Consider the following 72,089-nt stretch of genomic DNA (forward strand, 5'->3'; position numbering starts at 1 on the left):
ACTGCTAAGGAGACAATAACAAGGGAATTTCTTTGATATGCTATTCAGAACTGTGATCCAGACATCAGGTCTGGCCCATTTTAACTCTACAAAGGCTCTTTTTTAACCTTTCTCCAGGGGCATAGTGGCTGGAACAACCTAAAGCTGGATATGTTACGTAGTGTAAAGCTGGATATGTTACGTATATTATGCCTAATAATTACTCATGAGCACCAGCTGTTTTGTAGTTCTAAATGGGGAAGGAAAAGAAGGGAACGTCTAAAAAATATAAGGGGAAGCCAAAAGAGTCATTGACACAGGCAGCATTCCAATAATTGTTTGCCAACTCACCCACACTTAATACCTCCACAATCACTCTAACATGGAATGAGTGAGGAAGCATCCAATATGGCTCCCACATCTGAAAAAAATTGGACGATCTAGACTACAGAAGTTGTCGCAACAATCTGAGAGTCAGAGGTATTCTGGAAGATATTCCTCCCAAAGGAATTGTGCACAAAGATTTTTGATGAAATTTTGAACAATGATGCAAACGAACAAATAATTTTTGCTAGAATGCACTGAGTCCTGCAGCAATGGGGCCTGCAATCTGAGAAGACTAGTGATATCATCTGCAGGCTTTATTGCTATGCAGTTAAGGAAAAAACTTGAGGCCTTAATGACATTGAATTTGATAACCACAAGATACAAATATACCAGGACCTACCATGGTCCATCCTCCAGCAGCCAAAGATGTTCAGGCCGCTTACTGATGAGATGAAGAACAATCCATTATATTTCATTGGGGTTTCCCGCTAAGCATCCAAGTGAACCACAGTGGCAAACGTATCACACTCAGGGCCCATGATGAGCTTCAGTCCTTTTGTTAGGCACTCAACATCTCCAAAGTACGGCTACCAGATTGGCATTCATGTTTATAACGACAGTGACTGAATATTAATACTTTACAATGCTATATACATTTATGTTGGTACTAGGCTTACAACCATAATCTTATGCCTGTATGACCTCCTCCTTATGACTATAAACTGTCCACACTCTTAGAAATGTTGAAAGATAGATTTAATTCCACTGTTCATGTCCAAAACCAGTTTCTCCCTTTTGCAACATTATAGTAATTCTTAGTGATGTATACTCTGAATTAACCAATACTTTGCCACTCAAAGTTTTTATGTATGCCTTTGCGATAGTTCCAAATATACTGAAGAGGGTGTGAGGATCATCTAATTACTGACTCCCCGCAGTCCTATGATCACTGACCCCTTTTCTTAGGGCCATTTTTAGGTTGCCCTCTTCTTCCCCTACTTCATCCAAAAGATCGAAGAGTGGTTATCCCCAGTTAATACATTATCCATAATAACCACAACCCTATGAGTTGTTCTGGCCTATTAGTAGCAGTAGAAGAGGAGGAAAATATTGTTACCGGTTTTCTTCTCATGTTTACCCTTGAGTACTCGTCGCTCTGTAGCTACTTAACAATTTATACTTATTTTGTATTTTCATTTTTTTTAGAATGACCAGTTATGGCTGTTCCACCACCCTTACTCTTAACTTGACTTTGGTCCCTCAAGTAGGCACCTCAAAGTGGGAGGGTGTCATTGAAAAACTCACATAAAGTTAGATGAGATTTTCATGACCATCAGTTGTCCGCCTGATAGGAACTACACAATTTATTCCCATCCCAATCCAGTTATTCAAGAAATGACTACCTGTTTCTCGGGCATTTGGATTTAGAGATAGACACCTGGATAGGCCAGATGGGATGTAGTTGAAAATTCGACAGTAAAAATGTCTGCACCAAAATGTCTACAATCATAAGGTCGACACAGTTAAAAGTTGACAGTCAGAAAATGTACATGTTATAATGCATACACAGTTAAAAGGTCAAACTGTAAAATTTAGACAGGATTGTAAAGTAGACAATCAAAATGTCAACATAAATCAATATATTTAAAATGGTAATACATGTTAAAAAAACAAAAACATAAGAAATGTAAGAAAGAAACTGGTATGCCCACCCAAAAAAGCTGTCAAACCGTAGTGCTGCCATCCTAGGCCAGTAGTAGCAAAATTGTGGGCAGAGCAAAAATCATGAGGTCCCCCTGATTTTACTAGTACAGGCACTAGGCCTAGGCTGGTGACACGATAGCAGGAAAAACCACAATGTGGAGTCCCCCTGCGTAATACCAAACCAGCCTCAGGCTGGTCAGCACAGGACTGATTTTCTTAGGCTGATTGGGTCCACAAGAAAAAAATGTCTAGCCCCCTCCATTATGTACCCAACCCTGTGCTGGTACCACTAGGGCTGTTCCCACATCCCTGGGCAGTGGGATTTGGGATAATAATACTTATGTTATATACAAAAGCATTTTGTCCCTGATGCACTACAAGTCCCAGTATTCCCAGGCTGCCATTAAGTGTTTGGGCATGCTGACACTTGTAATACTACAAGCAACAGCATATCCATTGCTGCCAGTGCATGTTGACACTTGTTGGACCAGAAGTGCCAACATACCCTGGCACACAAGGTCTGTTGGGACCTATAGTGCACCAAAGAAAAAATATAAATAAAACAGACACCAGTGTAATCATTATTTGAATTAAAATAAAAACACAGCTACTCTATTCTTATTTACCCTCTTTATTTCTCACCTAGATCCAGGGTATTCATCTGCAATAAATCCATAGATCCTTGGCAAAATAAAAATCCCTTATAGACAACGCAAGACTAGGTCCTAAGAACTTCCAGCGCAAAATGAGGTCTCACGACATTAGTCATATTTATAACATGGGGATTTTCCATGGCTTGAACTCAGGACCATCTTGTTTAATCCAAATTTCCCTCCAGGTCTCTTCCAGGGAGTATTCAGAAAGTGAGCTCAAATAGGCATTACCAGACTAGTTTAACTTGTGGTCTTCAAATTAGATATTCTCTGGAATAGCAGGAGTTCTGAGATACATTCAATTGTAGTATTTCCTTAAGTCTAGGAGAGGTGTTAAGACTTTTGGTAGGGAACTGTCCCTAATTAAGGCTCTCAGATATTGCACCAATTCATGCCATATCAAGCATATATAAGAATCTCCTGGATGAGCTTTTCACATCCAGAACTAAATTTATGGAATCCTGGGATACAGACTTATCCTTAGCCACTGTCTAGGTATCTTGTTCCAAGATCTGTCAAGCTGCCCATGGGTGATCACTAAGCGTATCAGTAGAAGATATGCAATATAAACTCTTAATCAAGTGGCATAGATGCCGTTCTTCCTTATACAAATTTTACCAAAATGTTTAATCAACCTGTTGGAGATGCAACAGGTAATCTAGGTCATTGTATCACATCTGGTGAAATTGTGTAAGCATTATACCATTCTGGAGGGAAGTATTCAGGCTGTCAGAAAAGATAGTTGGGCACGAGTTCTGGTTGACCCAGGCTTCTGAATGCTTTCCCATGCCAAAAGTTGGGACTATATATCCGACAGTGTGGGAAAGTCACAGGTTATAAATAGACCTACTGGCTGTCAGTTTTTCATTATGTGCTGAGAGTTCTTGCCCACAGGAACTAAGCATGGGTTGTCTGTATTGTTATTTTTTTTTGGGCAAGCATACAGAGGAATATTTTATGTTTTTAAGCAGCTAGAAAAGAAGATTTTAAATTTCATACTTGGAATATTTGAATGTTTTTTCTTCTAGGTTTAAAGCTTACAAGATAGGATTCTTTAAAGCTTACACAATTGAATCATTTACAGCTGAAGAATACAGATGTTGGTAAGTATTAGTGGGGTTTAGCATTTTTAATAAAATGATTGGTACAATGAGGAATGTGGTCTATTTAAATTTTGGGTTGGTGCATTACAGGTTGCAGTGTGCCCTGCTGGCACTTGTGGTTCCCCAAGTGCCAGTTCCAACATCACTTTGCACCATGCCACAGGCACCTGCACGAGATACTTTTACTGACAGGTGTATCTGTGTGTCCCTGTGTAAAGTAACGGGCATGGTGCATGGTGTTACAAACCCCCCTTAATCTAATCAATACCTGAACTGCACTCTTTAGCCATGTTGTTATCAGGAAGTATCAATGATGGATCTATAACATCTCCTTGGAAAAGTACTTCAGGGGTTAAATTCCACCTCCACAGGGAACACTCAGGAGTTGAGTGAATTAAGCTACCATTTTTATTTCTGTTTGCTCCCTAGTGTCCACTAGTGAGCTCTACAGGCAGCCAGGAGCCAGACCCAGCAGGGGTCACCTGAGGGAGACACCTGGGGAGGTAGGGGAGGGGGCTGGATAGTGTAAGAAGCCCACCAATCGAGACCTTTTGCAACTCCCCTGGGCAGGCAGTTCCCAAGGTGGGATTATGAGGTGATAAAATAGGCTACCCTGGGAGCTGGACATGGATGTGACTGACTTGGGCCAAGAGGTGATGCTCTGCCAGAGATGTGCTGTGGAACCTATCCCACTGGATTTATTTGAACTGATTTCCTCACCTACTATTGTTAAGGGGCCATGCTGTATTTAATCCTGTTCTGCAGAATAAATCATGCTTCTATTTTTCCTCTAATACTGTGTCTGAGTGATTAAGGGAACCACATATCTTCACATCCTGCATGTTACCATCATTCACAATTATGCAAACGCACCTTCACTGTACTTTCCCTATGTTTGCCCATTCCTTCCCTCCCCCCCACTCCGCCTCTCCAGTCATAAGGATGCAGAAGTGTCAAATGGTCAACTCTGCAAACAGACGTCCACTTTGCTTGTCTACCTATTTAACTGACAATCTCTTGGCTGATCTGATAAACTCCAAGCTCTGCTGATCTGTAAGAAAGGTAAATGAATGAAGCACTCCTTCAAGGAGAGGCATATATTAATATTTTATGGACAATCATTCTTTGTTTCCTAGATTATAGTTTCCTTCTGCTGATGAAATATAGTCTGAATAGTAGGCAGAGGAATATAGTATAATTTTAGGCCCAGTCATCTGGAAAAGGACAGCTCCCACAGCAGAATGAAATGTTTCCAATTCAATTAGAAATATCAAGAACAGAGGTCAAGGTATTTGTCAAATGCACAAATACAGCTTCCACATCTGGAGACTACTTAAGTGGTCTCCAGAGTGTATATTTAGTAAAGTGCAGGTTTGATAAAGTAGAGATTTGCCTATAGCAGATTCTAGTTATAATTTATTTAGTATATTCTACAAAATGACAGCTATAGGCAACATCTCTATTTTTTCAAACCTGCAGTTTAGCAATTATACCCCCAGATGTGGATGTAAGTCAGGTGTAAAACGAATACTTCTAGAGAATATTTTAATAAATTGTCTATAGAAGAATGAAAACACTACAAATCCCTGCACTTATTGTCACTTCAGGGATATGTCATTCCAGTAAAATCTTTACTTAGTCCTTCAATGTATATAATACATCTGATAAATTGAATTTGTGTGTTTTCAAATTCACACTTATCTAGTTTAATACATTTGATGTTGGCAGAAACCTGTAAGGCAAATTTTTTTGGGGGAGTTCTTCAATATTGTTAGAAATTATCAAGCAGTTATCAAGCTAGACCTTCACTAACTGGTCTAGGAATTTCACAAGACATTGTTAAAAAATATCTTGAATGTTGCAAGGGCATTATAAGGGATGAAGGGCATCACTAAATATTGATATTTCCTTTAATGAGTTTGGAAAGTAGTCCTTCAGTAATGTCCTGTTCAAATGTGAAGTTTTGTCCACCCAAAGACTCAGTTTTTTTAAATATTTTTGCAACATTTCCAGTAACTCAGAATTAATACTGGTTTTTAATTCTACTTCATTAAGCTCCTTGTAGTGAATGCAACAATGTAATGCCCCAATTCTTTTCTCCACAAAAAAAAGGGCTAGAATTAGCGAGGTCTAAAGATTGAAAAACCCTATTTTCTGTATACTCCAAGTATTTCTTGACTTTCTCTAACGTTTAACACTGGTTCAGAGAGGAGAATAAATACAACTGAAAGGTATTGCAGCTCCCGGCAGAAGTTCAATGGGACAATCAAAATATCTATGTGGACTCAGTTGATTAACATTGTTTTTATAAAAATAAATCTCAAACCTCTTAATACTAGAGTAGGCAGTCTATCGATTTCTGTAATTGTGAAACCTTGTATGCCTACAGGGGCATCAGAGGGTATCTCAGGATGACAGTTGAAGTGACAATATTCAGAAGCAATCAAAGCAATTGTCTTCTAATCATTGTGAGTCATAAGGCAATGAATGTCAAGGGAAACTATGGGGAAGAAAGCAGATGTAAACATATTTTCACAGTGACTAAGCTCTATCAGCAACTACAGCATTTCTGTCTCACAAGCAACAAGTCTGTTGTTCAGATACAAAACATTCATAATAATAGGTAAGGTTCTATGATCATATGTATGGATTTGGTTTTGTTGTTCCTTGCAAACTTTATGTTCAAATGCCTCCAGCAACATAATCAATAATTGCTGTAGTGAAAATCATATGTGTGCTCTCCTTAATTATTACTGGTAACATTTGAAGGGGATCAGCTTATATTTATTCTCTCGAAACACATAGAGCAGAGGTTATATAATGTAGGTGCCTGAAATAGCTTATTCCATAGCAATATTCCACATTTTTTGTCTTATTGGCATTATTATAGAAATTAGCTACATAATAGTAGATATTCAGATCATTGTTGAGACCTCCATTCAGAATCAAGAGGCCATTTTTCAAATACACAAGCATTGGTTCAGGCTCAAGTGGAAGCGAAGATGTAATTTTAGTAACATTTTGAGCAGTGGCATTTGGATAACTAAAAAATATGAATATTAGAAGGACAAAGTTAGATAAGCATTGATGCTTGCAGACTTGCAACTGTATTCTTAAATATAAGCACAAAGACCAAATGGTTAAAATATTTTAACACTGTTGCAAGTACATACCATGTTCTCGGAGCAAAAGGCAATCAATGCAGTTAAATAAGAAAGCAATGATTTACTAAGAGAAACAAGATATTTATTTAAATTGTTAAACGTTCAGCTACTAATATGTTTGCATATTTCTGTGGAGCTAAACACGTGTGCAAGAATTCACTGGCAAATGACAGAAGCTTGTAATTTGACCAATGCAGTAAGCTGAATTTTAATATGATCTACTATGGTATTTTCGAAGGTTTCTACTTTCTTGTAATACATGCAATTCACATAGACATCTAAGGAAGTGATTATAATCAGTTATTGTTAGAAAATAAATTAAATGTTTTCATCTAAAAATACAGTTTATTTAAGGCGATAGCAGGAATGTCATTTGTTTCATAAGTACATTTAAATGTATGTTATACTTTTATTTGATTCTGTAATACTGTTCCTTAAATAAAATGAATCAGGTTGATGCAAAAGGAAAGTATAGACTGACATCCATTAATTAGAATATTTGAAGATGTGTGGAATAGAAGTAATTTCATTGGTACTGCAGGCACCAGTGCTTCCTAAAAAAAAAGAGATAATACCCTCCTAAATGCACACTCTCGACACCTAGATTTTAATTTAACTAATCTTGTCCCAAAAAACTAAATCTTGTTTTACTTAAGGGTAAAGATAGACACTCATATATACCTACCTTGCCTTCAACAAGGAACACCTTTATCCACTAAGCTCCTCCAATCAGAGGATACAAAGTAGATGAACCAGAAAAGATCTACATGCAATCTCTCTACCCCTTCAATTTAATTCATAACAAATCATCACACTTCACAAGGATTTATCTTTGCACGTGAGCCCACAAAAAAAAATTATCTAAATTTTAAAAGTAAAAATATTATTGGCTGCCTGAAGGAATGCTTTATAGGATTTTACTGGATTTTAATGATGAATTTTTATGCAGATTTTGCTTTTGAAAGGTTCACTCTTTTGTTTGAAGACCTATCTGGTGATGATTAATCAGATAAGTAATTTTAATATTTTGCAAGTAACTATGGAGAAATACGTCAGCAAAGGGATTGTGGTAATATCTAGTTATATTCTTCTTCTTTTTCTTTTTTTCTTCTTCTTCTTCTTATTATTACTATTTTCTTATCTTATTATTTTATTCAAAGTGTAAATTTAGAACAGATATATTAAGAGTGCATCAATTTTATTGCATCGCACCATTCATGTGTTACAATATCACATTTCCACGTCTTCCTGCTTTAAGTTACTCATCATTTGCAGTGGAAAGCAGATGTAAATGCACCACTGTTTTTTTGTAGACAGTAACCTGGTGGGGTCAAAAGCCCCTCAGCATTTTATCTTGTTCAACTTTGTCAGGGGACTTACAACAGTAAGGAGATCATGGAACGTTGCCAGACCACAGAGACTGTGACCTCACAAAATATATAAAGTAAGTAACTCAGTTCTATTTGTGATTCAAAGAGTTTTGCTCATAGGCACCCATAGTAAAAGCTTCGCTCTAATTTTCATTAGAGATTTGATGCCTGGTCTATCAAAGCTTTGGACTTAATAGGATTTAAGTAGATTTAATGTTTTATTTATTTGATTCATCTTCTTTTCATTTTAGATGCTCATTTCCAGTTTATTGAGGAATGAAAGTAATTTTTATTATATTATGTGTAGTAAATATATGTGTTCAATGCAGGCATTCATATGTGCGCACATTCAAATAAATGGAAAAACTCTTTAATAAAGAAGTAACTTTAAACATGTATTTAATAATTCCTAAAAAAATACATACATACAAATGTCATTATAATTTTGGCACTTTTGTTGTAACCCTTCTTATCATGTCACCTTATAACATTTACTGTTTAATGTGTGTACTGCATGTATATAGAAAAATGTATTTTCTGATTTACAGAATATAGTTTCTTTTTAGATTGATTTATTGGTTTTTCACTAAAGTAAATTCTGGTTTATCTAATATATATAAGCCTAGTGGCGTGTGTTAGTCTGTGTGTGAAAAAAAACAACAAGCTGCAGCGCCACCTGCTGGGCGGAGTTATACACTGACCTACTAAATTCTTAGCATTATCTAATATATATATATATATATATATATATATATATATAAAAGTAAAAGTCAAGCGGCGTGTGTTAGTGTGTGTGGAAAAAACTATTTTCTCAGAAAGGGCTCATCCAATTGACCTGAAATTTGGTATACTGACATTATTTGACAAAAAAATTAGAATAGTGAAGTCAGTTAACTTCCATCATCCCCCCTTCCCCCGTGGGAGGGATAGTAAAGGCTAAATTTACGAGTTGAGGGGTCAAACTCATTTTTGTGAGGTAATTTTACCTCATGAACACACATTAAAAAGGGCGCTTGCGTCGGAAAGTAACGCTCTTCCCCTGAGGAGGCCTGGGCTAGGCCCAAATGCATAACAAGACCTTAAGTAGCTTGATTTGACTAGAATGCATGAGTATCATGCACGGGTTAACTTGTATAGTATATTTACGTACAGTAGTGTGACCTCACGTGACCGTGCGTGACTTCTGCCGGTCACAATCATTGTGATTCGCCAAAGCATTCATTGACATTCTCTTTATCCAGACATCAACTCCTGCAATTAATGGAGCTATAGTATTACGATCAACAGAGGTGCGTTGGAAAGGAAGTAATTTATTTATTTCCATTCTGCAGGCCTGAGTCATTAAGGCACGTATCTGCCAATTCTGAGTATATATCGTACGCAAAATCACTCCGCACATGCCCAGAAATGGGAGATACAGCCGTGAAAGGAGCCCTGGCCACTGAGTGCACAAACACAATGGACACTTACTACAGCCTATGACTTTAAGGAGTGAACAGTGCTGGTAAGAGGCACTTGGCCGTTGTCAATTTAAAGTGAGGGCGTGCCAATCTCAAGTGCACATAGCAGCTTCTGAATCAAGCTCTGGGTGTCTCAGAGTCACTTGCTTTTCTACCGTATCTCTTGCACCAGCTATAGGGCTAGTCTAAGTCGCGAGTCCTAGTGGTTGGTATAGTATGCATGCTATAATATGTGTCTGCAATCAGATGCAATGCTAAAAATATCTGTTATGTACAGTAGACATTAAGGACAACTTAATAAATGTTTTTTTACAAGGGGGAAAAAAATATTTTATTTTATTTATTTTTTTAAACTTCCATTTTTATCAAAAATAACTATTTTATTAACAGGTAACATTAATTGCTTAAGATTTTTTTTTCTGTGCATTCTTTTGATATTTTATATTGCACATGGGTATTATATGTATCCTGCAGTGCCTGGTATGGTAGAGCAGAGTAAAACTACACCCATAGTCAACACCACACATATTGTTAGATCCATTCCTTGTTTTCTTTGGAAGTACAGAGAGACGATTTATGAGTGGTTTATAACAAATGTATGATGTATGTCCTAATGACTCAGGCCCTGCATATCTGAATCTATTCAACATTAATTGGTGGAGCTCATATCTCTCTGTCAGCTCAGAATCTGTCATCTGTATTGCTACCCAAAATGGATGCAGGCCCTTTTCTGAAGGACTTTATAACTATGCTGATGGCTTATGAAACTATGTGAACATGCATCATTAACTGGGCTGAATTTCTGCTCCACTCATTATGCAAATACCCTGACAATGATTTCAAAACTTCTCTCGTTGTACATGGATCATCAGAGAAAGATTAATTATTGGACAGTGACATAACGGACGTCAAGGACTTGATCTCTACCTAGCCCTACAGCATCAGAAATATTGTGGAAGATGCTTTCAGAAGAGTTTCTTACTCTGTTATCCAAGTGATCCATATAACTATTTTGCCTGATGAGTTTTATTATGTTCAGCACCTGTGGGCCATACACAGTAATACATTTCCTAAATTCTACAGGCTTGATTGTCTCCAAACAAGTGCCTGCAATGAACCTCACAAGTTGCCCAGTTACACTAAACCAAAATAATATATAAATAATAAATAGAGGTGCAAACAGTGAGGCAGTGCCCCGAAAGGGGGGCTAGGTGTTTATTATTTTTAAAGTTTGGATTGATGTCAATTAAAGCACTTTCATTGTTCAAGTCTGAGTTAAAGGTTATTTTTGCACCTACTCACTATATTACTGACAATGGCTGCCACCTGAGCTAGTTCCCTTAGTTCGGCCCATAGTGCTTGCAAGGAGATTATTGAGATTCTTTTATAGGCTGGCTGCATATCACTGAACCGAAAACTGCAAAACAACTCTGCAAGTTCCCTATTGTGATGTCATTTACCTACTTTTGCATAAGGGCATTTACTTTCTGCTAAAGTGCATGGATCTAGTCATGATGGCAGTATCTGCAGGACCATCAAAGTTTGCCCCAGGTGATAGTATCGCAGAGACTATTCTGCAAATGAATGACTCACTGTAAGTAAAGAGCAATTGATACTCAAACTTTATTTCCTTGAGGCAAAGCATTTTCTGCAGATTCCAACAAGGAACATTTCACAAAAGAAATTGCATTCAGATCATATTTGTTCCATTAATACATAATCAGCAAAAAAGACCTACAACAATGTGCTGATGTCTTTCACTCATTTTGTACGAAGCTGTAAAAGACTTTTACAAAGGGAAAATTAAATACGTTTCTTGGCTCATGATTTTTGCATGTATCAAATTTACTACAATCATTTACAGCTTTCATAAGCCTTATCTGTTCTTATTACATTGGCAAAAACATATGGTTGTATTTTTTTAACTGAAATTGGTTTTACTTAATATTATTAAATTTTATCTGTTATTATAATATTTTTTTTTAATTATTTTTCATTTTATACTATATTATTTTGCTTTAGCTTTTTTACTTCATGTTCATTTTTTCTCATTTCGTATAGTGTTCCAGGAGAACCCTCTAAAATGTTTTAACTGTTCCCATCGACACATTCACTTTTACATACTGCTCCCTTTCTATGTCATGGTTTGTATAAAAAAGATACTGCTTTTGTGTGAAAAGAATTTCTCATTTTTAAGGCAGTGTTTATAAAACATCTTTTGGGAAACATATTGAAGCAAGCACAATATTGGTCACAGGTAATGTACATGGAGTTTATTTGGTGAATGTTGTCAAATGACTAATAATTCAACACCATATCTCTGCTATCTTGTGCCAGAGCCACTTAGGATATTTGAGAAAATTTGAAGCAAAAATAAAATTATGTGCCATGGCATGTTGTTCACTTCGTTAACCTCTGCTTGATCTGTAGGCGAAGTCTAATATATATATATATATATATATTGTACATTGTACTATGAATATTAAAAAAATTAAACCTCATTTTCATTTCAAGCTTATAATGAAGGTAAAGAACCTTTCTATCCTGGGAACAAACAAACAAACAATGCCATGGTGAAGAGAGATTATTGATTTTATTAACTTGTTATATTTGCCAAATATTTAATTGTATAAAACAGATAAACATGTATTTCTTAACTGTAAATTTAGAAAAATTTGCTTATAAGTCTCTTCATTGCGTTTTTAACCTCTATGTTCCTCAAGCTGTAAATTAAAGGGTTCAACATTGGAGAAAAAACTATGTACAGAAGAGACAAAGCTTTGGCTCCTCCAAGTGTATCAATAGATTTTATTCTGATATAAGTTATAGTACCTGATCCATAGAATAAACTTACAGATGTAAGATGGGAACCACATGTAGAAAATACTTTGCTACGCCCAGCTGCTGAACGGATTTTAAAGATGACTTTAAAGATAGATACATAAGATACAAGTATAAGTAAGAAAGGTAAAGGAATAACCACAAAACCTAAAACAAGAATAGAAATGTTAGTAGCAAAGGTGTTAGCACAGGCCAGCCTCATCACTGGAAGTATATCACAGAAGAAATGGTCAACAATGTTGGGGCCACAGTATGGCAAGTGAATGACCAGCACAACATTGGTCAAAGGTAGAAACATCCCACCTAGGAATGATGCCAGTGAAAGCTGTAAACACTTTGTTTTGGTCATAATAGTTACGTAATTAAGAGGATGACAAATGGCCACAAAACGATCATATGCCATGAACGCAAGAATTAAGCATTCTGTTGCACCAAGGAAACAAAAGAAATAAAGTTGAAGAGCACATCCAATAAAAGAAATAGTTTTGTCTATGTGCAAGAAATCTCTGAGCATTCGAGGAACTGTTGTTGAGACATAGAAGATCTCAGTGAAAGATAAATTTATAAGGAACAAGTACATGGGTGTGTGAAGCTGTGATTCCAATGTAATTGTCAGAATAATTATTACGTTTCCTGCCAATGTAAATAGATATATTAGTAGAAAAAAGCTGTAAAGATATGGCTGCAAGTCAGAAGAGAGGCCCACAAGAATGAACTCAGTCACTTGTGATTCATTTCTTTTAGGTATGAGTAGTGATTTCCATTCCTATAAAAAAATACAGAAGTACAAAATTAAATATGGCATTTAAAAGTCAAACTATAATTTACAGATTTAATAAGGTTGAGAAAAGAAAGGGGTCCATCGACTTCAACTTTTCAAAAATTGATCCAGAATACAGCAAAACCCCCAGTGTGACATTTTTCAATTTAGCCTCACAGGGTAAAAAAAAATGACTCCCTGAACTTACAAATGATCTTTGGATACATTTTCTGTATCAATTATTTTCTGTATTAATCAACCCCATAATATCATTTAATAATTATGAATACACATTTTATTTCTGGTAAAAATCATCCTAATCCAAACCATTTTGAATTCACACTTAAACGAAACAGTCCTTTCTATGCTCACGGTGAGATCATTCTTCATCCAATTATAATTGATAACCTCTTGCCTTTTATATGGTGCTTGGTATGAATAGTTTGTTAGAAAAACCTGCATATTGACTTCAAATACATATTATTCATATTAATTAGGTCATAAAAAATGTTTTTTTAATAGTGTAAACAAAGTTATTATAACTTGTCTGTATAATCTAACCTTTCCATTTCCTGTATTAAAAGGGTTTGCGTCTCAAGTTCTCATTTGTTCCTTTTATTCCTAAATCCTTTTTCATATTGATTTTCCCCACTTGTTTTCCAAATGATGTCTTTAATTAAGTTCTGGCCCCCACTTATCTGGCAGCACATTCTTCCTTGATTGTTCTACAGGAATTGTCTGTAAAGGCTACTGTTTGTGATGTAATGTTCACATCTATTCTGTGCAAATCTGGTTCATAGTAGCATTCTCTCATGACCTCTGATGAAACCGCCCAGTTGAGAGGCGGAGAAACGCATCAGGCTGACGTGGAAGAGTCTGGATACACCCACTTTTTTGGATTTCCGTGTATACACGGATAGGAGGATTCAAATACAAGAGAGCGATAAGGAGAATTTTGTTCCAGCAAGTTATTCTACTGGTATAGTGTGGATCTATGTGACTTTTTGCTGCACTCAATGTGCTAGGAGCGTGGGAGCTTCATTGGTCGGATCATCTTACCCACAGCTGGTTATGCTTAATCGCTTCTCATTCTGAAGGAGGAGTTGCTCTCCAAGTGACTACGATTTGTTTACACTCTCAGTTGGTCATTATCTATTGGCCGCCATTGATTAATCATATACTCTTTGTCTATATATGTACATATTTTCAGAGCTTTATTAGTATTGAAGGTGTTTCATTATCCGGCTCGATCCACCGATATAATTATATTTTAATGTTTGAATATTTTTATATGTCTTAATAAATCAGATATATTTTATACACCAGCACTGCCACTTATATATCTTTTTTTTGTTCATAGTAACATTGGCTATTTTGTCTGTTGGCTGATTCTGCCACACAGCATTTGGATCATGAGTTTGATTCCCAACCATGGCCTTATCTGTGTGGAGTTTGTATGTTCTCCCTGTGGGTTCCCTCCAGGTGCTCCGTTTTCCTCCCTGGCTGCTGACAAAATTAACACTAGTATGTGTGTTAAGGAATTTAAACTGTAAGTTCCAATAGGACAGGGACTGATGTGGATGTCAAATATTTTCTATACAGCGCTGTGGAAGTTGTGGTGCTGTATAAATAAATGGTGAGGATGATAGTAATTTATAATCTATTGTAGTTAGATAGATTTGTGTTGGGTTTTTCCAATTGTACAAGTTTACTATAACTTCACATCTGTATCTTCCCTAATTAGACCAAGACCCATTGTTTCTATACTTGTCATTACTTAATATAGGTGTCAGTAAAACAATAATTGATATTGAGGCTTCCTAATACAATAAGATATTTAATAAAAGAAGATGAACAGACTGATGTGTGATAGTTAAAAGTGAAGAAAACATAGGGTTCTTTGCACCAGTCACCACCTTATTATATTAGGAAGCCTCAATATCAATTATTTTTTTACTGTCAGTTAGTTACAGCAAATTATAAAATGTATGAAAAAGAAGCCCCCCTCCCCCCACATAAAAATCTTAAACCCTTCAGACAAAGCATGGGTTTTGTAGATATGAGTTAAACACATAAAATTATGGACGGTGTAGCCCATGTTAGCAGTTCAAATGAAAGTGATTCTCTAACATTCTTTTTATCACATAGTGACAAGGAGCATTCTTTATTCAGCCACATTTTTGCAAATTTTGAGTACAATAAGTCAGTTTGTAGAAGTAAAATTGTTATTAAGTATCAGTGTCTGTTTGCAGCAGTGTGAGTATGATCATAATGAGAACAAAGTAACATAGTGTAATACCCATACTCAGTGGAATAATGATGATGATGAACATGTACTCTTGTTTAATGCTTAAAGATGGTCAGATGAGGATTCACAATTGTCAGTAAGCTTTAAGCCTGTATCTGGTATAGACAAAAAAAGGTTAAATGTGCTCAGACATAGAGTGAAATACAATTTAATGGTTGTAAATGTCTAACATCAGTGAGCAATGTAAAACAATATACTGTATGTTTGCTGATTCTGGTGACGTCGCTTTATTAAGTGCCCCAACTCAACACATTTTCCTTCTTCTTCTATGTTTTACCCTGTGCAATGAATTATACTGTAATGTGAGGGTGAATCCACCTTAATCAATTTATCTACATAAATGGAAAGTATAGCGAATCATAAGAATATACAAAGTGGTGAATGATTCACTTGGTAGGGTGTGAGATTTAAATATATTAACTGATATATTAATTGATTTTGTGAGCTCTGTCTCACTACTTTACACAGCAGCACAAGTTGTCTAAAAGTCATACTACCAAGTGCCTTGATAACCAATTACTGCATCATTTTCAACAATATTATATAAATCTAATTGATTAAATTGCATCTTTTAGTAAAAGTAGTGATTTGAGCAGGAGAGGTAGTTGGAGAACACTAATGTGGATTTCCTAACAGATACCTTCAGTAGGGATGATGCCACCATAGGATGGTCAGAGCATCTACTGGAATTAAAAAATGTGATGTTTAAACAAACCCAAAACCTATTGAAATAAAACTTTGCTTAATACTTATCTAAAACAAAACATTATACCAAGGGGTCTTTGACCTAAGCTATATTCAGCCTTTTAATTGGCAAATGAAGTACCTAGAAAAGGGTGGGAACATTCACTGACGCTCTAATGAACTCATGAACATCTTAATTAAACATGATAGTCTTCTTTTAAACAGAAATGCATTAGAATTAGTTCAACTTGGTGAGAAACTGAAGAAATATGAAGGGTTAGACCTATTCCTGAAATCCTATGAGAAATTTAAAAGTTAATTGGATCAATTTGAAAGATCTGTAAAAGATAAAAAGCGTAATAAGTTCACACGTGATAGGAATGATTATATCCAGAACAGAATATTTAAATGGAATATACAAAAATCTAGGAAATCCACTTTAACATACAGTACCTCAGATGTTAAATCCTCATAAGGGGAGGTTTCAGACACATCACTCAATAATAGGGATATCCAGGGGCGGATTGGGAACTTAAAGTGGCCCTGGAAAAAATTATTGAAGTGGCCTCACGTCGGCGGGACCAAAATAACTGTAGGTGGGACCAACACAAAAGTAGGCGGGATTTAGAACTACAGGAATTTGGTTGTAGTAACATTTAGGAAAACCTAGATGTGATGACTTTACACACAGTGGGTCATCTCTAAAGCCATGCAGGGCAAATGTATAGTATACTATAGGCAGCCCCCTCTTAGTATAGTATAGTATAGGTAGCCCCCCAATAGTATAGTATAGGTAGCCCCCCTTAGTATAGTATAGTATACTATGCCCCCTCACTTACCTTCAGTTGCTCTGAGCAGCGTCTCTTCTCACATCAGGTAGACAGGAAGTGAAGTCAGACTTCCTGTCTGTCGAACAGCACTGTGGGAGCCTAGCAACTGCCTGTTGCTGCCCACTGAACACCAATATTTTAGATTGCTTTCCTGTACGTGCCTCCCCCGCCGCATCTAAACGCGCCCCCCCGGGAAAATCTGAAATGGCCTCCAGGTGGCCTCGTTAGGCATCGGCCTACCGGGAAACTTCCCTGTAAGGTCTATGGCCAATCTGCCCCTGGGGATATCTCCTGCTCAAGTAGGGATTTCTTGGGAAGAGGTCTAAAGAATCTTGATGGAGGAGGTAGAACAAGTTCAAACCGATGTAAGGGGGAAAGCATAAGTTTAAGGACACGAAAAAAACAAACAAATAAAGGGACATAGGGCATAGTAACTGTTTAATTGGTATCCATAATGGACGTCATAATAGGGGTGTTTCTTCAGCATAAAGGACCGATCTTAGCATCCCCGCGGTTTGACCTAATAAAGCCCATTAGCGAATCCGCTACAAACGATTAGCCACGCTAAAATGCTTGCTCCTACAAACCACTATATTCAAACCATGAATTCTTCAGCTAAATAGGGATAATATCTTAAAATGATTAATCCAACCACACTATATGTCTGAGACTGGCCATTTATATTGTATGAATGTAGAATGACTATAACACTATAACACTATAACTGCGGACTTGTTACTAACTGTGAGATAAATTAGATCATAGATATTCAATAATCTATATGATCTTGACAAACATTTTTTCTGAAGTAGCATTTACTAAAACACAGTTATGACATGAAACAGATTGAGTTGGAGATAATTAATACATGTGGAATTAAGATAGGCAAAGAGATATTAAAAGGAGGAAAAAATTCCCTTATAATTAATCACTACAATACATTCAAGCAGCAGCGTGGTTAGCAGTGTAAAACTGCTATTTAAACAGTTAGACAAACATTATCATGTTATTCTACATCACCAATTTTAAATATTTCGCTAATCATGGTCATTCAGTAATTCAAATTAAAGATTTTTTTTACATGTTTACCAATAAAAATTTAATTAATTTTTAAATAAGACTATTATTCATTGAGTGTCCCAATTCAACACATTTTCCTTCTTCTTTTATGTTTTGTCCTGTATGACATAGTCTATATAACAATATACCAGATAGTAATATGGTTGCTAGTTCTCAACTGCATACAGCCTTACAAATAAACACTATGTAAGTTCCAAGTTGAAGAAATAATATCAACACATTATGTAAAATGCCAGTCACTATTGCAAGCTGTAAATCCTTCTCACTGGTCTTCCTGACTCCCACCTATTCCCCCTTCAAACCTTCCAGTATGCGGTGGATAGGCTCATCTTCTTTGCTGTTGCTCCTCTTCCACTCCTCCTCTCCATAGACCCATTCAATTGCTCCCTATACATTCCATAAATAATTTCAAGCACCTCACTCTCTTACAAAGCCCTTGCCAACACATCTCCCTCATACATCTTTGACCTCATCTCGAGTCACACCCTCACCCAATCACTCCGCTCTGCATCTGAACTATGTTTCTACTCACCTCTCATTACCATCTCCCACTCCAGCCTCCAAATCTTCTCCTGTGCTGTCCCCCACCAATGGAACTCCTTAACCTGCTTCACCCAACTCTGACCCAACCTACAATCCTTCAAACACTCCCTAAAAATTCACCTCTGTATGGTCACCTATCCGGCATCTTGTTGACAATCTTGTCCAAGTCTGTGGGTATATGTGGGTCATCTTTTAAAAAAAAATATTACAACTGATTGTACAATACACATTTAAAAACTACAATATATGTGTCTTGGGTGGATTTTAAATCTCTAAATGATCATCTAGGAACATACTCAGCAATCTTGAAGTCCATTCCCATATACTACAATAGACTGGCTAAGTTCCAGTATAAGTGCAAAGGATTTAGGAATTTTATTTGCATTCAAATAGTGCAAAAAATAATTTTTTTTGGATGGGGGGGTGGAAGTAAAACTATTGCTGGGTGTTAAACAAAATATTGGAATTATTTATGCATGTATTGTGATCTGAACTTTACCTCTGGGGGATAGTGGTGTGGTTAGGGGGTCTCTCACTGATGTCTATTTGGCCCACATCCTGCACCAACTGATAATCTATGCAGGCCTGTCCCCCAAGCATCCCTGCGGTGGTCTCTGAGGTGATGCATAAAGTCCTGCCACTGCGTGCAATGTTTAAAGTTAAAATCTCACAAACACTCACTGTCCCGGGAGGGAAGATGCAGATTTTCTGGAAATGGAGTCCACGGTCATTTGTGGTGTTTCCCTATCATCCCGTAGGTTATACAGGTGGGCATAGTATTTTTCAAAAAAAATTGCAGTATGGGCAGGGTTGTAAGTTTAATGCTCTGTGATTCATTAAGCACCTTGATTTTGTTCCTCACCTGCTAATACCGATAGAGTAGAATTTTTGGCATAGTCTAGTTAATGCGGTACACATCTTTAGGATGTAAGCTCTTATGAGCAGGGCCCTCCTCCCTCCTGTCTCTCTACCTTCTCTTCTGCTCCAACTTCAATATACTTGCTTTGCCCAGAGCCGCTGAAGTCTTGGTATTACTCGTTTATTGTTCTGCACTGTTATCATCATCATCATCATCATTTATTTATATAGCGCCACTAATTCCGCTGTACAGAGAACTCATTCACATCAGTTCCTGCCCCATTGGAGCTTACAGTCTAAATTCCCTAATATAGACACACACTCACACAGACAAAGAGGGAGATAGACAGACAGGGAGACAGACAGACAGACTAGGGTCAATATTTGATAGCAGCCAATTAACCTAGCAGTATGTTTTTGGAGTGTGGGAGGAAACCGGAGCACCCGGAGGAAACCCATGCAAACACAGGGAGAACATACAAACTCCACACAGATAAGGCCATGGTCGGGAATCAAACTCATGACCCCAGTGCTGTGAGGTAGAAGTGCTAACCACTAGGCCACTGTGCTGCCACTGTACTGTTATTTTCCCTGTACTGTCCATTGTTTGTACTGTGTACGGCACTGCGGAAACCTTGTGGCGCCTTATAAAGAAATGATAATAATAATAATAATAATAATAATAATACACATGCGGTACAGAAAAATACCATTTAATTGATTCCACACAGAAATCAGCTACTTTTGAAGAGCGTTTAAGGGTCACCTTTAGTTTTGGGTTTCCACGCAAGTTTGTTGAGATTCAAGGTCTAATTGAGTTTGGGGGTACAACTTTTTCAGTCAGGCACCAATTTGGATAGTTTTACCTCTAAGAATGGCCTCTAAGGCATACCAGTATCTAAAGACTGAAGTGTCCTCTAGATGTTTTGTTTTGGTATGTAACGTTAAAGTTTCTGAGAGGGCCAGTTTAGGCTCCAAAGAGGATAAAAAGTAATTCTGCATTCATGGCGTGGATGGGGGGGGGGGAGGCTTAGCCTGGTTAAGGTTCCATGACCATTGCAAGGTGTCATGACCAGACCAGGTTATAAGGAGAATATTTACATAACATGTTTGTTGAAAGGTGCAATTATCAGAGAGCATGAGGTCTATTTTGTGAATAAGAATTATGAACAGTCAAGCAGTATGTGTATTCTGTTAGGGTCCTGTGATATATTCCCTCTGCAGTACCTCTGTCTTAACAGAGGTGCTGTTCTTATGGACTTTTAAACTATTTGCACCACACCTGCAGGAGTTAACCTCCTTCTCTGACTATCACCTACACCTGTCCTTATATACCCACCCCAAAGATTGCACATTGCTGGTCATTGTTAATGGTTCTTGATCCCGTGTTTTGGATTGTCTGCTACCAGTGTCTGTTCTCATACATCCCTGGCTCCACCTGCTAGCGCTGTTCCTGCATTCTCACAGCATCAGTAGTCAGTCTGTCTTGTTTCATCCACATTTGTAAGTGTTACCCAGTATTAGTCTGTTCCTTTCTACCCAGACACACCCAGATTGTGTTTATTTATGGTCTACAATAACTGGACAGTGTTTTATTTTATCTTGTGTGGCGAAATGGGCAATTTGCAATGTAAGTGTTAAATGGGAGACTGTTGTTTTTTTAGGAGTCTGCAGGCATATGCACAAGTTCACAGTGGTGCACATGGGTGTGACAAATTACTGGTTTATTTAGTGCTGGGGAGGAAGCATAAATAGCTGGTTTTGTGTATTGGGTGGGGCAACCAATGCAAAATAGTGGCCGGTGTCTTGTGAGGAAACTGGATGTTTCATCAGAAGCAGGGTTGCAAGAAATTGTAAAATACTTTTGTTTATTTAACTGCTAGAACTACAACTCATGCTGACTGTACCTTCCTGACACGCTGACTGTACCTTCCTGAGCCCACATGGACGTGCCGTGTGGACTCTCCACTGGGGCTTAACCTAGGCTCCTGATTCTAGTGGTGTAGCCCCAGCACTGCTCCATTTCCCTGCCTCCACTTACCTGCTTCTGCTCACCGCTGCCTCCAGTAGCCTCGCATCCAGCTGAGCTCCCTCCGGCGATCTCTCTGGTAATTATCTTCTACTCGAGCCCCCCGGCTCTGGCCTAGCTGTCCTTCATCCGCTCCTCAGTCTCCAGCATCTCTTGGCCTGGCTCTAACCACTCCCGGAGGGCTCCTTCTGTCTGACATTTCCTCACGACCTCATCTCCTTGGGACGGTCTCCTAGTGACCTCTGCTTCCTGGTCTCCCGCCTGCCATCTCCTCGGGACGCCTGCTGCCTGTCTCCTGCCTGCCATCTCCTCGGGACGGTCTCCTGGTGTCCTCTGCTGCCTGGTCTCCCGCCTGTTATCTCCTCGGGACTCCCACTGCCTGTCTTCCGCCTGCCATCTCCTCGGGACGGTCTCCTGGTGTCCCCTGCTGCCTGTCTCCCGCCTGCCTTCTCCTCGGGACATCTGCTGCCTGGTCTCCAGCCGCCTGAACTCCTGCTTCTGGTCACCCGCAGCCTGGACTCCCGCCGCCTGGTCTGCTTCCCTGGACATCTGCTGCTGACTCCCACCTGGAACCTGGGCCTCCGCTGCCCTGCAACCCTCATGAACTCCTGCCTCACTTGTTCCTGATCTGAACCTGTTCCTGGGACTGTCTCCGTGACCCACCGTAACTCCACACCTGTTCCTGAACTCTGGTCCCTCCGGTCTGCTCCCGCGACTACCTGTGGACTACCCTGATCTCTGGACTCCCTGGACTTTCCTGTTCCTCCTGGTATAGGCTCTCTGCGGCCATCCATTACATTTACTACCATGTGTTTTTCATTTTAAAATTTACTTTAAGTTCTTTTAACTTATTTTTCTTCAATTTAATTTTATATTATTGTAGTGTATTTTACCTTATGTTTCATTTTAAAATTTACCTTAGTTCTTTTAACTTATTTTTCTTAAATTAAATTTTATATTATTGTAGTGTATTTTACCTTATTTTTCATTTTAAATTTACCTTAAGTTATTTTAATTAATTTTACTTCAATTTAATTTTAACTTATTGTAGTGTATTCTACCTTAATTGTATTTGCACTTTAATTAATTTATCTCCATTTTATTTTATATGTATTTTACCTTAATTGTATTTTCACTTTAAATTATTTATCTCCATTTTATTTTATCTTTACGGCACTTTAAACTGTGTTTGCCACTGCCTTTTTTTCCTGCTCCACTTCATTGTTCTCTGCAGTCCTTCCTTTGTTCTTGTGTTACTCTGCTTTGTCAGCCCATATCTAACTTGACCACTCTGGCCCACTTCTGGCCCCCGTTGCTGCCTTCACCTCGGCGCTAATTGCCCTTACCCTCTTCTTGCCCCTTCTCTCATTCCCAGTCCCCCCTGTCTCTCACCATGCTGCCCGCTTCTTTCCTATACCCATCCTCTCCCCTAGCCCCTTTCTCCCGCCTAACTCTCACTGCCCCACCCCTCACCCTCCCCCTCGCTCCATCAACCCTGATAATCTCATCCGCATCTCCCCTCTTCCCTCCCTCCCTTTCTCTTGTGCCCTCTGGAACTCCAGGTCCATCTGCAACAAACTTTCCTCCATCCATTACCTCTTCATCTCCAACTCTCTTAGGGCTAGATTTACTAAACTGTGGGTTTGAAAAAGTGGAGATGTTGCCTATAGCAACCATTCAGATTCTAGCTGTCATTTATTTAGTGCACTCTACAAAATGACAGCCAGAATCTGATTGGTTGTTATAGGCAACATCTCCACTTTTTCAAACCCGCAGTTTAGTAAATATACCCCTTAATCTTCTTGCCATCACTGAAACCTGGCTTACTTCTTCTGATACCATTTCACTGGCTGATCTCTCTTATGGGGGCCTCTCCTTCATCCACTCAACCAGACCAGACGAGCGTCCAGGAGGCGGAGTGGGCCTCCTCCTATCCCCTAACTGCACTTTTCGTGTCATTCCTACTTTACCTTCCCTCTCCTTCTCCTTCTTTGAAGTACACTCCATCCGTCTCTTCTCCCCCATCCACATCCGTGTCTCCGTCATCTACCGTCCCCCAGGCCCCTCCTCCCTTTTCCTTGACAACTTCGCTGCCTGGCTCCCCCACTACCTTTCCTCTGACCTTCCCTCCATCATACTTGGCGACTTTAATATCCCTATTGACAACTGTTCTGACCCCGCCACCATTAAACTTCTCGCCCTTTCCTCCTCCCTAGGCCTTACTCAGTGGACCTCTTCCCCCACCAGCTGTCTTGGTCACTCCCTTGACCTTGTCTTCTCTCATCTCTGTGATCTCTCTGACTTTTCCAACTCTCCCTTCCCACTATCTGACCACCACCTCCTCTCCTTCACTCTGTCCTCCTCCCCTGCTCCTGCCTCACCCAAAGCCACCCTCACTAGACGTAACCTGGATGCTATTGACCCACCTCCTTCTCCTCCTCTCTCAAAACTCTCCTTTCACCCCTTCCCTCCCTGGCCTGTCCCGACCAGGCCTGCTCTCTCTACAATCACTCCCTCACCACTGCCCTGGACACTGTTGCCCCGGCCTCTTCTATCTGCCGACGCCGCATTATTCCCCAACCCTGGCACTCTAAACTCACCTGCTTCCTCCAAAGATGCTCTCGCACTGCTGAACGCCTCTGGAGGAAATCTCGCTCCCTGGCTGACTTCCTCCACTTTAAATTCATACTCTCTTGTTTCTCCTCTGCCCTCTCCCTCGCTAAACAATCATTCTTTAAGTCCCTCATTTCTTCTCAGTCCTCCAATCCCCGCCGCCTCTTTGCCACCTTCAGCTCCCTCCTCCCCCACCACCCCCTCTGTCCCGCCTTCCCTCTCCGCTTCTGACTTCACCACTTTCTTCTCTTCCAAAATTGAGGCCATTAGACTGAACATCTCCTCTTCCCCTTCTGCCGCCACCCTCATCGCTTCACCTCCCCCCATCAACCAACTCTGGTGCTCCTTCAGCCCTACAACCGATAAAGAAGTTCGCTCCCTTATTCTTTCCTCTCCACCCTCTACCTGCCCTCTCGATCCCATCCCCTCCCACCTCCTTTGCTCTCTCTCTCTCCAATGGCCTGCTCTTACCTAGCACACCTTTTCAACCTATCCCTCTCCTCTAGCGTAGTACTCTCCTCTTTTAAACATGCTCTTATCTCTCCTATCCTCAAAAAACCCAATCTTGACCCCACCTCTCTTTCTAATTATCACCCTATCTCTCTTCTCCCCTATGCCTCCAAATTACTTGAGCGGATTGTCTGCAGCCGCCTAACCAGGCACCTCGCGGACAATTCCCTCCTTGACCCTCTCCAATCTGGCTACCGCCCCCTCCATTCTACCGAAACTGCCCTGGCCAAGGTTACTAATGATCTCCTATCAGCCAAATCCAAGGGTCACTTCTCCGTACTCATCCTCCTTGACCTCTCTGCAGCCTTTGACACTGTGGACCACCCCCTCCTGCTGAAAACTCTTCTCTCTCTCGGGCTCCCTGGTTCTGTCCATGCCTGGTTCGCCTCATACCTCGCTAATCACTCCTTCTCTGTATCCACGTCTGGTTCTTCCTCCTCCCCCTACCCTCTCCCCGTAGGAGTCCCGCAGGGCTCTGTTCTTGGCCCTCTACTCTTTTCGCTCTACACTTCCTCCCTTGGTGCTCTCATCTCCTCCTTCGGTCTTTAGTATCACCATTATGCTGACGACATTCAACTCTATATCTCCTCTCCTGATCTTTCCTCCACCATCCTCACTCGGGTATCCGACTGCCTCTCCACCATCTCCTCCTGGATGTCCGAGCGCTTTCTCAAAATCAATATCTCTAAAACTGAACTCATTGTCTTTCCTCCGCCCAGTCTCCCATCCCACGATGACCTCTCTATTGTCATCAACAACACCACCATCTCCTCTGTCACCCAACTTCGCTGCCTGTGTGTCACCCTCGACTCCTCTCTCTGTTTTGCGCCACACATTCATTCCCTTGCCCAAGCCTGTCGCTTCCAACTACGCAACATCGCCCGCATCCGTCCTTTTCTCTCTCAGGATGCCACCAAAACTATCATCCACGCACTCATCATCTCCCGTCTTAATTATTGTAACCTTCTCCTCACTGGCCTCCCCCACTCCTGTCTCTCCTACCTCCGCTCTATACTCAATGCGGCCGCAAGACTCATCTTCCTCTCACGCCGCTCCTCCTCTGCCTCCCCTCTCTGCCTTGCCTTACACTGGCTCCCCTTCCCCTACAGAATCCTTTTCAAACTCCTCACCACCACTTACAAGGCTCTCTCCAATTCTACTGCCCCTTATATCTCTAACCTCCTCTCCATTCACACTCCTGCCCGCTCCCTGCGCTAGGCCAACGACCGCCACCTCTCCTCCACCCTTATCACCTCTTCCCACTCCAGAATCCAAAACTTTTCCTGTGCAGCCCCCCTTCTCTGGAACAAACTCCCTTGTTCCATCCGTCTCTCTCCTACTCTGTGCTCATTCAAACGTGCACTCAAAACTCACCTCTTCCTCAAAGTCTACCAATCATCTACTTAACCCCATCTCCTCCCTTTAGCTCGTCCTCCCTTCTCTCCTCTTGCCTCAACTGGCTCCTCTTGGGCCTGGCCTGTTTACCCTCCCTTAGGATGTAAGCTCGTATGAGCAGGGCCCCCTCCCCTCCTGTCTCCATACCTGTTCTTTAGCTCCGTCTTTACTGCATATGACTAGCCGGAGTTTCTGAAGTATTGGTACTTTTTGTTCATTGTTCTGTATGGTTTCACCCTGTATAGTCTACTGTTAGTACTGTGTGCGGCGCTGCGGATACCTTGTGGCGCCTAACAAATAAATGATAATAATAATAATAATAATAATAATAATTTCTGAATAAAGCGCAGTAAAGTTTTTCAGCAATCCTGTGTGAGAATCATCTGTTTGGCATGCTTATCACACTTGCTATACCTGAATTGAGTTTGGTTTATGGCCTGCTATTTCTTGTATTCTGTTTTGTTTTGCCTTTGCAACCTCAGAGCTCCTCAGTTTTTGCAACTAGTGTTTTTCCTTCAATAAAACCAATATACTCTTCACCAACTACTGATTCTTTTTTGCTTCATTGTAAAACACCTAGTCATTCATAATATGCACAAGGGGCATTGACTCGCCGAACATTGTATAAATCATATTCTGCTAATAATTTATGAAACACAATTGAGGGCCCTAAATTACCAACATTTTTGTCAGAATGGGGGTGGGTGGGTAATTTATTCAGGCTTGTGTCCAAAGTCAAACTAAAATCACCCAAAAAAATTTAATGGCCTTTTCTCACACTGTGGATCTCCTCAACCAGTAATTTAAGGAAAGGAATTTGTCAAGATGTATTAGGTGCGTAGAATGATACTAAAGTCACTTTCTTATTGTATAAAACGCCTACAAGGATCATCCCATTCTTACCCTCTAGTTTAGTACTGAGGGTAAATGAAACATGCGTACTAAATATGAGAGTTATGCTATGCCTTTTAAAGGGACCATTAGCAGTATAACAGGTAGGGAATCTATTGTCATGAAAAAGGGTAGGGGCTTGAGAAGGGAAATGAGTTTCCTGTATGGCAGCAATATCTACTCTACGTTTATGGATAGTGGTAAGGGCTAAACACCTTTTGTGGGGGAAGTTAAGTACATTAAGTCCCCTACCGTGTTTCCCAGATAATAAGACCTACCCCGATAATAAGACCTACCCTTACATTCCCTGAACGGTCCAAAATAAGTCCTACCCTGAAAATAAGCCCTAGTTAAATCCCCATTTTGGCCGGTCCCTGCGCACAATACAATGCCCCCCACCTCCGCCCCCCCCCGCATGAAATGGATGCCGCTGTTAACGATTTAACAGTGGCATCCAATCACAGCTGCAGCATCTCACTGTCTCACAGTGAGCGTGCACCCTCCCCTAGTTTCCTGTGAATGACGCTGGCGTGTGTGCCAGCTTCATTTACAGCAGCACCGCGGAGGAGAGTACAGAAAAAGAGGAAAGGGAAGACAAACGGTAAGTAAAGCAGGACTGAGGGGCACTTTGTGGGAAAGAAGCAAGACTGAGGGGCACGATGTGGGAAAGAAGCAAGACTGAGGGGCACGATGTGGGAAAGAAGCAGGACTGAGGGGCACGATGTGGGAAAAAGCAGTCAATGTTAATTAAAATAAGCCCTACCCCGAAAATAAGCCCTATGCAGTTTTTTTGTCCAAAAAAAAAAATAAGACAGTGTCTTATTATCGGGGAAACACGGTAGCATTCAAAGAAAATAACTTAGCCATCGACAGAGCAGAGATAGTGCGGGTGTGGTGAATCGTGGAATGGGATAAAAAAATAGTGAAGACAAATGGGACGTTTACCTAGAGAAACTAATGGGAAAGGGGAAGAGGGAGGAAAAAAGAAAAAACATGAGAAAAGGGGAAGGGGAAACAGAAATAGCCTGATGGACCGGGCTAGAGCATTTGCCCTAAAGGGAGGGATGTGGCAAAAATTTTAACATGTGAGGGGTGGTGAAGGAGAACACCACCCATGTAACACAATGAACATTAAAACACAATGTTACAATGCAACAAACAATCAACAAGAGACAAAATAGTTCACCCCCATTACAAGATGATCAAAGGGAAAGATAAAAACAACTCACAGGTGAGTGAACAACTATGAAAACACAAACAGAGTATACCGAGTTCAGTGGGGGAGTAGTGGGTACCAGCAAGGTGGCAATAGATGCATAATCTAAATAGAGTCTTATCCTTTTACTAGGGGAAGTTCCATTGTGGCACAGAACCCGTGACAGGAAACGTATTGAAGAAGCGAACTAGCTTGGTTTTGGCCTTTTAGGGAGCATAATAAGGCAATGTTATACCCTGGAAAAGAGGAAGCCTGTTGTTTTAGGATATAAGATATAAAAAAGGTCTCAGATAAGACGTAAGTTGAAAGAAGTGTCGTATGGGTAGTGGACCTAGGCTATTCATTTACAGGCACATTGTAGACACCATGGAACAAAAAAACAGCAATACTCCGTGACTCAGTGGTCTGCCCAGACTGTAAAACTCACGTCAATAGCAGTGAATGATGGAGCTCCTCGTAGGAGATATATTCCAGGATCCAGGAAAGTCTCTGAGGGCAGTAAATAATGTGGACCTGACACAGGATCCAAAAGTGCACCACTAGTGCTAGAGGATGGAGAATGCTATTAAATTGCATGTGCAAAAGAAGTGCCCAAGCAGGTCTTGCAAAGTAAGGAAGAGGAGATCAGAGGGACCATGAAGCCACGCAGAACGTGGAATCTCCAGCGGGCCCTCTGGCCTAGTCGTGTTGCTGCTATCACGGTTTCTGACACTTATGGAATTGGTAAAAAGAGGCTGGCGGCCTGTCAGAGAATCTGAAGTGCAGCCGCACATCCTCCAAGCGGCAGCTGCCCTCCTATGCACGGAATATGTCCAGTTACTAAATGGTACACACAGGGCCATATCATACAAACAGCATAAATACTGCATCATACAAAGTGTTAGTATGATAATTATGATAATAATTTTGATAATAAACAATGAGTGTAAGGAAGGGATTGCACACTTGTGCATTCCTTTGTAAATTGGCAAAACAAATGCATGTCGTACACAAATGTATGTCTGCCGGTAAATTAGAAGGGCAAATAAAAATATCACATAACTGAGTTAGTACCGTATTCATCAAGGAACATATTGCCTATATATGCTTGAATATGTATTCAACAAAAGATATTTCTTCAGATCGGCTCCTTGTTTTATATGGACATGTGTATGCTCCATGTATATGCGTTTAAAAAAACGCACATTATGTTCGCTTTGCTTCCCTGATTAATAAAGCCCACAGTCTGTGAGGCACTTATGCCTTTCGCTTTATGTATCTCATTTACTTTTAACTATAGTGAACAGATTTCTCTCACATTCTGCCTCAATGAATTAGTATATTAATATATTTCAAAACAACAAGATAATATAAAATGGTAAAAGAGTAAAATTATGAATAATAATAAAAATAATACAAATAATAATTATTTGTATCGCTAAAGTGCTTATCTTTGAACCAAAATATATTAAATATATCCTTTTTTTAAAACTGGAACTTAGAAATAATTTTCTTCTATAAAAAATGTATATAAATTTGTTTTTGGTTCCATGTATATTGTTATAGCATTCTTCTCTAAAAACAAAGTATGCTTTTAAAATATAGTATAATCATAACAAGAAAAATGTCTGCATTTCTAGATTTTAAAATATGTATTTATATTAACAAAAGTAAAAAACAAATTTACAATATTTAATTTTTTGCACAACTTCAGGATCGAAGAAAAAATAATATGTATAATTTAAATACATGAATTCACCAGAATGAAATATTAATTTGTTGACAATTAAATAATTGCACAATAAATGTAAATACAAAAGTATGCTAATTACAACTTTTTCAATTCCATCCAATTTACTTTTAATTCCTGTTTTCAAATCTCCCTGTTATTTTTTTAACTGTATTATTAGTTATTTTTTTATCAAGTTATTATTATTCCTGAATGGCTAGAACCAGGCAAGATTTTAGGAGTCTATTGTTAATTTTTTTGCTCAGTAAACATACCAGAGTTAAATGGTAATTTGATTTTGCACTAGTAGAAATAAATCTAAACATTTAACCTATTTGAGACCATCAAAGTTGGTTGAAGACCAGATTTGACAAGTTTAATCTACTGCATATTTGTGCAAAAGAGGACAGAAGAGGATCCTTTAAAAATGTAATTGTTTTTTTTAACAAACTTTAACTCATAATGACTGTTTGGGACCTGTAATTTTGGGAGCAAATCTAAAAGTCTAGGAAGATATACTATCTGCCTCAATGTATTGGTATATTAATATGTTTCATAACAAAAAAATAATACATGTTAAAAGAGTAATACCATAAATTGTATTAATAATAATAATAATAATAATAATAATAATAATAATAATAATAATAATAACAATAATTTGCAACACCAAGTGCCTAACTTTGGGATCCACAATATACTCAATATATCCTCTTTTAAGAACTGGAATTTGAAAGCAATTTTCTTCTAACAAAATAAAAATAAATTTGTTTTTGGTTTTATGTAAATTGTTATAGCATTCTTCTCTGAAAGCTAAGTAAGCTTTTAAAATATACAACAAGAAAAAACAATTTCTACATTTTAAAATATACATTTATTTTTTTTTAAAAAGTTAAAAACAAATTCATAAAATTTAATTTCTTGCACAACTTCTGGTTAAAAAAAATATAATTGGGAAAACAATACATTACATTAGAAATTTACAAGAATTAAATATTAATTTGTTGACAAAGAAATCATTGCACAGTAAATGTAAAGACAGATGTATGCTAATTGTATCTTTTTTAAATTTCATCTAATTTATTTTAATTCCTGTTTTCAAATCTCTCTATCACTCTCTATCATTTCTTATTTTACAGTATGATTAGTTCTTTTTGTTACCATATTATAATTTTCCTGATTACCTGGAACCAGGCAAGATTTTAGGAGTCTAATGTTAATTTTCTTGCTCAAGAAACATAACTGAGTTAAGTGGTATTTTTGGGAGTAAATCTAAAAGTCTTGAAGAATACAAATTTGCAAAACCAATAGTGCTCAATATTGATATAGAAAATCATGCTTACCATATCCAACATAATAGCATTCTCTGCTTTGCCAAACCGTCTAGAAGATTTTATCAAGTGAATCAGCTTATAAAACCTTTCCCTTAGGGTCAATAACAATATAGGATCTCTGGGTAATTGAAATCCCATGCAAATTTATTTTTAACATTTGAAGACACAAAAAACTAATGAAGAAAGAAATACCAAAGAATGTAATGAAAACAAATTTAGTGCTAGAACATATGTATACTGTTTTATAAAATATTGACTTGTGTCTTTTGTGCTATAGAACTGTATTTACAAAATAAAAATGTTGATTTTTTTTTTTGTATTTTATGTTTTAAATCATGTTTGGAATCAACTTGCTTACCACTATTGCTGTTTATTTTTCTGCTATGAGGCAAAAGAAAAAATTACAACAGATTAAAATTCTAGATAAACAATGTGCCTTCCTTTGTTGCATAAGTGCTTTTTTCATTTTCTGCTACCAAAAAAAGGTATCAGCCTAATTGACACATGGTTACAACACACTTATGAAAGAAAAAAATCATATATTTTTTTTTTTGGGGGCAAAATAATAATCTAACTAATCTTAAAGTACAATATATACAAAAGCTTATAATATTTCTAGAATTATTGTACAGTAGATTGATCACTTTCTAGCTATTTATCTACTTTACTACCAATATGTAAGCATCGTTTATCCACTTAGTCACAGTCACTTAACTATACATTCCACATAGTGGGCCTGATTCATTAAGGAATGTAAATGCTGAAAAGTGCCATATTTCTCATAAAATTGCTTTGCACATGCCTAGACCGAGACCATATACCAGTGAACGCAAAAACATCCAATTCATTTTTGAGCGCAGAGGACCCTTACTACAGCCTACAATATCAGGGACAGAATGGGGAGGGGGCTGGGAATGTGCATGCAGTCAATGTACACTAAGGGCGTGCCAAGCTCAAGCGCATGCTACAGTGTCTTATTCACGCTTTGGGCATCTCTAAGGTACATGATTTTTACTTGTATCACTTGCACAGCTACAGGTTTGGTGTAAGTGCTGAGTGTTAGTGATGACAGTCATAAATGCATGCTAGAACATATGTTTGCTATTAGAAGCAACTGTAAAAACGCATTACATGGACAGCACAGTGGCTAAGGGGTTAGCACTTCTGCCTCACAGAGCTGGGGTCATGAGTTCAGTTCCCGACCATGGCCTTATCTGTGTGGAGTTTGTATGTTCACCCGGTGTTTGCGTGGGTTTCCTCTGGGTGCTCTGGTTTCCTCCCACACTTTAAAAAAAACAAAAAAAAACATACTAGTAGGTTAATTGGCTGTTATCAAAATTGACCCTTGTCTCTCTCTCTCTGTGTCTGTGTATATTAGGGAATTTAGACTGTAAGCTCCAATGGGGCAGGGACTGATGTGAATGAGTTCTCTGTACAGTGCTGCGGAATCAGTGGCGCTATATAAATAAATGGTGATGATGATGATTACATGTACAGTAGACATTCATAACATCCTCATAAATGTATTTAATGGGAAAAAAACAACCTTTTTTTAATGTTTTGTCATTAATCAGGGACATGAATAGTTTATTTTTTCTTCTATGCATTCTTTTGGGATTTAATATTTCACATATGTACTGGACGTTTAATACAGTGTATTGTCTGTTAGAACAGAGTACACCTAGACCCATATTCAACAACAGCAGTAGATTTAATTCCGCTCCTTGTTGAATACAGATGTGTGTATGCCCAATTTATGTGCGTTTTTAAGAAAACACAAAATACATTTATTTTGCCTCCCTTAATAGATCAAACCTAGTATATACTATGTGGACAAATCATAAATGGTCATTTGTATCTCAAGGGGTCTATGTTATAGTTGAACTCAAATTGCATTCTTGGTGCATAATAGGCTTTTATCTATCTGAGTATGCACACAAATCACTAATTTCAGAATTAGTGATTTGTGCACTTGCCCAGAAGTTAAAAAGAGTATTATAGGTCAAGAACACAGTTTGTGTTCAACTTAACATAAGCCCCCAAATGTGTAAAACTGTTAAATATATTTGCTATACTGTGAAAGATGTCATTATAATAGCTGTTGATAATAGATAATAAGTTAATAATACCAGAGCTACAGCAAAATGTAACAGATATAACAATGACATAACTTTATGGGCCAAAAAGGGAACCTAAGGTGTAGAGATAACATTAATTGATGTCTGTTTTTACTAGAATGTTCTCTGTATTGCAAATTTGTCACTAAATCGTTCTCTGTATTGTATGTTGGTCATTAAAATGTTCTCTGCTTTGGATTAGACACTACAATGCTCTTTCCATTGAACAGTGATTACTATTGACTGAAGGCAAGGGAGGGCTGTCAAATTTTAGCCCGGGGGGCAAAACTTGACTCAGCAGCCTATTAGGAACATTTTAAAGGAGTAAACAAACATGCAGGTGTCCCAGTGACCCAGCCCAAGGTAGCCCACAATTGAACTGGCCCAGGGGCCAAATGCCCCCCTGCCAGGGAGGAATGCACCCCTGCCCCCCAGCCCAGCCAGTCCCTGCCTGGAGGTGAGTAGGATAGTTTGCATTGAAAACTGATATGGCTGTATTGAATTTGACTATTTTACGTTTCTTTTTAGATATTATTCATTGACTCTGTAAATTTAATCCCATATTAGAGAAACACGGCCCACATGGTTTTGCCAATTCCTTTTTTTCCATTGCTGCACTCTTCCCGAAGAGCCAGGGTCATTTATTGATCATCAGGGCTCCTGTGGTAAGCAGTGTTTTGGTGAATATCTGGAAGGATATCCAAAATTATCTCCATGTTTACGTTGGCTAGTTTATAAGCTTTGAGACTGTGGCTAATAGTAGTGAGTGTGTCAGACTAGTGAATCCACGGATTCTGCTTTCACTACATAATCACCGTGAAATATTGCCCAGCTAATGTTTTGAGGACACAACTCTCATTACTTAACGTCTTTCAGAGCTATTGTCTTATCTTGCATTCATAAAAAATGTTTTCTTAATTTATACCTGCCAACTGTATGTATAAATGTTAGCTCACTATAGTGCCTGCACACTGCAGTGTCTGGTCACATAGCAGGAAACCATTGCTTATAACAACTTTAGACTCCAGAAATACCTAGCATTCTAAGTGAACACTGTCTGCAGCTCAATATATAAGCCTACACTTCTATTTCAGTAAAAGGAAACCTGTTATGACACAATAGGGATATCATAAGTAATTTCACTCAAGGTAAGAATGGCCTGTCTCTGATCAGGGCTGTCTTTCCCATTGGGCATGCTGGGCAACTGCCCAGGGGCCCCACATTCATAGGGGCCCCATAGCCAGGGCTCTGAAGTACTTACAGAAAAAAAGTACCTTTTTGCGGTCAAGCAGTGCCGATCTGGCTCCCCCCCTCTTCCCCTCCTTCCTGCAGAGCTTGCACTGAATGTCGGGCGTGATGCCATCAAGCAGGACATCTTCAGTGAGGAGTGCATCGAAAGGAGCCACAACGCGACGGACAAGCAAGCGAGGAAGAAAGAAAACAGAAAATAAAAAAAAGAAGAGAAGAAGATGATAGAAAGGTAAGTGAAGGGGGGCAAATAGGAGAATAATGGAAGACACAGGCATAGTATTTGATACAGGGGTGGGGGGGAGGGCAGAAGAATGATTGAGGATAAACAGGAGCATAATTGAGGGCACAGTGTCTGATACTGGGTTAGACCAGAAGCATGATGAAGGGGGGCAAATGGGCGTCAAAAATATGTTTATGTGGATTAGTCTCTGTAGTACAGCATGTTTTTTTTAATTTTATCGATAGTTTACATTTTTATTCCTGTGAGTGGTTGTGTAGGTAGGGGCCCCAATGCACTGCTTTGCCCGGGGGCCCATAATGTTGTTAAGATGGCCCTGTCTCTGATTTCCCCTGTCTTTGAATCCCAATAGATATATTGTAAACTTGATCTAACAATGGCTTGCATGTTAGCTACTAGCAATGCTGGCAATATGGGAACATGACATTGTTTCTCCGGGTTAAAACAAAACAAAAAAAAGCAAACATTATATGCTTGTAAACTAAGTAAAAATATAAAGTCTAAAAATGCTCTGAGGCCCTGCTGCACCATACCTTACATAAAACCCACATATTGTTTTTCCTATACCCAGTAAAAAATAGATAATTAACGACAGTTAATGAAATCTTTTTTAGTTTTACTGTATTTTAAGATTGCAGTTCCAATATTTGTAGACGTTATCCAATTTTAGGTAATTAAGGACCTTTGGTATGATACGCAAGAGACATTCAGTTTGCGAAATATGTTACAAGGTATATTTATTAAATTATTAAGAAATAAACACAAATGTAACATCATAGCATAATTGTAACAATTAATTTACATAATTATCTGCTAAATATGTCTGCACTTTGACATAAAACAAAGAACATTTTTGTAAAATTTTCATCTGATTAGTGGCTCTTTAGCTCACTCTCATCTCTCTCTGTCACAGCAGTGTTCACTCACCCTTCCTCTGCGGGAGTATTATCTCTCACCTTTTCTCTGTCGGGGTAATATCTCTCTTCTGTCCCCTGCAGGGGTAATATCTCTCAACCTTGCTCTGCAGAGGTAATATCTCTCACCCTTCCTCTGTGGGGGTAAAATCTCTCTCCCATGCTATACGGGGTTAATATCTCTCTCTCGTTCTCTACGGGGGTAATATCTCTCTCCCGTGCTCTGCAGGGATAATATTTCTCTACCGTGCACTGCGTGGGTGATATCTCTCACCTTTCCTCTGTGGGGGTAATATCTCTCTCCCATGCTCTGCGGGGGTAATATCTTTCTTCTGTGCTCTGTGAAGGTAATATCTCTCTCCCGTGCACTGTGGAGGTAATGTCTCTGTTCTGTGGGGGTTATTCTCTCTCAGGTGGACACTGACAAACAGTCCCTGTGTTACCACTTTCTGAGGTAAATTCCTTTCTTTTGAAAAAATGCCACAGCCTCACTTTCGGTAGAAGGCAGGGTGAATAAATTCATTTTTAAATGTCGGTTGTATTTTTTTTTTTATTTAAATGACTCCAGATAAAAGTAAAGTTTTACATGTCGGTTGAATAATTTTTTTTCAAAAAACTTGAAAAAAAAAAAAAAAAAAAATCGCAATTTTTTCAAATGACTCCAATAACAAGAAAGTACCAGGTTTTCTTTTGCTAATATTAGATATTCATCATCATCTTCTATTTATTTATATAGTGCCACTAATTCCGCAACTCTGCACAGAGAACTCTTATACATCAGTCTCTGCCCCATTATAGCTTAAAATCTAACACACACACACACACACACAAACCAAGGGCAATTTAAGAGCAGCCAATTAACCTACCAGTATGTTTTTGGGGTGTAGGAGGAAACCAGAGCACCCAGAGGAAACCCACGCAAACATGGGGTGAACACACAAACATCACAAAAATAAGGCCATGGTGGGGAATTGAACTCATAACCCCAGTGCTGTGAAGCAGAAGTGTTAACCACTAAGCCACCGTTCTACCCACATTGGTTAAGATCTAATAAGGGAGCAAATACATTTTCATATTATTGAATAAAATATACATATAGGCATTGAGTTCATGCAAGAAGGAAAACTTCCAAAATAGGGTCAAATGTCGTTACTGCCTGGGTACATAAACAGCTAAAAGATGTAAGTAGAAAGGACATAAAAACCCCCTAAACAGAAAGTAAAGACACCCTCTGCAACACTGCATATGAATGCACATATAAGATAGACCTTTTCCCCTTTTCCTCCCATCTCCACAGTATTAAGATACACATTAGAGTGCATTATACACTTCCCATAATCACAAACCATCTTCATATTTTGGTTTAGCTTTGGACAAAATATTTCATGTGTTTTGGTTTTGGATCTAAATTTAATTAAAAATTGTGAAAAATAGGTAAAATTATGTTATTTTAAGCTGTTTTTGTTTCTACATTACTATTTAGCATTGCCATTTATTTACAGTCATTTACAGTATACTTTCTAATGATCGATCCATAACTGTCAAAATTTTCACAAATGTGGCCAAAGGTTCCAGTGAGCTGCCTTAGTGACAAAGCAGCATCATAACTACATAGCAGTTCAAAAAAAGGTGCAATACCCTATGTGTGGCACAGCAGTGTGCATAAAGTGTGGAATTCCACCTCGTTGCTAACTTTTGCTTGAGTTGGTGGCATTGCAGGTTATTTTTTAGGAAGTTGCTCCAATGATTTACATGCAGTACCTGAATGCCGAAAAGGCCCAGAAATTTTATTGTCTGTGCTACATATTGAAATTCACCCAGACATATTGGTCACACAATGTTCGCTGCATTATCCGGAATGAGGAATCCTGAGGAGAGTGTTAGAGGGGTGAGCCTCTTTGTTATGATTTTCCAGCAGATTGACACAACATAATTCTTTGTGAAACCAGCGATGCAAAGAGTAGCTTCCCTGTGAATGACCTGGCATTTTGTGCTAGCACTACTATGCTGAAAAGATGCAGAAAATGATGATGAAACTACCACACTGCTGCTGTTGATGGTGATACACCTACCAATGGGCTGTCACAGTCATGTAGTCTTTTGTTTGACCAGTACTGCTTGCCCACACATCGGGTAGTTAAGTGGACAGTCGGTGCAAAGATATTTTTTAGGACTGAATGAGTTTTTGTTTATCCTCCCCTTTACAGCTGATGAATTGCTGTTCTGGAGAAATTGCATAGAGATATAATTTAATAGTGTGGACACATGACCTCAACTAATCAGCTAAAACCCGATGCACTCATTGCGGAAATTTGAAGCACATGCAGTGCTAAAATAGCTGTCATGGCTATAGTGATCTGTTGTGCAACAGGATGCTGACTGTCATACTTGGAATTGGAAAATTGGATGATGGACTATGTATTACTAATGAGAAGCATGATGATGAAGGTGTTGGCGGTAGAGATTGCATGAGGTGTCTATCCATTCGGTAGTAGCTGATGCTGGGCTACTTGCTGCTATACACAATTTTCTACCTTTTGAAAAACTACTTAAATGAACTTGCTGCAGAAGACAAAACAAGGATGAGGTGCCTAGATGATCAACATCTCTACCTCTATTTATTGTGACATAACAAAGGCTACAGATGCCTTCACAAATATTGTCTGGGTTGGGTTAAAAATATTTCCAAATACAAAGAGTGTTTTTATTTGTCTTATGCCCTGGCATGACAATGTGCTTATCATGGCCATGAAGTAGCACCACTCACTGGTGGCTGCCTTAGTTCAACACAATCATCATCATCCTCCTCCTCATTATTTTGTTCAAGTACAAAACATTCATTTTCAGATCCACAATTACCTACCCCCATCCTCCTTTACATTTGCAAGTTCCAAAGTAGCATCCTCAATTTCTTTGTGTAAATCATCTTCACATTTCCAAATGGTTGAGAAATTTTGGGAGGAGACTGCTCTATAATTACAGTGACAGAATTTGAAACATCAGACTCACATATAGCACTCATGAATACCCTCAGTTTCTGCTAGAAGATGCATGATCGTGTTGGGCACTCTGTTTTGCAATTAGCGTTCTAATACGTCTACCAGCAGTAGCAGGACTCTTACTAGCAAAAAGTGGGCATCATCTGAGCCTTTTCTTGTCACTGCAGGTGGTATATGGAATGTTAGCTATATTCCTTTATTTGGACAAATTTCCATATTGATCCGAAATTTCTCTCTTAATCCTTACATGAAGAGATGATGTTTTGTTTGAGACTGACAAGCAGTGTTTGGATTTTGAGCACACTTTATTACACTTTCTTCCTGAATGACCTTTTTGTCTAATAAAGGTTGAAAAAATATTACTACTACTGACAGTAGTCATACTAATTCAAATCAGGAGCATCTCAGTATTATCTTTTATTTCTAATACTGAATGCTTCTGATCTGTAGACTGATCCATGGTTGACAATGCTACTTGAAGTTGGAGTAACTTGTAGCTGTCACAACACCGGTGAACGCCCAATGAGATAGGGAAAGGAGGGAATGTTTCCTTATAATTCAGTCAAAGGACACCCTGTTTTTTGCCCGCTTACTAAAGATGTCACTGATACTGCCCCTCACACAATTGCATTCAGCTTGAAACACTTGGGATTTTAAAAGCATTTTTTTTTGGGGTGTGCTGCTAAGAGTAAAAACAATACACTGTTTTTTATCCACTAAATAACTCAGATGCCACACACAGTAATACTGTCCCTCACACAATTGCTTTGAGTTTGAAACACTTTGAGTTTTGAAAGCAATAAATCTATTTGTTTTTGGGTTGTGCGTCTCAGTTATACAGCACCCTGTTTTTCTACACTAAATAGTTCAGTTATGTATATTACATATACTATAGCAACCAGTAGCCACTACTCTTCACCCTCTGACACCCAAATAATCAGCACACAATTCTAGCAGACTGATCTCTAAACTGCAGTAATATCACAGCTATGCTATATAAATTGCCTCTTTTACCCTGTCCAATCCTCTAGAAGTAATTTTCTTAGCACAGAATTGCAATAACCCTCCTATCCACATAATATCATTTTTAAAAAGGCAGCTGAGATCAGGAGAGAGAGTTATATATAAGGATGAGCACACTCGGATTCCTGGAATCCGAGCCCCCCCAAACATTGCGGGTCTGAGTCAGATCCGACCACTGTCCGGGTATTCCCGCCGATTCCGAAACTTAAAACAAGGCTCTGAGTCATAATCCCGCTGTCGGATCTCGCGATACTCGGAACCTTTAAATTCCCCGCTTGCCGCCGCCATATTCACTCGGGCATTGATCAGGGAAGAGGGAGGGTGTGTTAGGTGGTCCTCTGTCCTGCTATTTCTCATGCTGTGCTGTGCTGTGCGGTGCTCTGTCCTGCTGAGTGCAGTGGTGCTTTTGGCAGTGCTCTGTCCTGCTGAGTCCAGTGGTGCATTAGTCCAGTGCTCTGTACTTGCTGAGTCCAGCGGTGCATTTTGTCCTGTGCTTTGTTCTGCAAAGTGCATATTTCTTTCAAAAGTATTAAAAATTCTTCCATAAAAAGAAAAAAAAAGAAAAATTCTACAAAAATCCTTTTAAATTAATATAAAAAAAATCAAAAAAGTCCTTGCTGAGTCCAGTGGTGCATCAGTCCAGTGCTGTGTCCTTGCTGAGTCCAGTGGTGCATCAGTCCAGTGCTCTGTCCTTGCTGAGTCCAGTGGTGCATTAGTCCAGTGCTCTGTCCTTGCTGAGTCCAGCGGTGCGTTTTGTCCTGTGCTTTGTTCTGCTAAGTTTATATTTCTTTCAAAAGTTTTAAAAAATCTTCCATAAAAAGAAAAAAAAAAGAAAAATTCTACAAAAATCCTTTTAAATTAATATAAAAAAAATATCAAAAAAGTCCTTGCTGAGTCCAGTGGTGCATCAGTCCAGTGCTGTGTCCTTGCTGAGTCCAGTGGTGCATCAGTCCAGTGCTCTGTCCTTGCTGAGTCCAGTGGTGCATCAGTCCAGTGCTCTGTCCTTGCTGAGTCCAGCGGTGCTTTTGTCCTGTGCTTTGGTTTGCTAAGTGCATCTTTATTTTAAAAGTATTAAAAAATCTTCCAAAAAAATTATAATTCGACAAAAATATTTTAAGAAATCTAAAAAAATTTATTGCAGTCCATTAACATTAATACTGCAATCTATTAAAAATTGTTCACTGTTCTTGCAGTATTTAAAAAATAGTACTGTAATACAACGTGTGCTGCATATAATGGAGTACCAAAATTTGGGGGATAAAGTAGGGAAAGACCAAGACCCACTTCCTCCTAATGCTGAAGCTGCTGCCACTAGTCATGACATAGACGATGAAATGCCATCAACGTCGTCTGCCAAGGCTGATGCCCAATCTCCTTGTAGAGGGCATGTAAAATCCAAAAAGCAAAAGTTCACTACAATTAGTAAAAAAAGAAAATTGAAAACATCTGAGGAGAAACGTAAACTTGCTAATATGCCCTTTACGACACGGAGTGGCAAGGAACGGCTTAGGCCCTGGCCCGTGTTCAGCACTAGTGGTTCAGCTTCACCCAAGGATCTAAGCCCTCCTCCTCTCTCCCCTCCAAAAAATTTAAAAGAGTTATGCTGTCAGCAACAACACAGCAAACACCTCTGCCTTCTAAACAGATGACATCACAAATCCCCAAGGCGAGTCCAAGGGTGTTGGTGGTTGCGCAGCCTGACCTTCCCATCACTGTACGGGAAGAGGTGACTCCATCCACCATTTGCAGCACACCCTCTGCATATTCTGGAAGGATGACCCACAGTGTCGCTCCAGATTTGGATAATCAAGGTGTCAAGGAGGCTATTGATGTAGCTGGCGTTGTGGAGGAACTTGATGAGGAGGATGCTGATGTGGTTATTTTAAATGAGGCACCAGGGGGGAAAAAGTGGATGTCCATGGGATGAAAAAGCCCATCGTCATGCCTGGTCAGAAGACCAAGAAATGCACCTCTTCTGTCTGGAGTTATTTTTACCCCAATCCGGATAACAAATGTCTGGCCATATGTAGCTTATGTAAAGCTCAAATAAACAGGGGTAAGGATCTTGGCCACCTAGGGACATCCTCCCTTATACATCACCTGAATAACCTTCATACTTCAGTGTTTAGTTTCAACAGTGGGATGTGTATTCGTGAGCATTCTGCTGATGTGTGCCTTAATAGACCGAGTGTAGCCGGTGATACCCAAATTGAGGATGCCACTTTGGAAATAGAAGAGGATGAGGGGGAGATTTGTGGAGGTGACGAGGGCGCTAATGAGGATGTTGATGATTATGATGCAGACAGATACCAAATTGCCTTTCTCAATTTCTATTTATATTCTAGATTATATAATGGCTGAATAGTTTTCTATTTTACTCCTAGTGGAGAGGGGATCTGATGCAGACAGATACCAAACTGCTTTTGTCCATTTCTTTGTATATTCGAATTTCTAGTTCTACAGTCTATGCAGGCTGCTTTTTTTATATTCAACTACAAGTGTAGGGCGGGGGGGGGGGGGCATAGATAGCCACCAAAGTAACGTGGTCCATTTAATTTCACTTTCTAGCTTCACCGTCTGTGCAGGCTGCTTTTTTTATATTCAAAGTATTTACAAGCCTTGCAATCTAAATTAACAAGAGGTAGTGATGCGCTTGAACTACACCCTCTATATGCTGCAGAGGATGTAGGATCAGCCATCTGTAGAGTGAAATTCTGACCAGTTAAGGTTTTTTTATTGTGGCCCCGGTACCAAATTGGGTTCCGGGGCCACTCCACTATGCAGTCCAGAAAGCTACCTCGGTCCAACGATTTGGACTAAAAACAATATTGTGAAGTGTGAGGTGTTCCAAATACACTGGAAATGAGTGGAAATTATTGTTATTGAATGTTATTGAGGTTAATAATAGCGTAGGAGTGAAAAACAAACAAAAAACTAGATTTTAGCACTTTTTATGCTTTTTTAAAAATAAATCAGAACCCAAAACCCTAAATCAGAACCAAAATCTTTCGTCAGGTGTTTTGGCAAAACAAATCAGAACCCAAAACCTCAAGCTAATCAGAACCCAAAACCCAAAACCCAAAACCCTAAAAGTGCCCGGTGCACACCCTTAGTTATATATATATATATATTATGATCCAAAACAGGTGAAATTCGACACATTACAGTAAATTATGTTTTGCCTAATTTTCAGACCTGAATTTGGCACAAGCCATGCCTCAGTTCGACTTGCTTCCCCAAATTTCGTATCTGTCTGACTTCTCCGAATTCAAACCACTCATCCCATAATTCCAATATCTAGAAACTAATTAGCACATGAAATTAATTTCATACAGAGTGTAAATAAATGTAAAAATAGGTGCGAAGAAACTTTCTTGTTTTTATTTATGTTGCAAATAAACATGCTCCAACTGTAAACAGGTAACAATTACTGATGCTGATTTTTGTAAACTACTTGATAGTGACTTAAGTGGCTTTTACACTAATGTAATACCTATTATACTTTACACCAATTATTATCTGTTCCACATTTTAGAGAATGCCACTATTGTATAACATTTACTTGCCGTTACAGTACAACATTCACCACAGTTCCATAGCAAGCAGTACTATCTGCAACCCGCTATTCCTATTAATTGGGTAACAATTGTTTGTGTCCTACTTTCCTATTCTTCCATTTTATAATAACTTACTCCATATCACTCAGCAAAAATCCTCAGGTATAAATTAATTAAATCCCCCTAGTTTTATATGTAATCATACTAACTATGCATTATAATTATCAAGTTATACCCCTGTGTGCCAAGGATATAACCACAATTGTTAACATTAACCAAATCTGCAGTAAAATAATATATCTTTAGTGCAATGGTGACAGAATAACGACCAGCCTTGTCTTTGTTTTTTTTTATTCTTTTTATATATTATTTGCAGCATTGACTAGTCTACAACTTCTAATGATTGTAATTTAAAAAATGATTGTAAATGTCATGGAGACGATTACTTAAATAATTACTCTGTTAACTTATGGACTGTATATCTAAATTTGTAATAGTAATTTTTCATTTTTAAGTGGTTCACAGCAGAAAAATAATTGAGACAGTAAAATTAGCAATTTTTCTATTTAAATAAAACTTTGATTTATTTTCAGTAACAAGTAACGTCACAATAAAACAAGTTAGTTCAAATTCCTTGATTAGTTTTTTAGAAATGAGAAATTTGATTAAAAGAATGTAAACATAGTACCTAACAGTTTCTAAGTTCCAGACATAGTCGCATATTTGAAAGTTCATTCCAAGAAAAGTCCCAATTTAAACATTGGTCAACTATAATGATGAGCCAGTGACTTACCAGTATGCTTCTCCAGTTAACTACAACTGTAGTAATATTATGCACATACACTCCATTAAAGCAATAATATATTGGATAGTATTCATGAAAACCATTATTCTGTGTAGAAAAGTAAGGGTATCCTATTGAGCAGCCAATCAGATGTTTGCTTTTTTTTCTAAATCATTCAAGAACAATGACAGTAAGTAATCAACTTGGTTACTATGGGTAATACTATCATTAATACACAGTTACAATTTGAACAGTTTTAATAAATATCCTCCAATGGTGCACAATCAAATATTTCCATGTAAGCTGTCACGGGCAAGGTGCTCTCTACCTATTGTCCCATGTCTGTCTACTGTCTGACACCCTCGTTCATCCTGTCACGTCTTTTGCTGCACTCTGTGTGAGTCCTCTTAGCATTACTAACACTCATCTGTGCTACTTATATGTATTACCGCATCTATTTGTTACTTGCTTCTGTATCTGGCGCTACGGAATCTGTGGCGCCTTATAAATAAATAATAATGATAATAATAGTTTGATTACTATTCTTTATGCTGTTTCTGCACACTTTGCATAAATGTTATTTTCTGTAGAAATTATGCTTAATGCAAAAGACATTGTATTGAAAGTTCTGGCGACTCTTAATCACCACCACCTTAATGCTTGGGATTATTGTACTCTAAAAACAGGACAACAACATTATATAAAAAAATAGCAAGCCGATACCTTGACATGATATACATGTACAAAATGTATTTTCATGGAGTATACTAGGGATTATATAGCAGCTCTTATTCTACAGCGTAATTTCACATAATTGCTAAAATAGTAATTCTAGACATTTGAAAATAAGACTTTTGGTGATGAAAGAGTTTTAAGTGAGGTTAATGAAACAAATTCAATATAGCACACTTTATGACACAAATAAACGTTTAATTTCACCTATCTTTCTCTGTAGTGCCTTATGGATATCCTGATTTCTTAAGGTGTATATAATGGGATTTATCAATGGAGTCACCACAATGTACACAAATGATAATCCTTTATTGATGTGAGTAGACTGTGACCCAGATGGAACTACATAGATACTTATAAGTGTTCCATAATAAATAGTAACCACTAAAAGATGAGAGCTGCAGGTGGAAAAGGCTTTCTGTCTTCCTATGGATGATCGTATTCTAAGGATTGTATATATAATGCACATGTAAGAAAGAATAATCACAATAAATGGGAACAGTGTTAAAAGTGCACTGATCAGAACTGCCATCAGTTGTATCAATGCTGTGTCTGAATTTGAAAGAGCCATCAGGGGAGCAATGTCACAATAAAAATGATTAATGACATTAGAACCACAAAATTCTAATTTACCCAATGATATTGATATAATTATAACAGAAATAAAAGAAATGAACCAAAACCCAATAACCAGACGTAAACAAATCCAGTTGTCTATAAGGGCAGAGTATCTTAATGGCTTAGCAATGGCTAAATATCTGTCATAGGACATTAATGCAAAAAGCAAACACTCTATTGCACCCAATGTTGCAAATATATTTAGCTGGGTAATGCAACCTATAACAGAAGTAGTTCCTCTATCAGACAAGATGTCATAGAGCATCTTAGGGACAAAATTTGTAATATAAAGTATTTCACATAAGGACAAAATGCTTATTAAAAAGTACATGGGTGTTTGAAGGTTAATACAGGTCATTACCAACACAATAATCAGGCAGTTCTCTAAGCAAGTCACAACATAAGTGATCAATAAAACACAGAACAATGGAATTTTAAATACATGTAGATTCTGGAATCCAATAATCAGTAGTTCGATGACAACTGTACAATTTTCTTTCTGCATTGTCTGTAAAGAAAAGTTATAGAGAGTCAAATACATTGTCAACCTACTCAACATATTGAAACCTAATCAACTGGTTTGTATAGAAGCATAAGGCTTCTGTTCATGGTTGCTAATATCAAGGGGTAGAGTTTGTTGGAGAGAAGTACGCTCTTTATGCTGTCTCCTCTCTTACACTCTTTCTGTGGGTCCTTTAATGCCAACTGGTGCAGGGGGAGGTGATTATTGACGTCAACATCCTGCTGCTGTATGACCGTTTTACACTGCTGTATGACTCTATTACCCTTACTGCATTCTATAACTGTTACAACTGCTGCATCCATTAAACCTATGTTGTGCCTGAATCACTGTTCTTGTTCCTGTTCTCCAATAAACCAATGACTTGGTTAACTTTAACACTGTGTGGACTAACATCCCTATCCAACACTGCTGACATCTTACAGACACCAAAAGTTTCTGGCAATAGATTTATCAATCCTTCTAAAAAGGAAAAGTGGAGGTGTTGCCCATAGCAGCCAGATACTAGCTATTAGTTTTTTAGTACATAGAAAATGATAGCTAAGATTTGAATGGTTGCTATGGGCAACACCTCCACTTTCCTCTTTAGAAGGATTGATAAATCTACTCCTAAGTCTACCCAGCTGATTCCTAAGACAGCAATGACCTCATGTGATATATAGTGGACTGTTCTTTATTGGGACACTTTCATTGATTGATGAAAGGGACCTGATTTTTTCTTTTTCCCCAACTTTCTGTGTATACCCCTAAAAAAACAATCTCACATGAGGTTTCTACTGCATTTAGTGAATAGCTGAATACAGGTCAACCTTAGTACACCATAAGCACCATCAGTAAGCATAATGCAAAATAAAGAGGCACATACACAGGGATTTATTTAATTTGGAAAACCCGTTCTTAATCAATCCTGCTCCACATTGATTTAATTAGATCTGACTCAATCCTCTAACCTTGTTAACAGAGCTCTCTTGAAGTACTACAGATGCTCTGCAGGAAAAATGAGGATATTCCTATTAAGATAACCAGAGTGGACAGGTTCACTGTAAGTGCAAGGTGGCTTGCCACTGATGGGGTTTTGTGATAGGAATTTAGATTATAAGCTCCAATGGGAAAGTGACTGATGTAAATGACATGACATATTGAGAAGATATGGTTTTCCAAGGGGCTTTGAGCAACAACCAGATATGTGTCTGGCTTCAGTAGAAGGTGGTCTTTTTTTATACATTGTATGCAATCCATTTTTAAGGATCAATTAAAAGGAATTATCTGCATATAAATAACTTTGTCATTAAAAGCCTATCCTTAGCTCTGCTGTAATTACTGTAAACATTGCAATGCTGGCTTTTCTTACAACCACATAGTTAACAAACAGAGATATCTGTTTAAAAGCGAAATGCCTTAAGATTAAAAGAAACAACACAGTGATTTTTCAGAGCAGCCTTTAACATTAATTGCAGCCAAATGAAAAATTTACATTACATTGCTGTTAGATGAAAACAGGCCAGCCATAATGCTGTATCATTACCAGATGTGTATCACTGTAATGTAAAAGCCCAGCAGTACATGTACCACCCCAGCTGCACTCCAAGATGCAGCGGTGGCAGAGATTGGACACTCCAGGTGGAGCACCAAGGTGGTGCTCCACCTGGCAAAGGATTTGGAAGTAAGATATCAACTGTCAGTCTCTGTTCAGCCCCTGGGACATAAAAGCTGCCAGTCAGGTAGCCAGCAATTAGCTCACTTCCTGTAACCAAAAGACAGAATCATGAGAACAAGAAGTATAAAACACGTAGGAGGGAGACAAAGATTCAGCCATGAAGATAGTGAAAGCTGAAATTTAGGACTTTTAAGAGGCTACAGTGAAGAACTACAAAGACCAGAAATCTTCTTCATTCATTCATTCATCATTTTCCCCTGTGGGTCTTGTGTATTTGTGTGCCTGCTAAAAGTTTGATGACATTGAAGCAAGATCACTGCCTTGCCAAAGAGTAGCGTTGCTTATGCCAGATTGAGATCAAAAGTGGATACCCCAGGGTTCGCTATTATTGTATTATATTCTCTGTGTTGCAAATGTTATATGTGATTGATTTAACCCTTTTATAAAAAGCTACATCTTGTTAGTGATATGTGTTAAATAAACATAAGCATTCTTTATTTGCCTGGTTTTGAAACTATGTTCCCACATCCACAGTATTAAGGGTGTGTTACAGGTAATGGAAACATAATGGTACCCTGGGATCAAGAGCCATGCCACAGATGCAATTTTCTGGCCACACATAAATGAGAAGATTGTAAAGTTAATAATCAATTGCCACAAATGTAAAGGAAATCAAAGCACAACTATCAAAGAACCATTGATGCCTGAATAGTAGTGGATTACTACAGCAAATATTTTTATATTTGTAAGCTGCAAAAACTCAAGCTGGGTACACACTATACAAAATTTCTCCCGATACGATATGCATAGAGATCTATGAACACTGCTGCTGGTGAGTGCATACACACTGCAAAATCAACATGACAATGTTCCATCATTGAACGAGATTTTTTTTAGTTTAAAAATCAAATGAAACAATACAGTGTGCTTTGGAACGATAATCGGTCATCGTTGGAGCGTACACACTAATACGATATTGTGCCGAACGATCGTTTATCGTGTGATTGGCCCAATAATCGGCTAAAAACCCAATAGTGTGTACCCAGCCTTACAGATCATATTACAAAGCAATATTGGGAACATGCAGTGTATGTATACATTCACCCTTAACATGCATCACAAATGTTCCATGACTTCGCAGTAAGATGTGAAATCTCACAACCTCTAATACATATATAGTTAAAATCAGTCAGGAAAAATATGAACGTTTTATGAAGCATATTCACAGACTGCAAATAAATGTGATAAGATCAAGAGCTAGGGTTTTTGAAATACAGAAATATACCAATTGAGTTTTTCCCTGCTTTATTGCTATTAGATAAAGGGTTATAATGTTTGATTCCAGTGATACCATAGAAGATACTGCCTGAGATAGTCCTCTTGCAACAGATGTAAGTAGAAAGAAAGTAAAACTGCCAAGCCATTATTACCAATTGACTCAGGAAAACAAGCAAGAATAATACAGAACAAATGGAAAAATGGCAATTGTGGAACGCAAGCAGAAACACCACAATCTAACTAACTCAGACTGCCAACAGATAAGGAAGATAAGAACTGAATTAATCTGAGACCCATAGAGACCTATGTACTCAACAGTGCTGCCGAAAGTAGTGAAACAAGTGAAGACACACAGGAATCACCACAAAAGAACACTTCTTACTCCAGAGGTGCTCAAACACAGTTATCGGGAGCTACCAACAGGTCATGTGTTCAGGATTTGTGTTTGTAGAAATAGGTGGGATAATTACTGACCCAGCCAAATAGATTAACTGACCTATGCATGATTTAAGAATTGCTGAAAACAACTGACTGTTGGTAGCAGTTGAGAGCTGATTTTGAGCACTTCTCAAAATAAATCAATTTTGGATCAAGAAAAATGACAGATAAGACTATGGCAAGGATGTTTTCAAATTTGATCCAAGAAGTTTCATGTAGAAGCACTAGCTCACAGCAACAGTGATGCTGTCAGGAGTCTGCAAATTAAATCCCAAGTAGGAGAGTTTTTTAAACTCATAAAATGACAAGAGTTTATAGACTGCTAAATATACTAACAAAAAAACTAATATATAATAATCTTTTCTTTGGGATGTAATACATTTAAAAAAAATATATTCTCATTACATTTTATATCTAACCTTGTCCCTCCACAACATTTACAGCCTGTAAACGCAAGTTTATTATTTGAGCCTCTATGTTTCTCTTAGTTTGGTGTAGTACATTTATAGGATCATATTGTTTGCCAAGAATTGTCATGTTATTGATGGCTAACAAAGAAGTACTGAAGTAATACAGATAGCATAAAAATGCAGTGCATTGAATTACAGTGTGTGATTATTCTTAAAACAATGCAATGGGAACCAGCTGGAGGTGAAAAAATAAATTTGAGTGACAAACTGTACACTAGTCTATCAAAAAAAATATATCTCACCATAAAGTCAGCAATTTAGAAAATGTGCAAAATATTCTGTAGACTGTTGTTCTTTACGAAGATTGTGATGATGCAATACAAGATCTATTAATTAAAAATATACATGTAGTGTATGTAGATTGCCAGTTCCATCCTGCACAGAACCTGGTGTCTTTTTCTTAATAAGCTGTCGGATGGACCTTATATATACTGTATATATCTATATATACACACACACACACATATGTTTTTTATTCTTTGATGTCCCCATAGGTTTATTAATGTCCCAGAGCAATTAATTATAGTGCTATAGTATTTTTTACATAATGTACTCTAGAGCCTTCTACATGATTAATCTATAGTTAAAATAAAATTTTATCTCCACTTCATGTAACAGTGTGAAACTAAACAACAACATTGCAATTTTCAAATATGAAACATAAAGGTAATATACATAGTTCAGTGCTAACTTGACATTATACTGTAGCTCTATGAAATGGAAACTATTGTAATAGAGTATTGCCTGTCCATTCAGATAGCTGAAATCAACTCCCACATTTTCAGTATAATTCATTATGGAGGCCCTGGGATCCAGTGCATGCTCATTGAAGCCTCATTTGGGCTTTCACTTCCAGAACTTAAAGACAGCAAACAGCTGACAATAATAATTGAGAAATCCAGCAAAATAATAAAATTCATTTTTAGGTAAACCAAACCTAACATTCTACACTAGACATTACAGTAGCTGATTCAGTTTTTTGGCTTCTCTTAAGATTTCATCACATTATGATATTTTGAATATTGTGTAGATTAGCGCTACTGCAATAGACAATACTTTTAAATCAATTTAAATTAGCCATTTTGCCTCTAGATAAAATAGAAATGTTTAGAGTTTTACATTTGGGAACCAAATTAAACAGCTATTGAATCTCATCAGGCAATTAGAATTGCTAGCTAAACAACCTTAATTTAGACTACTCTTATCACCTTCACAAACACTCACAGGAATAAAAATGTATATTATTGATAAAATTAAGTTTATATTTATTGGTACCTCCAACAAAATCAGTGTTTAAATATTAAAAAAACATGCTGTATAGTAGAGACTAATCCACACAAACCTTTGGACAATATAACATGAGCCTTGAATTTGGAAAATAAGAAATTCCACCTAAATATTTCCATAAAAAGTGTTTGAAGGTTCTGAATAAATCTCACAGAATAATATATTGAATAGTATGCAAATGTATGGGGCAAAAAAAGGGGTTAAGGGTTGAATATGGAGCACTCCAGTGGGTAAATGTATGAAGCTCCGGGTTCTTCAACACCCGCGAGTTCGGCATCTTGAGCGCTTAAATTTAAAGCGGCGCTGCCTTGTAAAGGGAAGTTTCTCTTTACAAGGCAGCGCCGCTTTAAATTTAAGCGCTGAAGACGCCGAACTCGCGGGTGTTAAAAAACCCGGAGCTTCATACATTTACCCCCAGGTCTGAAGGGGTTATGTAATAAAACTAAACTTTTTTCAAATAATTAAAAAGATATCAAGCAGAAGCAAATAGGTGAAATATTAAAACAATAGATAATGATAGAAAAATAAACCGTGATTAAAATGAGAACTCTGTGGTGGGACTGTTCTAAATTGGGTAAAAAAATGGGTTAAATCGGCTGACATGAGTTGATTCGTGAAAGGTCTAAAATAAACAATAATGTGTCCCAAGATATAAATTTCATATGCTAAGGACCAAAAAGAATGTTTCTTATATTGAAATTGAAGTTAGAGTTAGCAGTTCTTGGTTATTTTATCGGTCCTATTGGAAAATCAGTTCTATAGACCTGAGGTAAATATCCAATTTCTTATATTGTGCCCAATGCTAGTGGTGTTTGCTACTATACCATGTGTTTAATTCTATTACCCATCAGTATCAAAGAGATGGGTATTTTCAAGTGTAAGGAGCGTGATTGTTGTGCCTTTATTAATAATGTACTCCACGAGTACTTTGACAGGGGGTAATAGTCGTTAGGATGTCCTGCTTTCTTATATATCAAATAGGGGTAACACACATATTCCCTACTTAATATACAGGCACACAGACTAGGCTACACAATTCACTCACTCTAAGAAACTTGACGGTAAGTAAGGCGTGGAAATCCGCCTAGGTTATTGATGTGCAGGCATGCAGATAGGTCTGCACCATCATATATCTAAAGTGAATAGAGGAAACAAACACTAACTAGTGGCTACTCACCCCGAACGGTCCCTACCACTTCCGGGTTCTGGTGTCAAATGATGTGACGTCCAGCCCGACACACGTTGCGCCTATGATGGCTTAGTCATTGGAAATCTATAATTGTGTGGCTCCCGGGCAACTGCCCAGTGTGCCAATGCATTAAGACAGCTCTGCTTTGCAGACTTCTGCTGCTTAAGCTTTAGGCAGATGGCATACAGTTAAAAATCTCACCTACTGCAGTGGCCAGTCAGTCAGCACACTCTAATTCACTGAGTCTGTGACTGACAATCTAGGAGGTGTGTCATGTGCATGCATATATGCACAACATCATTTTGTGTGCTGTGCACCCAGATCCTTCCAGTATGTCCATATCTGAGTGACAAAAATGCAGAAAAATTAAATGGTCAGAGGCCAGCAGTCAGGTGTAGCACTGTCCCATAGTGCATGAGCAGAGGTCCATCTTTTAAGGATATTTATGTATTATGTATTCAACTTAAAGGTTAAGTTGAATTTTTATGACATCGCTGGCTGTATGCCAGTGTAGCCTATGGCTCTCCAACTATGTTGGAACTACAAGTTCCAGCTTGCTATCTAACAGGGCATGCAGTGCTTCCACAACACTGAAGAGCTAGAGGCACTGATATAAGTAAAGTGACCTTTGCTGAAGGCCCACTTACCTTGCAGCTTGTGTTCTGGCCTGTCTGCTTCATCTCTGTAGCTTCTCTGCAGCTGTGCAGGTAGTGGAGTCCATCCACATGGGAAGCTTGCATTGCTATACAGAGTAAATAAGTTATATAATTGCAAGTCTGATATTTAAGGGCTCTCGCTATAATGAAAAAGACCCGCCATAGGAAGTAACCTCTCAGTCAGTAAAAGTCCCTATTACAAGTGTATCTGTCACCTACACAGAATAGAGCAGTGCCGGATTTACCACTATGCAACCTAGGCAATTGACTAGGGCCCAGCGGTCTCCAGAGGGCCCTCCCAGGGCCGGTGGTGAGACCAACCTTTAAAAATGGGCCGCTACTTATGGGACAGTACTATGTGCTTGCCCCCCTGGGCTAAAGTCTGCCAGCCAGCCCCTGAATAGGGGTATATGTTATGCTACAAACTATAGTGCTATGGATTTTTTCAGCGAGGGGGCCCCAAGCCAGTTTCTAGCCTAGGGCCCCATAAGGTCTAAATCCGGCTCTGGAATAGAGGCAGCATTTTAATGAGCTGAACAAATATTTATGAAAATGCAGCATCTGTCTGTCCATTAGGAAGGAGCCAATGATATCACTGAGGTACTTTTGGAAATCTCCATGTTGCCGGGCTGAGTCAATATTCATGAGAATGTAGACTATGAACTCCTAGTGAATATATAGGTTGCATTATCATGAATATCGGGTAATTCCGCAAAATGTCTGCATCCACTTTGTGTAGGCAACAGGTGCGCTTTAATTGCTCCACACCAACCTAATGTATGTAAAGGCTACAAAACATTGTGGCCAAATAGTGTCAAGGGTCGACAGATGTGTGGTCCCCCACTATCAATGACAGCCTGAGAGTCTATTGATGAATCCAGGGACCATTTTATTTGTCTTCTACCCCACCCCTGCCCCAAACAGCTCAAATAGCATTCAAACATGAATGCAATTTGTTTCAATGAGGAAATATGTTATGCCACCAAGGACAACATGATGAAAGGTAGTTGCATGTGAAACATTATTCACTTCTCAAATAATAGGCATTAGTAGTAAATATAGTAGTAAAATATGGAAGAAAGAAATTATAAAAAGTAAAAGTAAAAACATGTAATGTATGTTGTTTCTGTCCCTATAACTGCAAGTGATCTAGAGTAAGGTACATTTTGGAAGTACAACAGTATGCCCTCTGGCAAGGCATGAAGTGCCTTGTAGTTCCATAGTACTTAAAAGTTTAATGATAGTTATTCATTAAAGTCCCGCTTATCTTGCTTGTAATGTGTCCTGTAGCTTTTTCAGCACAATGTGTCTGCCCCCATAATACTGTGTAACCACCCACGTGGTACTGCTCCAGCCAGATTGCATAGGGGACGGAGCATCTGCCCGGAAATGAGGAGAGGAAAGTGAGGAGCAGGAAGAGAAGGGATCAGCACACGCAATAGTCTGTCTGGTCCATAGGGAGAACCATTGGTTTGTATTTGTGCCTAAACAGGTGACAGGGAACAATGACACTACACGGCATCATTAGTGTTTTTTGCACTGTGATCATCCACCTTTACCAAATAGCACGTGTGCGTCTCCCGGCAGAGTCCTCCGAAGATCCACTGCTGAGGAAGCACTCGGCCGACATTGTTCTTACGCTTAGTAAACAAGCTCTCATTGAATTTGATGATTAATCCTTCGCCTCCGATCTTCTGTTTTGGCTGTCGATTGAGGTACTCAGTGTAGATCTCTCGTATGTAATTGATCCAGTCCACGGTTGTGTTTTTGTTCATGCCCAATTCCTCTTTGCACAACTTGATCGATGTCAATTCCTTGGCCCAGCAATGGAAGAAGAGAACGGCTGTCACGAATGGTAGACTACTGTCGGTGAACCAATTTCCCTGGCGGATGTTGACCTTCTTTCAAAAATTCCAGGAAATACAGAAACCAAAGTAGAGCTTCATTTCCTGATTTCTTTGACACAGCATCCTAGCTGGCAGTATTCCTTTCTTTTGCAAAAATGCCACAGGATCTCTTTTGGTAGAAGGCAGGGTGAATAAATTCATTTTTAAATGTCGGTTGTATTTTATTTTATTTAAATGCCTCCAGATAACAGTAAAGCTTTAAATGTTGGTTCAATATTTCTTTTTCAAAAAACTTCAAATGACTCCAATAACAAGAAAGTACCGTTTTGTTTGCTAATATTAGATATTCATCTTCATCATCTATATATAGCACCACTAATTCTGAAACTCTGCACAGAGAACTTTTTCACATCAGTCCCTGCCCCATTGGAGCTTATAATCTAAATTCCCTAACACACACACACAGACAGACCAAGAGAGACAAAGGACAATTTAATTGCACACAATTAACCTAACAGTATGTTTTTGGGGTGTAGTGGGAAACCTGAGCAGCTGGAGGAAACCCACGCAAACACGGGTTGAACATACAAACTCCACACAGATAAGGCCATGGTGGGGAATCGAACTCATGAGCTGGATGCAGCAGTGGTGACTCGGGACTACAAGAGAGGTGTTACAGGAACAGTAGAAGCTTGAGAGGCAGTAGAGAGAGAACCGATGCTGACACGATGTAGTACTCAGGAGGTGGTAACCGAGATACTTGGAACAGCTATAGTTCAACACAGTCCACGAGCTGAGAGCAGACTAAAGTAGCAATGGTAACTCGGGAAAACAGCTGAGGAGTCACGGGAGCAGTAGCAGCTCTGAGAGGTAGCGATGAGAGAACCGAAGCTGTCACGATGTAGGAAATGGTAATAGAAATACTTGGAACAGCGATAGTTCAACATAGGCCACAAGCTGAGAACTGACTGTCAGGAACAAACGCAGGCCACAAGGAAGACAAGAAACAGAACCACAGGGTGCAGGTAGTGAGCTTGAAGAACAGGCATCAAACAGGTGAATCCAAGAGGTTGAAATAGTGCTCCATAATCCCCAATGAGGGAAGAGAGGATGTCTCGAAGGGGAACAGACTCTGCACCTGTGCAGATCTGACTGCAGAGAAACGCATGGTGTCAGCCTGATGCCAGGATATGCTGGTTTCATTGTCTGTGAGAGGCAGGTAACAAGACAGGTGCCCGTATGCGGGACCGGAGCGTGACAAGCTATAAGATGTAAGTAGAAAGGACATAAAAACCCTCTAAACAGTAAGTAAAGACTCCCTCTGCAACACTGCATATGAATGCACATATCAGATAGACCTTTTCCCCTTTTCCTCCAATCTCCACAGTATTAAGATGCACATTAGAATGCATTATAGATCTCCCATAACCACAAACCATCTTCGTGTTTTGGTTTAGCTTTGGACAAAATTCTTCATGTGTTTTGGTTTTGGATCTAAATTAATTAAAAATAGTGAAAAATAGGTAAAAATATGTGATTTAAAGCTGTTTTTGTTTCTACATTACTATTTAGCATTGCCATTTATTTACAGTCATTTACAGTATACTTTCTATTGATCACTCCAAAACGGTCAAATTTTTTACCAATTTTGCCAAAGGCTGCAGTGAGCTGCCTGTCTAAAATTAGTGACAGAGCAGCATCATAACTACATGGCAGTTAAAAAAAAGGTGCAATCCCTATGTGTGGCACAGCAGTGTACATAGAGTGTGTAATTCCACCTCGTTACTACATTTTGCTTCAGTTGGTGGCATGGCAGGTTATTTTTTAGGAAGCTGCTGCAATGCATGTAGTCCCTGGATGCCGAAAAGGCCCAGAAATTTTATGGGCCACAGAAAAGCATTTCCTACACCGACCTCTCATTTTTTAAGATATTCTGCTCCATGAAGTTTATTGTATGTGGTACATATTGAAATTCACAAAGACACAATGGACACACAATGTTCGCTGCATTATCGGGAATGAGGAATCCTGAGGAGAGTCTTAGAGGGGTGAGCCTCTTTGTTATGATATTCCAACAGATTGACACAACATGATTCTTTGTGAAACCAGCAATGCAAAGAGTAGATTATCTGTTAAGCACCTGGCATTTTGTGCTAGCACTACTATGCTGAAAGGATGCAGAAAATGATGATGAAACTACCACAGTGCTGCTATTGATGGCGATATAACTACCAATGGGCTATCACAGTCATGTAGTCTTTTGTTTGACCAGTACTGCTTGTCCACACATCGGGTAGTTAAGTGGACAGTCTGTATAAAGACATTTTCTAGGGACTGAATGACCATTTGTTTAACCTCCCCTTTACAGTTTAGGAATTGCTGTTCTGGAGAAATGGCATAGGGATATAATTTGGTAGCATGGACACATGACCTCAACTAATCAGCTAAAACCTGATGCACTCATTGCAAAAATTTGAAGCACATCCAATGCTAAAATAGCTGTCATGGCTATAGTGATCTGTTGTGCAATAGGATGCTGACTGTCATACTTGGTTTCTGAAATGCTTGCTTCACAGACAATTACGTGAAACTATGCTTAGTCTTCTTAGACCCCTTCTGTATAGATGAATCACACCTAGCAACAGCAGCTGTAGCACAGAAGGATGTCTCTTGGGAATCAGGTATTGCATTACAAAAGTCAGTTGGAATTGGAAAATTGAATGATGGACTATGTATTAATAATGAGAAGTATGATGATGAAGGTGTTGGTGGTGAAGATTGCATGAGGTGTCTATCCATTCGGTAGTAGCTGATGCTGGGCTGCTTGCTGCTATACACAATTTTCCACCTTTTGAAAAACTAATTGAATGAACTTACTGCAGAAGACAAAACAAGGATGAGGTGTCTATTTGATCAACATCTCTACCTCTACTTATTGTAACATAACAAAGGCTACAGATGCCTTTACAAATATTGTCTGGGTTCGGTTAAAAATATTTCCAAATACAAAATGTGTTTTTATTTGTCCTATGTCCTGGCATGACAATGTGCTTATCATGGTCATGAAGTGGTACCACTCACTGGTGGCTGCCTTAGTTCAACACAATCATCATCATCCTCCTCCTCATTATCTTGTCCAAGTACAATACATTCATTTCAGATCCACAATTACCTAACCCCAACCTTTCACATTTGCAAGTTCCAAAGTAGCATCCTCAATTTCTTTGTGTAAATCATCTTCATTACTAATCATCCTCACATTTCCAAATGGTTGAGAAATTTTGGAAGGAGACTGCTCTATAATTACAGTGACAGAATTTGAAACATCAGACTCACATATAGCACTCATGAATACCCTCAGTTTCTGCTAGAAGATACATGATCGTGTTGGGCACTCTGTTTTGCAATCGGCGTTCTAATACGTCTACCAGCAGTAGCAGGACTCTTACTAGCAAAAAGTGGGCATGATCTCAGCCTTTCCTTGTCACTGCAGGTGGTATATGGAATGTTAGCTATATTCCTTTATTTGGACAAATCTCCACATTCATCCGAAATTTCTCTTTAATCCTTACATGAAAAGCTGATGTTTTCTTTGAGACTGACAAACAGTGTTTGGATTTTGAGTGCACTTTATTACACTTTCTTCCTGAATAACCTTTTTGTCTAATAAAGATCGAAAAAGTATTACTACTACTGACAATAGTGATGCTGATACAAATCAGGAGCATCCCAGTATTATTTTTTATTTCTAATACTGAATGCTCCTGATCTGTAGACTGATCCATGGTTGACAATGCTACTTGAAGTTGGAGCTACTTTTAGCTGTCACCACACCAGGTGAACTCCCAATGAGATAGGGAAAGGAGGGAATGTTTCCTTACAATTCAGTAAAAGGACACCCTGTTTTTTGCCCGCTTACTAAAGGTGTCACTGATACTGCCCCTCACACAATTTCATTCAGCTTGAAACACTTGGGATTTTAAAAGCATGGAATCTATTTGTTTTTTGGAGATTGCTGCTAAGAGTATAAAACACCCTGTTTTTTCTCCACTAAATAACTCAGATGTCACACTCACTAATACTGTCCCTCACACAATTGCTTTCAGTTTGAAACACTTTGGGTTTTGAGAGCAATAACTCTATTTGTTTTTGGGGTGTGTTTCTCAGTTATACAGCACCCTGTTTTTCTACACTAAATAGTTCAGATATATTCTACATATACTGTAACAACCAGTAGCCACTACTCTTCACTCTCTGACACCCAACTAATCAGCATACAATTCTAGCAGACTGATCTCTTAACTGCAGTAATATCACAGCTATGCTATATAAATTGTCTCTTTCACTCTGTCCAACCCTCTAGAAGTAATTTTCTTAGCACAGAATTGCAATCATCCTCCTATCCACATACTATAACTTCTAAAATGACAGCTGAGAACAGGAGAGAGAGTTATATATATATATATATATATATATATATATATATATATATATATATATATTATGATCCAAAACAGGTGAAATTTGACACATTACAGTAAATGATGTTTTGCCTAATTTTCAGACCTGAATTTGGCACAAGTCATGACTCAGTTCGACTTGCTTCTCCAAAATTCGGATCTGTCTGACTTCTCTGAATTCAAACCACTCATCTCATAATTCCAATATCTAGAAACTAATTAGCACATGAAATGAATTTCATACATTGTCAATAAATGTAAAAATAGGTGGGAAGAAACTTTTTTGTTTTTATTTATCTTGCAAAGAAACATGCTCCAACTGTAAACAGGCTACTATTACTCATGCTGATTTTTGTATACTACTTGATAGTGACTTAAGTATCTTTTACACTACTGTAATATCTATTATACTTTACTCCAATTACAATCTATTCCACATTTTAGAGAATTCCACTATTGTATATCAGTCACTTGCCGTTACAGTACAACATTCACCACAGTTCCATAGCAAGCAGTACAATCTGCAACCCGCTATTCCTATTAATTAAGTAAGAATTGTTAGTGTCCTACTTTCCTATTTTTCCATTTTATAGTAACTTACTCCATAACACTCAGCAAAAATCCTGAGGTATAAATGAATTAAACCCCCCTAGTGAACTGTTTTATATGTAATCATACTAACTATGCATTATAATTATCAAGTTATATCCCTGTGTCCCAAGGATCTAACCAGAATTGTTAACATTAACCAAATCTGCAGTAAAATTATATACCTTGAGGGGGGCGTGGTTTGGACGCCATCTAGAGAGGTCGCACGGAATGTGAGCTCCGGCTAACCGCTGCCCAAACTAGATATTTTCCGGGACTCCCCCTGCCCTAATCACCCCCCTTGTGGCTACTAAGTGGCCCTTGTACCTCGGGGACACCCCTGACCATCTCCGGGCCCCAGTTGTCTGGAACAAACTAGCGACTGAGGTTCAGCGTGCCGCCGCTCCCGGGGTCACTAGGTCCCCCCGGAATTACGAATTACGAATTACCAATTAACACTTACCCAGACAGTCTTCTCTGGTGCCCGCTTGTCTCACCGCCGACTCTCCTGCTGGTCTTTTGGAGCGAGGGAGCTCTGTCGTGAGCCGCGCAATCCTGTCACTGACGGGTGGAATGCAGAGGCGGGAACCCCGCTGAAGAACTCCTGAGGGACCCCTGGTGAGTGCTTTCTTGAAGGTTGTCTCTCTCTGAATCTTCCATCGTTAGAGGCAGACCGGATGCCGGGGCCACCATTACCACCTTCACTTCCGGAAAGCTTAGAGCAGAGCCCTCTGGGAGGTGAAAGGAAGGAAGAACACGTTCAAGACGTCCATGTTCAGGTCAGAATTCCAAAACCTATTATATTTAGGGGTATCCTCCCACCCTAGCCAGTTCTGATTCTCTGGACACACTCTGTCTGCTCCGTTCACAAAAGTTCTCAGACCAGAGTTCTTACAGCCTCCGTGTCGCTGATATTATTGTATCCCTGATAGTGTACCTTTGGCGCCATCTTGTGGTGAAAATTTCAAACTACAAGTGTTATTATTACACAACAAATCCTTGAGAATCTACTTTTAGATAAACCAGCACTTCTGAATACCACCTGGTCATCTATTATCTCAAGCAGTACACTCTGTTGGATCCCCTTTGACCTTTATTACTACCGTACCTCCTGACATCCCAACACGTATAGTTCAAACAGGAACTTATCTATCTTCACAAGCCTCCACATGCTAATGTAGCCCTGAAGATGGTTGGATAACGATCGCCCCCCAGGGGAGGGGACTCGGGGGTCTCCCGACCAGCACCGCCTATATGGGTTGCCACTTGCACTCAGGGATGTCGTTGTAAATGTAATCACTGTTTAAATGGGGAGAGACAAAAAAACTCCTGCTCAAAAAGCACCGAAAAAATCTAGAGATTCCGTACCTCGTGGTGCTTTTCAACAATTCTTCGCCTCCAACGCCTCTACAACACCCTCACAAACAACATCTCAGTCGCCTCCACGGGACCCTGCAGTCTCACCTCGATCCAATTCGTCTGTAACACCTATCATCATGTCAGAGAAAGGAGACTTAGGGGAGATTTTAGCCCACCTGAAATCCCTTCCTACTAAAACGGACATTCAAGCCCTAGAGTCTCGGATACAAGAGGCCTTGCATTCACAAATTGCCTCAATCAAGTCGGAACTTTCTCAGATGTCTGAAAAGATTACTTCCATAGAGGACCATTCAGAAACGGTTGATACAAGAATCGACAATCTCCAGAGTATGGTTACTCAACAATTCGGCGAATTTCGCAGAAGATTAGATGACCTCGACAATAGAGGCCGCCGCAACAATCTGAGAATAAGAGGTGTTCCAGAAGATATCCCCCCTCTTGGGATTACGGATGCTCTCACCAAAATATTCAATGAGCTTTTGGAAACCAACCCAGATAATCAAATAATCTTTGACAGGGCTCACAGAGCGTTACGCCCTAAGAGCTCCCAACCTGACAACCCACGTGACATCATCTGCAGGTTGCATTACTTTTCAGTCAAAGAAACCATCCTTAGGAAGGCAAGAGGAGTGTCTGGCATAGACTTCAACGGTCACGAAATTCAAATATTTCAGGACTTGTCCTGGTATACATTGCAACAAAGACGGGCTTTGAAACCCCTTACTGATGAACTCAAACAGCGTTCTATCCGGTTCCGTTGGGGATTCCCATTGAGTATTCAGGTTAACCACGAAGGGAAAACGGTGTCCCTCCATAGCCACTCAGATGTTGGATCTTTCTGTGAAAATCTGAATTTGCCTATTATTCAGATTCCTGATTGGGACAATCTAGCTACAGCGCAAGTACCCCTTCCTGCCTCTGATGGAGGAGGTTGGCAGAAGGTCCCAAGGAACAACAGAAGATCTCGCCCAAGGGCTCCAGTTGGTTCTCAGAGTGGGACCTGACATCGAAGTTTTGTTTATCTTGTTGCCTCGTTTATTTACCACTGTTACCGGTCTCAGTCCTGGATCATTGATCCTGTTTAGGAATGCATAGTTACATTCCACCTACATATGTTGTCAGATGCTTCTATACTATTAGCAATGTTCAATAATAGATTTATGTAGAACCTTTCTCTCCCTATTGATCTTACTTACAATTATTTGCACTAGTACCAACAATACTATTGTTATCTGAACGGATCGTCCTGGAGTTATTCCAGGCGAGCCACTCCATATACATCCCCCTTAAGTTTATTTTGACACCCTGATGTTAATCTATAATTTCATACACAGTCTCATTTCTCATTTTTGGTCGGAAGATTCCCGATGCCCCCTGCTTACCCCTGTTTTTTCCGTCCTGTTAAATTTGTCCAGGGGTCTCCTTGCCCCCTGGTCTGTGTGACGGTTGCCTACAATGTCATTTTTCATGTTTCGAGTCTTAATGCTTTGTTTTTTGTATGTATTTTGTTTTCTTCCTCTCTCGTTCCTCTCCCCCTCCCCTTTGTGCTTTCCTCCCCTTCCCCCCTCTGGGAGCTTCTCTAGGGTCTACAAGTTGTTTGGTGTGAACCCTTCCTCATGGATTGTGTCCAGATCTTCCAGATGTCATAGTCGGGATCTTGGTCGCCGATCTCCCCTTCAATGGATAAGTTGAAATTTATTTCTACTAATGTTAGAGGTCTAAATGTCCCCCAGAAACGCTCACGCCTTTTGCATACACTACATATAGATAAAATAGATGTCGCATTTGTCCAGGAAACCCACTTTAAAAAAAGCCATGCCCCCACACTTGCCAATCAATGTTACCCCACAGGTTTTTTTAGTAACTACTCATTATCCAAATCTAGGGGTGTCGCAATTCTTTTCGCAAAACACCTTCGCCTTTCCGATATCTCCACTACGGAAATAGTAGAAGGTAGAGTCCTGCTTATTAAGGTTAAAATTTTTGACCAACAATTTTCTCTTGTAAATATATACGCTCCCAATACTTCTCAGGTTACGTTTTTTACCAAAATTCTGTCTAAGATTGAAGACCAATTAGAAGGGGTGATAGTCTTAGGCGGTGACCTGAATTGGTCCTTTCTCCCCCAAATTGACTCCTCGACTGGTGCCCCTAGGACCTCTCTTCGAGATGCCCGTAAGGTTAGGAGGGAGTTTCACGATCACCAGCTGGCCGATGTTTGGAGAATATTTCATCCAGCAGATAGAGACTACACTTTTTTTTCTTACCCTCACTCCTCCTACTCTCGCATAGACTATCTTTTCATAGACCACAGAAGTTTGGACCTGGTAGACGACTCCTGGATAGGACAAATAACGGACTCTGACCATGCCCCGATATACTTGTCCATCAAATTGGCTTCCCCTCCCCCCAGACAGTGGTCTTGGAGACTCAACGAGTTGCTGTTGCAGGACCCTTACTGTAAATCACAGTTGATTGACGCTATTGGGGAATATTTAGATATCAACGATAACGGAGAGACGGCCAAGTTGTCAGTCTGGGAAGCTCACAAATGTGTTTTGAGGGGGAAGTGTATTCAATTGGGCTCATTTCTCAAGAAGCAGAAGGATGAGGTTCGCAAAGCACTTTTAACAGATATTAAGAACTTAGAAACCAAACACAAAAATACCTTGTCCCCTGAGACTTTGGTGGAACTCCATAATAAGCGATCAACTTTAAATTCTTTACTAAATGACCGCATGAAAAAGGCTTGGCGGTGCTGTAGAAACAAATTCTACCAATGGGGGGATAAGCCGAGTCGCCTTCTTGCTAGAGCCCTTCGGTCCCAACGTAACCGCTCCTACATACATAGCATACAAGATTCTGGTGGCACCACTAGGCATACAGACAAGGCCATCGCTGAAGCTTTCCGTTCCTACTATGCAAAGCTTTATCACATTCAATCCCAGATATCTGAAAACGATAAGGCCCGGGCTGCGGAAGCTATAGTAGACTATCTAAGGGATATTGATTTTCCAAAAATCTCCCAAGAGGCAAAAGAACTCTTGGATGCTCCCTTCTCTCTTTCAGAATTAAAGGGAGCTATAAAATCTTCCCCCCTTGGAAAAAGTCCTGGCCCCGATGGGTTCTCCATATCATATTACAAAACATTTATGGATAAGCTGTGTCCCATTCTGCTAGATGCTTTCAATGAAGTGTCGGACATAAAGGGTTTTTCGCCACAGTCACTTGAAGCGCATATCACAGTTATCCCCAAAGAGGGTAAAGACCCAGCTTTATGCCCTAGTTACCGTCTAATCTCCCTTCTAAACGTAGACATTAAACTCTATGCGAAAATCCTTTCAAACAGGTTAAAGAATCTCCTCCCGGAATTAATTTCAAACGACCAAGTAGGATTTGTACCAGGTAGAGAAGCAAAGGAGAATACTACTAAAATTATTAATCTAATACATTATGCCTCCTCCGTTAACCTTCCCACAATTCTCTTGTCAACCGACGCAGAGAAGGCATTCGATAGAGTGGACTGGGGCTTTATGAAGGGGGTACTTCTCCATATGGGACTTGGCACCTCCTGTTTACAAAAAATTCTGGCCCTTTATAGACTCCCTTCCGCTAAAGTTAGAGCAAATGGCATTTTATCCGACCCCTTCACCATCTATAACGGCACTCGTCAAGGCTGCCCATTATCTCCCCTGATATTTGTACTCTGTATGGAAGCCTTGGCCAGGGCGATTCGATCTAACCCAAATATCACAGGGTTACAGATTGGTAAAGAAAACTACCGATTAGCCCTATTTGCAGATGACCTGCTTGCGATCATCACAAACCCCATTACATCTCTACCTAACCTGATGCTAGAATTTTCTAAATTTAGTACTCTCTCTAACTTCAAAATAAATTTTTCTAAATCAAATGCTCTTAACATTTCAGCCCCAGAACAATCAATAAGGGGCCTCAAATCAGCATTCCCATTTAAATGGCAGTCCTCACATTTTTGTTATCTTGGGGTCTCTATCGCAAGGTCCAATGACCAGCTATTCCAATTGAACTTCCCTCCTCTATTAAATAAAATCAAAAAAGACTTGGCAGCTTGGTCGTCCTCCAAATTCTCCTGGCTTGGCAAAATGAACATTATCAAAATGAATGTTCTTCCTAAAGTACTCTACCTGATGCAGGCACTTCCGATTATAGTCCCCCAGCGATTCCTTGACAGTCTCCAGCGCTTGATTCGCGACTTTGTCTGGGGTGGCAGGAGACCCCGATTCAAGCATGCTCTTCTTTATAGGAGGAAGCATCAAGGAGGGGCGCAATTGCCGATGCTCCAGGGTTATCTTCAGTCAGTTTTTCTCAGTAGGATAGTGGATTGGACCAGAGGGGGTGACCTCAAACAATGGGTGGTGATTGAAAATGAACTTAACACAATTCCGCTAAATGTGGTACCTTGGTTATCTAAGATACCCAGAATCCTCCACCCAACCATCGGTCCAACCTTAAAGGTTTGGAAGAAAATCCGTTTTGGAAAAAGCATCTCTACCTTTCCTTCACCCTTCACCCCCTTTGTGTTCAATCCAGACTTTCCACCAGGTCAATCGGGTTCTGACTTCAGAAGGTGGTCTCGAGCCGGAATCAAGGGCCTCGGCCAGCTGGTGAAGTGTGGTAGACCTCTCTCTTTCGCGGACCTACAGTCAACTTATTTGCTTCCCTCCACTGAACATTGGAAATATGTTCAAATCTCACACTACATTAGTTCTATTGGAGGAATCAGAACTCTTAACAGACCTCCAACTCCATTCGAAAACCTATGCTCGTCCAAATCTGCTCCAGTCCATATTATATCTGAAATTTACAAAATTTTGATGGAGGACCAGTTCAGCTCTCCGCCTCCTTTTGTTAGATTATGGGAAAGGGACCTAGCTCCTTATATAACCTCAGCATCCTGGCAAAAAATTTTCACAAATACACACTCCTGTTCATTAAGCATCTCAGTAATAGAAACCCACTATAAGCTCTTGACCAGGTGGTACAGATGCCCTACTCTGTTACATAAATTTAATTCCCAGTTATCTTCTTCCTGCTGGAGATGCTCCCGTTCCCTGGGTTCTTTAATTCATATTTGGTGGGAATGTCCACTTATTACTCCATTCTGGAACGAGGTCATTAGATTATCCAGTATCATTGTGGGACATGAGGTTCCCAAGGATCCTGGCTTCTGGCTACTCTCATACTCCCCTACTCAATCCTCAAAATACAAAAAATCTCTACTAAAACATCTCAATAATGCGGCTAGGGCAGTAGTTCCGACGCGCTGGAAATCCCGAACGCCCCCTCTGATCATGGACTGGTTCAATAGAATTGACTATTATATGTCCATGGAAGACATCATCCTCTCAGCCAATGACAAATCCACAGAATTTCTGGCCACATGGTTTTCCTGGATTGAGTTTAAAAATTCAGAGGATTTCAAGACAGTTTGTTCTTCACCTGTCTGCGCTTACTAGCTCCCCTCCCCTCTCCTCACCTTCCTCATGTGTCCTCTATCCCGTCCTTGTCTCCCCTCCCCTTGGGGAGTGTTTTTTTGCCTTTCTTTTTGTGTTTGTGCCCTATTCTCCGATTTAAAATTTTTGCGTAAGTGAAAATTGTCATTGGATCGGGCTATTGATGGTCCATTTGTTACAAGTGTATTGTACTTATAGTGTTTTTCTTTCTCCTAATGGACCATTCTTATGGTCAACCGTGTAATAATTCTTGTTCACTCGCAATGAAAATAAAGAATTTAAAAAAAAAAAAAAATTATATACCTTTAGTGCAATGGTGACAGAATAACGACCAGCCTTGTCTTTGTTTTTGTTTTTTTATTCTTTTTATATATTATTTGCAGCATTGACTAGTCTACAACTTCTAATGATTGTAATTTAGAAATGATTGTAATTGTCATGGAGAAGATTACTAAAAGAATTACAGCTGTTAACTTATGGATTGTATATCTAAATTTGTAATAGTCATTTTTCATTTTTAAGTGGCTCACAGCAGAAAAATAATTGAGACAGTAAAATTAGCAATTTTTCTAATTAAATGAAACTTTGATTTATTTTCAGTAACAAGCAACATCACAATAAAAACAAGTTATTTCAAATATCTTAAATAGTTTGTTAGAAATTAGAAATTTGATTAAAAGAATGTAAACATAGTACCTAACAGTTTCTAAATTCCAGACATAGTCCCAGATTTGAAAGTTCTTTCAAAGAAAAGTCACAATTTAAACATTGGTCAACTATAGTGATAAGCCAGTGACTTACCAGTATGCTTCTCCAGTTAACTACAACTGTAGCAATATTATGCACATACACTCCATTAAAGCAATAACATATTGGATAGTATTCATGAAAACCATTCTCCTGTGTAGAAAAGTAAGAATATCTATCCTATTGAGCAGCCAATCAGATGTTTGCTTTTATTTCTAAATCATTCAAGAACAATGACAGTAAGTAATCTACTTGGTTACTATGGGTTACTATCATTAATACACAGTTACAATTTGAACAGTTTTAATAAATATACTCCATAGGTGCACAATCAAATATTTCCATGTAAGCTGTCATGGGCAGGGTCCTCTCTACCTATTGTCCAACGTCTGTTTACTGTCTGACACCCTCGTTCATCCTGTCACGTCTTTTTCTGCACTCTGTGTGTATCCTCTTAGCATTACCCACACTCATCTGTGCTACTTATATGTATTAGCTCATCTATTTGTTACTTGTTTCTGTATCCGGCGCTGTACGGAATCTGTAGCTCCTTATAAATAAGTAATAATGATAATAATAGTTCCATAACTATTCTTTATGCTGTTTTTGCACACTTTGCATAAATGTTATTTTCTGTAGAAATTATGCTTAATGCAAAAGACATTGTATTGAAAGTTCTGGCGACTCTTAATCACCACCACCTTCATGCTTGGGATTATTGTACTCTAAAAACAGGACAACAACATTATATAAAAAAATAGCAAGCCGATACCTTGACATGATATACATGTACAAAATGTATTTTCATGGAGTATACTAGGGATTATATAGCAGCTCTTATTCTACAGTGTAATTTCACATAATTGCTAAAATAGTAATTCTAGACATTTGAAAATAAGACTTTTGGTGATGGAAAGAGTTGTAAGTAAAGTTAATATAACAAATTCATTATAGCACACTTTATGACTCAAATAAACATTTAATTTCACCTATCTTTCTCTGTAGTGCCCTATGGATATCCTGATTTCTTAAGGTGTATATAATGGGATTTATCAATGGAGTCACCACAATGTACACAAATGATAATCCTTTATTGATGTGAGTAGACTGTGACCCAGATGGAACTACATAGATACTTATAAGTGTTCCATAATAAATAGTAACCACTAAAAGATGAGAGCTGCAGGTGGAAAAGGCTTTCTGTCTTCCTATGGATGATCGTATTCTAAGGATAGTATATATAATGCACATGTAAGAAAGAATAATCACAATAAATGGGAACAGTGTTAAAAGTGCACTGACCAGACCTGACATCAGTTGTATCAATGCTGTGTCTGAATTTGAAAAAGCTATCAGGGGAGCAAAGTCACAATAGAAATGATTAATGACATTAGAACCACAAAATTCTAATTTACCTAATGATATAGATATAATTGTAACACAAAAAAAAGAAATGAAACAAAACCCAATAACCAGACGTAAACAAAGCCAGTTGTCTATAAGGGCAGAGTATCTTAATGGCTTAGCAATGGCTAAATACTTGTCATAGGACATTAATGCAAAAAGCAAACACTCTATTCCACCCAATGTTCCAAATATATTTAGCTGGCTAATACAACCTACAACAGAATTAGTTCCTCTAGCAGACAAAATGTCAGAGAGCATCTTAGGGACAAAATTTGTAACATAAAGTATTTCACATAAAGACAACATGCTTATTAAAAAGTACATGGGTGTTTGAAGGTGAATACAGGTAATTACCAACACAATAATCAGGCAGTTCTCTAAGCAAGTCACAACATAAGTGATCAATAAAACACAGAACAATGGAATTTTAAATACATGTAGATTCTGGAATCCAGTAATCAGTAGTTCGATGACAACTGTACAATTTTCTTTCTGCATTGTCTGCAAAGAAAAGTTATAGAGTCAAATACATTGTCAACATACTCAATAAAATTGAAACCTAATCAGCTGGTTTGCATAGAAGCATAAGGCTGCTGTTTATGGTTGTCTAATAGCAAGGGGTAGCGTTTGTTGGAGAGAAGTACGCTCTTTATGCTGTCTCTTCTCTTAAACTCTCTCTGTGGGTCCTTTAAGGCCAACTGGTGCAGGGGGAGGTGATTAATGTCATCAACATCCTGCTGCTGTATAACCGTTTTACACTGAATGACTCTATTACCCTTACTGCATTCTATAACTGTTACAACTGCTGCATCCATTAAACCTGTGTTGTGGCTGCATCACTGCTCTTGTTACTATTCTCATTTAAACCAATGACTTGGTTAATTTTAACACTGTGTGGACTAACAACCCTATCCAACAATGCTGACATATTACAGACACCAAAATTTTCTGCCAATAGATTTATCAATCTTTCTAAATGGAGAAAAAGGAGGTGTTGCCCATAGCAACCAGATACCAGCTATTATTTTAGTACATAGAAAATGGTAGCTAAGATTTGAACGGTGTTTATGGGCAACACCTCCACTTTTGTTTTTAGAAGGATTAATAAATCTACCCCTAAGTCTACCCAGCTGATTTCTAAGACAGCAGTGACCTCATGTGATATATAGAGGATTGTTCTTTATTGGGACGTTTTCATGGATTGATGAAAGGGACCTGATTTTTTCTTTCTTTCCAACTTTCTGTGTATACCCCTAATAAAAAATTTCCCATGAGGTTTCTACTGCATTTAGTGAATAGCTGAATACAGCTCAACCTTAGCACACCATGGACACCATCAGTAAGCATAATGCAAACTAAAGAGGCACATGCATGGGGGTTTATTTACTTTGAAAAACCTGTTCTTAATTAATCCTGCTTCACGTTGATTTAGTTAGAGATCTGACTCAATCATCTAACCTTCTTAACAGAGCTCTCTTGAAGTACTACAGATGCTTTGCAGAGAAAATGAGTATACTCCTATTAAGATAACCAGAGTGGACAGGTTCAATGTAAGTGCAAGGTGGCCTGCCACTGATGGGGTTTTTAGGATAGGAATTCAGATTGTAAACGTCTATGGGATAGGGACTGATGTAAATGACATGACATATTGAGAAGGTATAGTTTTCCAATAGGCTTTGAGCAACAATCAGATATGTGTCTGGCTTCAGTAGAAGGTGGTCTTTTTATTATGCATTGTATGCAATCCAATTTTAAGGATCAATTAAAAGGAATTATTTGCATATAAATAACTTTGTCATTAAAAGCCTATCCTTAGCTCTGCTGTAATTAGTGTAAACATTACACTGCTGGCTTTTCTTACAACCACATAGTTAGCAAACAGAGATATTTCTTTAAAAGCTTACAAGGACAACACAATGCCTTAAGATTAAAAGAAAAGACACAGTGATTTTTTAGAGCATGCTTTAACATTAATTGCAGCCAAATGAAAAAGTTACATTACATTGCTGTGAGATGCAAACAGGCCAGCCATAATGCTGTATCATTACCAGATGTGTATCTCTGCAATGTAAAAGCCCAGCAGTGCATGTACCACCCCAGCTGCACTCCAAGATGCAGCAAGGTGATGCTCCACCTGGCAAATGATTCGGAAGTAAGATATCAACTGTCAGTCTCTGTTCAGCCCCAGGGACATAAAAGCTGCCAATCTGGTAGCCAGCAGTTAGCTCATTTTCTGTAACCAGAAGACAGAATCATAGGAACAAGAACCAGTATAAAACACATAGACCAGAAGGGAGATAAAGATTCAGCACTGAAGATAGTGAAAGCTGAAATGTAGGACTTTTAAGAGGCTACGGTGAAGGACTACAAAGACCAGCAATCTTCTTCATTCATTTATTCATAATGTCCCATGTGGGTCTTGTGTATTTGTGTGCCTGCTAAAAGTTTAATGACATTGAAGCAGGATCACTACCTTGTCAAAGAGTAGCGTAACTTATTTCAGATTGAGACCAAAAATGGATGCCCCAGGGTTCGCTATTTTTGTATTATATTCTCTGTGTGCAAATGTTATAGTGAAATATAATGGTACCCTGGGATCAAGAGCCATGCCACAGATAATTTTCTGACCACACATAAATGAGAAGATTGTAAAGTTAATAATCAATTGTCACATATGTCAAGGAAATCAAAGCACAAATATCAAAGAACCATTGATGCCTGAATAGTAGTGGATTACTACAGCAAATATTTTTAAATTTGCAAGCTGCAAAAACTTAAGCTGGGTACACACTATACAAAATTTCTACCGATACGATATGCATAAAGATCTATGAACACTGCTGCTCGTGAGTGCATACACACTGCAGAATCGGCACGAAAACATTCCATCATTGCACAAGATTTTTTTTTCAGTATAAAAATCAAATGAAACAATACAGGGTGCTTTCGAACGATATTCGGTCATCGTTGGAGCGTACACACTAATGCAATATTGTGCGAACGGTCGTTTATTGTGTGTTTGGCCCAATAAATAGCTGAAAACCCAGTAGTGTGTACCCAGCCTAAAGCTGGGTACA

General features: G+C 38.9%; 1 protein-coding gene across 1 annotated transcript; it reads right to left on the reverse strand.

Annotated features, from left to right (window-relative positions):
* Positions 1-12,425: 12,425 nt before the first annotated feature.
* Positions 12,426-54,863, reverse strand: LOC142152688 (olfactory receptor 6N1-like). Its single transcript, XM_075209635.1, has 3 exons — positions 54,728-54,863; positions 53,080-53,174; positions 12,426-13,367 (listed from the first exon to the last, which is right to left on the reverse strand). Exons 1-3 carry the CDS (start codon positions 54,861-54,863, stop codon positions 12,426-12,428), a joined length of 1,173 nt encoding a protein of 390 aa, XP_075065736.1.
* Between the last annotated feature and the right edge of the window lie 17,226 nt (positions 54,864-72,089).

This window comes from Mixophyes fleayi, chromosome 1 (genome assembly GCF_038048845.1).
Source record: "Mixophyes fleayi isolate aMixFle1 chromosome 1, aMixFle1.hap1, whole genome shotgun sequence".
Lineage (NCBI taxonomy): Eukaryota > Metazoa > Chordata > Amphibia > Anura > Limnodynastidae > Mixophyes > Mixophyes fleayi.

Excerpts from the sequence above, each read along its gene's own strand:
- LOC142152688 (XM_075209635.1), bottom strand. The coding sequence starts at position 54,863 with ATGAACAAAAACACAACCGTGGACTGGATCAATTACATACGAGAGATC. Across the intron at positions 53,175-54,727 it reads TGAGAGCTTGTTTACTAAGC|CAATGCAAGCTTCCCATGTG; the intron begins GTAAGAACAATG and ends TACTCTGTATAG. Across the intron at positions 13,368-53,079 it reads GCCAGAACACAAGCTGCAAG|GAATGGAAATCACTACTCAT; the intron begins GTAAGTGGGCCT and ends ATTTTTTTATAG.